Consider the following 72089-nt stretch of genomic DNA (forward strand, 5'->3'; position numbering starts at 1 on the left):
CCGTCTGTGTCTGCTACTGCCCGATGCAAACGCGTTTCTTTCTCTCGACTCGACGATCACTCGAAGAATCAACGAGGTCCGGGAGAAAGGATCCATGTCGATTTCCTGATCGTCCGACGGAGATCGTGTCCGCGATTTGTTAACCGTAAGTAATTTCTTGATCTCTAAACGCGTTTCTGATGCCTTTCTTCGATGAACCGATGGAACAAAATCTGTTTGTCCTGTCGAGTAATCCTTTGGAATACGATCGGAACACTCGAATGCCAGGGGCTGCGACAACTTTCTTTGTCGAAACATACAATAAACATTCGATGGAAATTTGTTACGTGCACGTTAACAAACGAGCGCGTTAGATTGAATATTTCGTAAATATTCTTTCAATTTACACATACCAGCACGGAAGCAATTGGAGCATAATTTCGTAACGCGAATTCAGAACGAGGACCACCCGGTACTACCTAAATGGAGGAATCATCTCGAGTGTATTTATTCACGTGATCTTCGAACAACAAACGTAGAAATCCTTAAATCCTAAATCAACCTGCCGCGAAGCCGAAACCGAAGGCAAACTGCAAACAAACGGCGGCAGTGGAAACGCGAGGGTAGCCCGCTGTCCAATCTGGCGAAAGTCAAATATTGGGTGACTAAATAGAACGTGCTTCTGCGGGCCATTTGAGTCATCGCGATTTAATGTAGGTGTGCTTCGCGGCTAATCCTATTTTATTATCGTTTTCGATGTTAATCCCAACAATCTTCGAACGTGTGAATTAAGAGAGCGTTCTGCTCCACACGCGGATAAACTACAACATTTTTGGAACGTTATAACACGAGAAATATCTAAGATTTCTAAATAGTAACCGCGTCGATAGTTGGGCAAAAATTGCGTGTGACCGAGGCAAGTTCGAACTTGTCTTCTGCAGGTATGTATCCGTACTTGTGTTCGACACACAATAGCAGACCGCTTTCTTAACGGGGGTGTATTACCTAGATTCCATTCAAAGGTGTGGGAAACTCTTATCTGTATACAGACTTCGAATAACAAATAAAAGATGAATACTTCTTTATTCGTTACTCGCTGAACGAAACCCAGAATTTCGCGCTCCGATACACAAGGAAGATTCACTTTCGCTATTTCGTGACAAAGTACTAGTTACACAGAATAGCGTAAGTTCTGAAAATCGATGTTTCAAAAATGGTAAATTAGAATATCCTGTAAAACGTTTCAAGCGAAGAGGGACAAGTAAAAAAAAAAAAAATAGCAAACACGTGATTTCGTAGAATGAACAAAAGGAGGCAATGGAACAGCTTTTTCGGAGTGTTCGAGTCTTCCCGGAAATCGTCTGGCGAGCAATTTTCGTTCGTCTCGCGCCGACTCGGGCTGCGCAAAGACACCTCAATCGGAGGTGTCGTAAAAAATGCTTTTCGCGAGGGCCTGAGGGAAGCTTTTAAAGTCGGTCCTTATCTGAAACGACCTGCCTTCTTGCCGGCGGTAGTCGGCGTCGAACGGGAGCGAACGAGAAAAAAGAATACGACGGGAGAAACGTAGGAAGCGAGAAGGGACGCGGAGGCAAGACAATGACCGCTGTTCAAACACGGGACTTCAAACGGGCGCCGCGTTCCGCGAGAGTCGACGCCATTGCATTAAGCGGCTCCTCCGGAACGGACGGCATCCCCGCGGGAGTTTAAGGACATCCGGCGACTGAAATAACAAATATTTGTGCCACGGAAGGTTGCAGACTCGGCGAACCCTTTCATTTGTAACGACAAGCTTGAAATTAGTGCCGCGTAAAGGGAACAACGTCTATGTGGAACGAGTTAAAGGTGCCTCTAGGAATGTTTTACTAGGACCATAACGCCCCCGGGGCTATACGACTACCAGCGACGGACCTTGAAATAGCCAAGTCTTTGTAAATACAGGTGCAACGCCAAATAATAACTGGTTTAAATATGGCAGGCGTTCGCCGTACATCGCCGTTCCGTCGCGGGTTTTTCGGAGGCGGCAACGAGTTTTGGTCATTACAACGATCGCGAGCAGTAAAACGAAACGGGGAGGTTAAGTTAGCCAAAGTATAGGTGCGAGCGTAGTTTTTACGGTGGCTCGGTATTTTTCGCGCCGACGAAAAGTAAATAACACCAGGAGTCACGTTTTTTGTCCTCGTTGAAGATCTACGAAACTTTAATCGCAGATTTTTATATCTAGTTGAACGAAAAGTTCGCGCGTTAAAATTCTATATGCAACGAAGATCGATAGAAATATTTCCGTGGAAAGTTTTGCGGTTATCGCGTAAATGGGGACGAAATTTATTTCGACGCTGTCGAGAAAATTTGTTCGGTGGACCGAGCGATTCGAGCATGCGACCGTTTCGAGGCAAAACGTTCCAAAGTTCTGAGCTCGATCGGCGTTTACACCAAACATGGAATAATCGCAGCCGTTCTCTCACGAGGCGCGCACCGCTGGCAATTGCGACGCCGAGAAAATTGCAGAAATGCCACGAGAAGTGGGTCGATTATCTCTTTGACGTTCAGCAGCGGTTGGCGTCAGAAACGAGACTCGCGTTGCAAGTTGGTCCCGCTCGTGTCCCGAGTGACTTAATTAACTGCACCGCTTGACTCTAACGAGAGGAATGATTCCCCGTATACAATGGTGGGTATTGATTGCGTCTTTTGTCGCGGTTCCCCGGGAATTCGAGAGGGAATCGCACGAAAAGACTGGAGAACGGCGTTTCAGACTGCCAACTCGTCGATCAAACTCGTAGTTGCTCAGAGGTTTTTAGTGTGCACTAATTACAAGTAAAAATTTTATTCTACCAATGGATGGAACATTTGAAAAACCTAAAATATCTAATAATTTTTTTGTAGAGAATAACAAATCAATTGGTTATAAGGAAAGATACCGACACCTCCCAGACGAAGAAGAAGATGACCGTAGTAGTAAGTTGAAAGTTTCAGATGACTATTTTTTCGATACGGATGGTTGCTGAGAATATTTAGGCGCGTCTGATTGCTTAGTATGGCAGGGAGCAGCAATGAAAGCGGAATGAAATTTGGCAACGCGTTGTTTACCGGACATCGACTGACTGAAGCAGCACATTTCGCCGTCCACTTTACCAATTCGCGACGGTTTTACCGTTCCTCGAACAATCTACGAACGAGAGTTCCCGACCTAAACACGACCGCTCCTCGAGCCTGCCAATTATTCCCTGCCACACGTCGGCGCGCTGATGGAACAGCCCGCGAAAGAGGCGTAGGGACGTGATAAATCTCCCTGAGGGAAAAAACTAGCTGCCCAAAAATATATGCAAGCTGTAGATGGATGGGTGGAGTGCAAGGGCGGTGCCCGGTGCCGAACAGTCTCGTCTTAGTTTGTTTCTCAAGATTTTTTTCCCCCCTCTCTCTCTCTCTCTCTTTCTATCTCTACCCCCCACCCCCGCCACGTTCTTTTTGTAAATTTTTTACCGATCGAACGATTAGGAGCGGGCGGCGCTCGTCAGTCAAACCTTGAACCCGTTTCTTGCGCATGCAGATGAGGATATATTGTCTTCGACGTTCGACTTTCGCCGCTTAATGACTTTAAAGATAGTAAACGGTCCTGAACGTCCGATCCTGTTACCCTACGAGGCTCAACGCAGCCATTTTGAAGACGAAATTTAATTAAAGTCCTCAGAAACGATGAAAAGAATGTTCGATTAGTGTGAAGAAAACACGAGCTACTTATCTTTCAGAAAGTGAGTTCAGAAATGATTTTTTCAAATTGTTGAAGCAATATACTACCATTGCTTTCGATGTGTACAACGTTTAACAATAGTAAAAAAATTTTGTGGCATTCAAATCTGGTGATATTGCTCGCTAAATAATAAATTTTTGATATTTGTCTGTTCGAAGAACTCTTTCATAGAGTTTGATATACGGATGCTTGAATCGTTCCATCAAAAACAATTTTAACTGCTCATTTAAGAAGGTAAATATCAATCTGTGTTAACTTGGAGTAATTCTATACACTCGAGAAACAGGCAAGAATTAGCCACAGCAGGAGCCAGTAGCGAAAATGGGTTGGAAACACGAATCAACAGCGTAGGCTCGTACAAATACAGTTGAACATACAGGGTTTCAAATTTTCTACCGTTTCTTCGTTTCCACTCTTGTTTGCTTCGTAAAATTTAACATTCAAAGGTATTCTCGCGACAAAAGTGTTGTTGTTCCGGGGATCCTAGCGTCACATCTACGCGACTCATGTAAACATCATACGTAATAAGGACTTTTCGATGTCACCAATCGATCACATATTTCGAGTCAGTTCGGTTAAGAATTGTCGTGAAAGAGCAAGATATTTGGATCAGAATGAGCGCTCTGACTTTTTCGAAAGAATTTACGGATCTGGTTAATCGCTGGCAGAGGCCTATATCTTTGAAAGTAAAGTATACGTTGAATGCAAAATCGTAAAAATACTGAAATAAGTGATATTCTAAATAGCTGTGTAGTTTTGAGAAAACATTCTTTTGCCGTTAGTGATTATAAAATTTAAAGAAATTGTAACTGTAAATCGGGCGACCAAGTGCGATTAAAAATTAATAAAGTTGGAATATGCTTGTAGGATGAACCGTTAACGAATGCGCAAATATTAAACGATATACAAGATGTGATTCAAATGATGATGGGACAAGATCTGCGAATAATTAATTATTCTTCGATAAAAACACCTTCGTCCGAAATCGCTGTTTGTACTCCAACTGCACCTATGGTTTCGAAAATAAACCACGAGGACATTAATGCAAGTCTAACAAGGTCGTGAATTTGTTCTTGAAATTCTTAACGTGGTGTAATTTGTGATTTTAACTTTTGCTTTATCGTAACGATTTTAGATACAGTTTGCTGGACACTCTGTCGTTTTCATTCGACTCAAATATTTCAACTCCTACTCCCGAGTTATCGGTATCGCAGATGAGGATCGCTAGAAGCAAGGCAAGTAAATTCATACTCGAAAGAAAGAAGGTCTGATTACGTTTAAGTAACGTTATGGTTACTACCATGACGTTATTTGATTTTGTTCTAGCTACTTTTTGTTATTAGAAAGACTAATTTGATAATTTAATCACACTGTTATAATATAAATATTTTTTTGTTATATCCAGTTAATCTCACGATCCAGTCCATCCATTTACATTAGCTCCATAAACGGAACGGACATGTTCAATCACGAGCAACCTGAAAGGGACGCAGCGAATGGCGTCGCGAACGAAAGACCAAGCAATACTGCACCAAAAAATAAGCCAAAAATTCATGATCTAAAGAAAGTCATACACGACATGCTGGAACTGTGTAATCACGCGGCGAACATTGTGATGCAAATTAATAACTCAAATAAGGTTAAGAAATCCATTTCTAAACTTTCGATACGTTCCTGTTATTGGTTCAATTATAACCAAATTTCTACAGATCTGATTCAATTTCAATATTAAATTACAATGACACTTACTCTCGAGTTTCAAATTTAAACTACTGTACAGATTTCAATTATTGAGAAGCATTTTGAATCTAATAAGCGTACGTAATCTTGTTGAATATTTATAACGCTCAGCGTCGATCAACTTTTATTAAAAGTCTATTTTGAAATGACAAAAAAAAATACAGATAGTTCATTTTTTAATAATGAATAATATGTCATCGCAATCTATCAATGGTCCTGAATAAAGAAAAAATTTTAAATGCTACAACTGGTGGAGCATTGTCCAACATTTTTATCGAATTGTTAATTTGATTTGATTTGATTTTTTACTTATTTACGTAAATTACTTCGTGTATCTTTAAAACTAAGAAATCTCAATTCCACAGGAAGAGCATCCGCAGACGATGAAACCTATTCGACGTCTGTCCTCCGTCGGTGCTGGTCCTAATTTGAGCCGTTCAACGGCACTAATAAGACAAATACCTCCACCAAAGTTCCGAAGATCCACAACAGGGATTCCTGGCACACCCACGTCTTCAAAATTAAAAATGACATCGGCAACAAATAGAAATGGGACTACGAAACGCAAGAGCACTACCGGTACTTCGTTGACAGTAAGATCGTCGAAAGTATCATCGACGGAACCCTCAAGTACAACAGCGTCAACAAGTGACAAGAAATCACCTCTAGACAACAACACTGTCTCGAAAACTCGAAAAGCCACTCGCGTACAAAGCATATCAAACATTGCAGCAGGCAAAAAGAAAACTTAGCGATTCAAGGGTACGACAAGTAAAACGATTCTATTCTACCTTGGCAAAGTCATTTCCGAGTTATATTTAAGAAAATTCCAGAAAAAGGAACTATTGTTATTTAACGAATTTTAATATTTATTTTACTCTTTTAAATTAATTTTCAAGGATTGATAATAAAATTCGATTTTTACGATATACTAAGAGCGAGTTTGGACTACTTTTATCCTCTAAGTTATGTTAAAAAGTCCCAAGATTGAGAAGAATGGTTATACTTTTTAAATGAAAATTGTACTGTAAATCTAAATTTTAATATCCAAACAAACGTTTATAAGTATAAATATTTTGTCCACTATTGAGACAATTTCGCGTATATATTTAAGCTGAAAATGTAGCCTCTTTTTCATATTTGTTATCTTTCTAATAAGTATTAAAAAATATTCTTGTATCGTATAGAACTTTCTAGTATTTATGCATCAATTTTATGTCTTCTTTTGTTTTAAACAAACGTACAATTACGTTATATCAATTCGATATTCGAGGGAACGACTTTACGAAATGTTCACCCGACCCATTATACGATTTTTTGTATTTCGTCGATGAAGTTGCATCGTGCTCAATCATACGCGGACTTTCGAAAGTCGATCGTGCTCTCGACGTGGGTGAATCGACCGCAGGCGGTGCTCTGGATGATGATCGTTTTCGTCGTTTTTTCCCTCTCCCCCCTTCCCGTTTGTACACGTTACATTCCCGAAGCTGCAACGCGATGCAGGAATGGGAGCGTCGGGAGGCGAAAATTGTTAAGCTCCGGCTTGTTGTTTGATCGCGGACGAATTTGGGCCCAAAGCGTGGCCGCGAGGCACCGTGGCGATCCATGTTCAGATTCCTCGCAGAAATGGGCGTGAAGATCGATTTTCTCTTTTTAATGATTTATCGCCGTGATTTCGTGCACGGCTGCGTCCTAAGATTTTAATCGACTGGACACTGGCAGCACTTCTGCTCGATTCATCATGCCGGACCGCGGGCGCAACGCAAAATACCGACAGTTTGCTGCAAATTGCGCTAAACCGCAACAGCTAGGGGACTCATGCTTTTCTTTTACCAACCATAAAAGCGTCTGCAAACGCTGCCTATCTCAAAAGTTTCAACCTCGATTTTCTAACGAAACCCGTTCCATTGATCGATAGTGTTTGTAACGCTACCGCGTTATTTTAAATACGCTTTCCCGATTTTTCAAACAGAAAGGGTGTATTTAGAACTCAGTCGATTCGTGTAATTTTAGTTTCAATAGACTTATAGGTCCACAAGTGGCGGTTCAACACGATCCGAGGAGAAGATAAACCTTTCAAATAGTAAAGGATAATTGCAAGTTGAGAGATTACCTACTCCTTGGTAACCACAGTCTGCCTTTCTAGACAAAGATCAGACAATCTGGAAGAAACACCGGTTTCCGAACGTAGATTGACGGGTGATTGATGAAGGCTTACGGCGCCAAAGTAACGCCTACGCGATTTTTATAATTAGAGGCCGGGATGTTAATGGCGAATTTGTCGGCCACGATTCGGTAAAGCGAAAGGGTTAACTGGTTTTCGGGTCCCTTGTGAGTAATTAAACACGAGTAATTTCTAATCAATTAAGAGAAGCTGTACCGTGAAGAAGGACGTCCTACGAAATATTAAATTGGTTTTAAATTTTGTGTAACGGCCTACGTGTATCTCACATTCAAAACGAACGTCGACGCTACTTTAATTTAGTGGTGTTGTTGAAGGATGCTCGTGGACACGATAATCTGCTCCCGTTACGGAATCGCAGCTTCTCGAGATGTTTTGCATTTTCGACCTAATCTCCATGAGAATTCCGTAAAATAAAAGATCCTTTTAAATGATCTGTCGAGACGCAGCAACGTCTCCGCTCGTATCGTATCATCAGCTTAGCGATTCAAATGCTCTTATTAATATTAATGAACAAATACTTTTTCCCAGGGACGCAGACTGTAATGACACGTTCCCTATGCCGCCATTAATACGGACCCGTGATCACCGCGGGACCCAGCTGCCAGTTTGTCCAGAAACGAATTTGCGGCGGAGCTCTGTGCCTTTTTGCCACTTCGTGCCACCCTTTTCTACCTCGCTGCGCTCACGGCTCTTTGGACGAACGAGCCTCTTTTTCTTCCCCGCGACACACAACCGTCGAAGCCTCGCATACGTCAACCTATCGCAGAAGACGTTTCGGGGGACAACCAATTTGCGCGGCAAAAACAAATCGCATCTTTCAAAAACATACTTGAGGAGGGAAAAAGCGTGGCAAATTTGGGAAGGACGAAACGCCGATGCGCGCGCATACGAACGCGGAATTTCGACGGCCCTGGACATTTCACACCCTCTTCCATTTATCCCCCGCGCCGGCATCAAAAGATGAATCCTATAAATCATAAAGTAAACCGCGCTTAAAGCGTCGGAAACACGAGCGACGAGTTCGTTGACACCGATTTCAGACACCTGCGACCGTGCGTCGCGACGAAAATTTCCCCCATTCTTTTTAACCCTTTTAGCACCCGCTAGGACATTTTTGTCCACCGATTTACAACCCTCGAAAAATCCAGTTTGGTTGTCTCAAATGTTTTTGTCTTGATTTATTCGTTCGAAACTGTTTTCTTTTATTAATTATCTTGTAAGCTATTACCCCTACAATCTACGGCTTATATTTGAAATGTGTAGAAAGATCCCATACATGGTTGGTAAGAATTCATCCGTAAAACTTTCGAATCGAGAATGAACGGTTGGGCAAGCCATACGCTGCTAAACAAACACATTGTAGGAGGAAGCTGAAATTTTGTCTCGTATGTGGTTAAATGAAAGAAACGAAACAACGCATGTAGATCACGCGATCGATAGTCCAGACGGCCGGACCTACAATTTCGGGCCCACCTTGGCACCTGTTATCGAAATGCACGATCTACGCGATTCGCATGCAAAGTTGAACAGTTTTCAGGTAGCAAAAAATCGTTTCACCGAGGCTCGCGTCGCCGATTGCAGCCCTCGGCACAACCGTGTAGCGAATCAATGAAAAAGAAGACAAGAGGAGTCAGAACAGGTAAAAAGAGAGGGTGTAACAAAAAATGGGTGAAGAATAGGAGCAGCCAGGATTCGGTAAACGCTAGTTTGGCGCAACCTGGGGCTTCGTCCGTCCGGAAACCCATCGACGGGGGTAAGATGATTACACGTGTCTTTTTAACACAAAAGGCTCGAAAACCAACACCGTAATACGACGGGGTGTCGGGCGCCCTGTAATTCGCCGCGTCCATGCCGGAGCCTGGTTTCGTGATGAGACAACCGTTCTGAAAATTGCGATAGTCGCCACGAAATAAGGCGAGATTGCCTCGACGCTTGGGACCCGTCGCTGCTAACCAACGGGCCCTCTCTTAGCCGAGTTATTATTTGCTTTTGCCCTGGGCGACCATCACGGTGCTTATCGAGTCACAGTTTGCCTCGACTGCAACGGTGGGTGCGTCACGCCCAATCCGTTCGAAAAAAATAAGAAGAGACCTATCGTTCTTGTTCCCTGGAAACGCGTGGGTGTTGCGATCGGGCCCGCTTTCGCGGGTGACAGCCCGGCAAATTTTAGAAGAATTTATCGTTCAAAAATCTCGAGATGATACAAAGTTTAACAGCAAAATTGTTCGTGCGAAAGATGCTTGTCAAATTGAAAATCGATATGAGAAAGATAATGGTCTAAGCGTAGTTCGAAAAATGATAATATACGAGGGTTGATTAAGTGACTAAGATCTCCAATAATTGTGCGAATAATGGGGATATAAATAAATTACTAATCTGTATTTGATACCCTCGAATACTCTGAATGTGCGAATTTTTTAATTTTGGATAGTATTTTGTATAACAGTGTCATTCATCATGAGTATGACGTTACACCTTTTGTACAATTTCAATTGAGCATCTTGAGACTTTTGATTATTTCAAAATTTTCATTAATTTCTCTAATCTCAAACATATTTTATAGGATCTTAGTTATCAGTCGACCTTTGTATTTGTATCGTATTTAATCGTTTCGTCCAGAATATGGGACTTCTTATATTCTTATATATTTTCTTACATATTTTATATTTAAAATATGTAAGAAAATATATAATATTTTAATATTATTTAAATATTTTATATTTAAAATATGTAAGAAAAATTAGCGAAGAGTCGTGTATTTCGAAGGAACGATATTTTTTTAGACGAATATCGAAGGGATTTATTTCTCATAGCCCTATCGGAGCCTCGGGCAACATTCCATAGCGCCGTAGGAATTAATCGGTCCCAAAAATGAATATCGAGGGACCGTGGCTCCTTTTTCGTCAGCGTCCATTCAATCGACCGAGCGACCATGATTCACCGAGCAGGTCGAGGGGGCTAGAGAAGCTCGCAAAAAAAGTCGGCGAAGGCGCGAATCGAGTAAATTGTTAGGGAAGCCAGCGGGGGCCAAAGCCTTAGCCCGGCTGCAATTTCGGCCCCTAGGGCAGCGGCGCCTCTCGAACGATAATTGATATCACCTGCCATGTAAATATCGGTTATCGGCGTGGCCCGTACCTGTCGGTGGAAAAAGAGCCGCCGGAATGAAAATTACCAAATAACCGACGGTGAGATAATTACGTATTAGTTTTAGAAAAGGGGATGCACCGGTTAATTCCACGCTTCGCGACCCGCGCAAAACGCCGCCCCGTTGGTGGTTCCTTGGCGATTGTTTTCATTCGATTCGACCCATAGTAAACTAGGCCAGTGTTTGCCAACAGGTGCGTCGCAACGACGCGTCGAGAAAAAAATTGTAATAAATTATGAAAAAGATTTCCTTTGCGAAAAAACTGCCATTTTAAAAAACATTTATAGTCGAACACTGTTAATCGTAAAAATGTCGTGATATAAAAATAGTTGAGAAGCACTGGACGAAATCTTAAGAGATTCTAAAGTAGATTCGAAAGCCCATAATTACGTCGCAATTAAGTCTGACAAAGGATATTCACGATCCAGAAAATTCAGAAAATGATGGATTTTCATTGTCCCCATATACTTAAGTAGCCGAACACAATGTTGCTAAGCATTTACAGCATTTTTGAAACTATCAAACGTCTAGAATAAATTACTACCCACGAGAAGAATTTTAAATTAGTTTAGAATAAGATTAGCGAAAAGACGCGGCTGGCGAAATTGTCGTACGTGAGGTACATAATTTCACCGTATTTTACATACAGGGTGTTCGACCACCCCCGGGAAAAATTTTAATGGGAGATTCTAGAGGCCAAAATAAGACAAAAATCAAGAATACCAATTTGTTGATGGTGGCTTCGTTAAGAAGTTATTAACGTTTAAAGTTCCGCCAATACTGAATTTTTTTCTCGAAAGTGGGTAAGATTTCGGGAGTATGTCTATTCACCGAAAATGATTATAATTGACCCCTGCAACCGAAAATAATTTTTCCAGAACGATTTGAAACTTTTCAATTTCGCCGAAAAATTTAGGCACTACCCCCTGTCGATTTTTCTTAAAAATTCGTTTTTGATTATTAGTAATTTTGTTTGACACCCTACAGAAAAGTTGTCTAATACTTTTTTGTAGGTACCCATGAGCCCTACTTCAGAAAAAAGTTTCATTGAAATATATTCACAATTGTAGGAGTTATGGCTGTTTGAAAATTGGACCATTTTTATGGGGTTTTTCTCATTTTGCGGGGTCAAGGACCAACTTTTCGAATATTTTTGCAATTTCTACATATTCTCCACCAAAATACGCGTAGTTTGCTTTTTTAAACATTAAAATCGTCCAATCCGTTCAGAAGTTATGACGTTTTAAAGATTCGCATGAAATTTCGGGCAGACATTTCTGGCCAGAAATTATATTTTCGGTAAGAAATTTTTTTCTCGAAAATGGTTAGGATTTCGAGGGTATGTCTGTTGACCAAAAATGATTATAATTGATCCCTGCAATCAAAAATAATTTTTTTAGAACGATTTAAAGTTTTTTAATTTTGTTGAAAGATTTCACACCTTCTCGAATTTTTTTCTCCAAACTGGGTAGCATTTCCGGGGTATATCTATTGATAAAAAATGATTATAATCGACCCTTGCAATCGGAAATAATTTTTTTAGAACGATTTGAAATTTTTTAATTTAATTGTTAATAACTTTTTAACGAAGCCTCCATCAACAAATTGGTATTCTTGATTTTCGTCTTATTTTGGCCTCTAGAATCTCCCATTAAAATTTTTCTCAGGGGTGGCCGAACACCCTGCATAGCAGATGAAACTCTTCGTATGTTACCAAGCAAATAGACGAATCTAACAAACTTCGCATCGAATAAATTTTAACGAATATAACGGACTCGACCAATTGCTTCGAATAAATTCTAAAAACAGCATCCACGATAGAAATCAAAATAGTTAATTACCGTCTAAGAGTACATCGAACGTTCATGCACGAGACTACTATTTCTGCATCTCGAGCACATTACGTGATTGCTAGCATTGAAATAATCATAGCCCAGACACTATGTTGGCATCTGTAGCGTAGCAGCCAGCATCTTCGAATCAAACGAGATCATCTCTAGATCCTGGGCAACCTGCACGTACGGCAGAACGTATCCCGATGATTTGTACCTAGTCGATAAAGGAAACCGTGTGTTACGAACGCCTACTGTTTCGTTTCCTCTCGATGGAACGCCTATTCATAACGCTGTGCCGCGTTAACACCTCGCAATCGTTGGTATCTCCGAGACAGCGCGTATCTCGTTCGCGCTCTCAACACCTTCCTTATCGATGCTCCCTTTTACACTGCTATAATGACACGTTGCTTGATCGCCGCGGGCAGTAGCCGCGGAGAAGAAGTAGACTGGGAACGCGCAGTTTGTTTAGCAGCCCGATAGATTCCGTCGACCACCTCCTGTACGAACAGACACCTTTTCAGGCACCGTGAGACCCTCGACTGGTTCGGGGTCTGCTATATATTTAAACGTAGGCCCAAATTTTATTTTTTCTCATTGATATTCTACCTTTCGTGGGAAATGTTTGCTTCGTTACGTTCTCTGCCAAACTTTTATCTTCCTTTCTGGACATTGTCCGATATAGTTATTCTTCGTTTGATTTAACTTTCACGAGTAGATTCGTTCGCGATGTTTATGTTTACGAGCCACGTATGTAACCACAAAAAAAAACTTTATTTAACGAGAATCGATTCCAGGACCTGCAATTTACAAACCACGCAATCGTATCACTTCGCCACCGCAACTTTCACAACGTGTACTTACAGTGCAGCAAAAGCTGCGTAACTTTAATTGTTCGTATTGTCCTTCTTTTGTCATCGAGTAAGATGAAAAATCAATATAAGTAAGGTGAATGGTGGATTCATTAAGCCGATCGAGGACGTTCGTTTCTTTTTTCAATCATCGATTCGTTTTCCACGCGACGCTCGATCGCGATCTTCAATAAATATGCAAAACAGGCAATTTACCCTTTAGAAAAGCAAAACTTTCGAGGAATCGTTTGACGTTTTAATAACGTGGTGCGTGCTTTAGAGTGCCGTAACGTGTAATTAAAGACAGCGAGGCAAATTTCGACAGACTCGTTGCTTTCCCAAGAAAGCTCCGTCACGGTGATTTCGACGATCGAGCACGATCGATCCCCCCCCCCCCCCCCCCCCCGGTCGATGGAGATCTCACCGTGCTTACGGCCAACGAAATAGATGGAAAAGGTCTTCGGCGTCAGCTTTGATTTGGGTCGACGAAGTCGATTCGAAGGCTCGATAACGAAAGTGCCCGAACGGTAGTCTGTAATTAACAACGTTAAGAGAAGAATTTTTGTTCAAGACGCGAGGTAGGCAGCAGCAGCAGCTGCATTGTGCGTTCACGTGAGCCTTTTCACCGTACGTGATAAGCTGCAATTAAATTGATTGGCTCGCGGAATTCAGCTGCGGCGAACGCTGAAATATGCATTTATGGCGGGGCAAAGGTGACCACGAAGGAAACCGCGATCGCTGGCAAAGCGTAAAAAAAAAAATAGTGAACCTTGAACGAGAGCGTTCTTAACCATCCTCGCTTTCTGCTTCTTATCTATCGAATCTGTTCCGCGATGCTCCTGCGAATCCTGCGTGAATCCAGACTTTCCAACCGGATTCATGCACCGACTGTTGCTGCGTCATGCTATCCTAATCCGGTATCCTCACTTCAAAGACCAAAAACACTTGGAAATGTAGTATTAAAATTTCAGCACTTGGCACTCTCGTTTGAAATTCTCTCGAGATGTTTGCGCCTTAAATCCTAACGTTTGAATATACTTTTAATAATCCAATCCAAAGTAACAACGAAAGAAACAACTCCACAGACACCTAGTGGCCATGATAAAATTATCAACTTTTGAATCCCTAAGCTGCTTCGTAGTCAACCACAGTTTCAATGAAAGTTTCACCGTTTCCGGTGATTGGAGTCAACATTATTCGATTCAAAGTTGCTGCTTCGTGCAACCTACTTCAACGTGAACAAAATTTAAGGCCAATCTTAAAACGACGTAGGGACTGACGAATTAGTAGACGACAAAACGAAGGTGTTTTCTTTCTGAATAAACGAAAGAAGAGACTCGACGGATTCTTGTACGATATTGTACGGTTTCTGCGTGTCGACCAGGAAATCGGTACGCAAAAAGAAATCGACAAGAGGGGAACGTTAATATATTCATTGGATCGCGACGACGTTGAAATATATTTAAGCGCGCGTCGCGTTGCATCGCAAAGTGTCAAAAATCCTCTTTCAACAAACACGCCTCCGCGCGGTGTCCGTTGGGAAGCGTCCGAAAAGATCGGCGAAGCGTTCCCATAAAGAACCTGGATACCGCTATTTATGGCAGTCTAATTAATTCCTATGTATTTTCGGCCACTTCTCATGCAAAACATCCCCCTCCGCTCGTGTCTTTATGGCTCTTCATGAGATATAAATGATCCGATAAAATGTTTAAGCGGCGACGAACACCGTGCCAGGGATTCGTGCTGCCAGGACGCTATTATTATAGAAGAATAAAACTGTCGTGAGGCCACGGGAGACACGTTATAGCCGCCTCTCCTCGACCTCATGAATATTCATAACGGAGGAAACATTCTTAGAAGCATGGACCGATTCGCTGTTTATTTTACGAAACTCCCGGCCCAGGAGGCGCCTTCCCCTCCCATTTCCAACCGATATCTCGATCCTGTAACTTAAAAGCGAAACCACTAAACGAACCAGCCTGACTCCTTATTTTTAATAAACACGTGGCCATCTCCGTGTCGAAATTTTCTGGCGATATTAAACCGACAGCGTCCGGGCATTAATCAAACGGAGTTTTCGTGTTGGTAGTCGCTGTCCTTCGAGCGTGGATGTTGATTTACGCGTATTCCTAGCGTTGCCACGACGAACAAAATTTTCTGACTTGGGCGCAACTTATCGCCGAGGTATTATAATTCTTTTACTTTAACGCGTTCGCCAGCACGCGTCGCATATTTGCGGCGTGCCGATTCCTGCCACGGATGCTTAACTGCGATGATTCAGCGTTACGCGATCGCGAAACAGTTATTTCGCGTACTTAACGTGTCACTTTGCAACAAATAGTTGTTACGGAACGACGTAAATTCGAACGGAACACTTTAACTGGAGCATAGGAATAATATTGCTGTACAACTTCTTCGATATCGTGACATAATAACTGAGGCACAGGTGCTAAGCGACGTACACTGCGCCTCAAAAGTTTGCAGCACGTTTCGTTGAAAATTTCACCTGATTTATATTAAAATGATGTTATTCAGGTAAGACAGAAAATAAAAATTCCGTATCGTAGGTATTTTTTAAAAAAGTCCGAAACGTTTAGAATCTCAATTTTATTCTTATAGTAGATAATTTTTAAAGACTGAGAAATAGTCATGTCCCCACGCTACAAGCTTGTTAGAAATGTTATTCACACTATTCTACCCTGAAAACTTCAATTGTGCCCCCTGTGAGATTGTAAGAGGAGTCGGTGGCTTGTTCCTATCGCCTTAAAAAATACCAAAAAATCTACAGTGCGAACGATCCGTCTAGCTCACGCTAGAAGAGTTCGGCGGCTGCCGCTACTCTGTATTCTGCAAAATGTTTCGCGCGAATTTATAGACCCGGGCACGATACTTTGCGAGGGCTGGTAGCCTTTAATCTGCCGGCGGACATAAACCCATTAGAGATGCGTGCGTGTATCCGCGAAACGTTGCGATGCACGCCGCGGCTGACACGGATGCGGAATTCCCTCGATCTTCGAGTACCTTGCTCGCGGATCCCCGATTCTCGGGTTCGAGGAATAAACGCAATCGTGGATGCTCCTTATTATTCCACGTAGGCTAAGCCCGATACGTACGTGCACACGTACAGCACCGTGGGAAGCACCGTACGCCGATGGAAATGCTAATTTTATGCGATTCCTTCGAGCCGGGCGCTCCCCGCACGCAGGGAAACGTGGTTACGCAATAAAACCGGCAATAATTGTGAGAACGCGTTCTCCATGTGGCTCGGCCGACCCTACACGCCGGCAAACTGGCTGCGTGACACGCCGCCATCACGAATGAACGAAACCTTAATTTCCTGATCGTCGATCGCGAAACGTACGACGCGATTTACGCGCTACGTCGCGACACTCGCGTCGAGTATCACGTCCCGGAATCTAAGCCCATCGACTAGCGCTGCGAAACTGCCTCGGGTGAATCCATGCGATGCTTTGGGAATATCAGAGGAAGGAATTCGCGGTAGCACTGCATCGAATCCTTGCGAGACTTCCGAGGATCGACTCGATCCAGAAACGATGATGGCGTCTACGTTAGAGTCCTCGCGATCGTTAATGGTATAGCGCGCCCACAAGAAGTGGTAAGGCACCTATCCCCACTTTCGTCAAACTCTAAACCAGAGTGGGAATCTGGGCAGCAATCAGACACAGATTCCTCTCGCTAGCCAACTTCTCTTGGACGTACAGTACTAGGTCTCAAACTAAGTTTCAACGAACTTAAAAACTTCTTCGTGGAAAGATAACACGATGGTAACAAAATTCGGAAAGTGACTCGTTAAATTTTTTCGATCTTTTCAAAATTTTTTCTTTGGATTCATTTACACTCAAAATATAGATGATAAAGAGAAAACCTAGATAATAACTGTAGAGAAAGATTTCGACTATCGTAGTTTCGTTTTTATCTGAAGAGATCGTTTTGGGCCAGATATTTGGAAGAAACGCAAACGATGGCAGTGAAATGCAAATGTATCTTGTCCCCAGCGGCCCGCGAAGGGAGGACATAATTAAGAGCAGAATCAGAACTGTTAATTTTTCTGAACACCGAGGTTGTTCCGGTCGGTGCACGTGCGCGATCCCCGTCGCCGTTAATTTCGCAATAATTTGCAGTGCGCAGCGATTTACGAGCACCTCCGTAACCAAGACGCGAAGTGTATTTACCTGAGGTTCCAGGCACACCGCTTACCTGTTACCTCGTCGGTAGGGACACGTGACACACGCGAGTGGCACGCGCGGCGCGCGCTCGCCTCCTCCAATGGTAGAACCAGTTCTTCGTGGAATAGAAATAACGTTCCCTCCTTCAGCGGCCGCGTGCAGCCGCGGTGACCCCGCTGGCTTCTGGAATCGGAATCCTAGGTACTTTAATTAAACGAATTTCCTATCGTACGACCGCCATCGCTGCGCCTTCTTACACAGGGTGCTCCGACTTTCTCCTGCCAAACTACAAGCCCACTGCCACGAACTTTATACCGGACATTCGAATAATCCCAGTACTACTTCATACAAACAAATTTTCTTTCGAGTATTTTTATACAACGTGTGAATTTTTAAATATATTTAGTTTTCTAAAAAAGAAACAAGAACAAAACATTATTTTGACCCCCTTGGTAGATCCAATGTTAAACCTAAATTTTGTTCCTCGGTTTATATTTTATTTTGGTCGGTGTCCAAGGAACGAAGAAAGGGAAAGATATCCATCCTTGATGCCCATCAAACCAAAATTGTAAATACGATGAAAGGAGAAAGAAATAGTACCGATGTATTGGATTTTTCCTAAATAGATTATTCCCGGTCATTTTTCGCGGCGAAACGTTTGGATACGATCGGTGTGGTGACCAAGTGGCCACCGAAAAGATTTTCATAAGAATGCCGCTTATTGTTCCCTTGCTTAGAGTAACACAATGCTCTTGTAAGTTCTTCAATGGGATGCTTTAAAGCAACTACAAAGAAAGCCTGCTGTTGGTCGTTACATTTTCCTACATCGATGGTTCGAGAAAACGATTCACGTGGTTTTACTTTGAAAACTGGGAAACTGCTGCTCGTATTTATCGGCGATCTTTTTCGAACAATACCACCGAGCATAGGCGGCTTACGTCTTCCCGGCTTGGTTCAAGAACCGCGTATATGATTTCCTTATTTTCCAGCTTTTACGACGCGTGGCACGCGATGGGTCTGACCGTTTCCAGGTTCTCGAGCATTGTTCTTTTAATCCGACGAGATACTGCACAACAAAGTTTCCGATTTTCTCGCAGTTAAACGCCGACAGCATGCTGGGACTCCGAAAAAGACGTATGCCGCTGGAATAATTAAGAAACGAACGTAATATCAGAAATGAAAATTATTGTAAGAGTCACCCTGGCAATTCTTTGACCAATTTGAGAAGTGTATAAAAAAAGTACTTCGAATCGTATTTTTTCCTTCACTGTTACTGATTGTAATTCGTCTAACGAAATTACAGAATGAACGATTCCCTGACGTTATTGGCGTACGTGAAATGAAAGTAACGATAGCAATCATTGATCAATTCCGAGTGCAATATTCCTCGATGCTTTTAGAACAATCTCCGTTTCTTTTGTTACGCGCATCGTGCCTATTGAAATTTAAATCATGCAAGCCTCTTGCTTAAACAGCCAGTGGTCGTATTGTTTACTCCTATCTATTTTCTAATACTATTCGGATAAAAGCAGCGTGACTTCCCTGTGAAACTATCTGCCTACCACCGACATTTCCTACGATACTCCGCGATAGAGTATCTTTCTTAAAACGCGGAAAGGTTAAATTGTCGCGACGTCGATGCACGCTGTGGGCGTGCGGAAACACAATGAACGCCCTTCTGGATCCGCGTGTTGCCTGTTCGGAGATAAAATCGATACACGACTTTCTCCTTCCTCTCCTTTGACACTTTCTATCGATAAAGCGATTCGATTAGCGTGCTTCCAGGTAGAAAATGGCGACGGTGAAGGGGATTTCCGCGATCTTCGCGCCAACGGCGGCTCTCGATGCCCTCTTTATCGAATACGATTATTACATCGAAGACAATAGCGCCGGCTCGAGTCGACGATATTAACAAAGCAAACAGTGGAAGCGTAACGAGAGCACGGCCTTATCTCGTCGAGCCAATTACCAATGAACAGAAACGAAATTAAAGATGCGTATCGTTCGGACATGTGTTTAGCACCGTCGAATTAACACTTTCTCGTCGGCGTCAATTAAACGATCGTCGGATAGCTTGATTGCCGATTTCGACCGTGAAAGGGGGCACCAGCATCCTGATGGAGCCTTCGTACTAGTTTATTACCGATAATTAGGAGAGCAGTTATCAAAACACGATCGTTTTTTAGACACGAGGAGCGACGGGAACAAGAATGAATTCTACGCGCGAAAACATAACGAAGGCTCGTATAAACATCTCGACTAAAATTTCTTTATCGCGCGAGGGTGCATCCGGGGATTAATCGAATACGGTGAATAGCCCAGCGCAGGTTCTTCATTTCCTGTTGAAATATTGCAAATGAAGCTCTGTCCACGCCCGAGCTGTTTGCTCCCGTTTTAATTATCGGAGAATCGAATCTCGTTAGCCGCGATTCGTCAAGAGTGCTAAATACGTTACGCCGTATAAATTATTCGTCCAAGGGCATGCACACCTTCCGTGCCTAATTGTGCCGTATGCATAGGTTTAATTAAGGACTCGGTCACGTATACGCGTTTGATGAATAGTCCCGGTGGCAAAGGTCCAAGACTCTCGCATCGATTCATCTCCGGCAGGCAACCATCGCGAAATAACCATTAATTTCAAACTTCCGTCCGAAAGTTGCAATTATACAAATTGTCGAATCCCGAAGGGCAGATTTCGACGGAGGTCGTCACCTTCGATTACGAGGCTCTCGCAGCTTGCGCGTTACAACGATTTCGTTTCTTCCTTTCGCCGATTCTCCCAGACACGGTAACGGGCTACGCTGATTAAGTAATAAGCAGTTTCACCTGAGACTTTTCTTAACTATATCTTTCGCCCTGCAAAGTGTGCGACGTGTCCCAGAAACGGTATATGATTTTGCAAGTTTTTTCGTTTTGTACGTCGTTCGAATAAAAGAAAGAGAGTTTAACTATTTAAACAGCCTGCTAAAAGTTTCTTTTTATCGAAGGGGTTCGTGGGAAGGAGAGGTTTGAGAAACCCTGATACAGATTATCATTCCGTCCCGTCGAAATTTAATTCGCCTTCTCGATCGTCGTTATCTGTCGCTTAAAAAAAAAAGAATTAATATATACGCGTTGTAAGAAATTCCTCGAGAGCTGCTATCCAAAAAGCCTCGCCGTAACCTCCCGCGCGGTGGCGCGTAATGACGAAGAGACGCTGGGTAATCGTTTTTTTTCGCAATAAAATTCGTTCCTCCGAGATTAATCGAGATTCCACTTCGCCAGAGGTAATCCCCGATGCGGCGGATTGTCGGGTCTCGGGCGAAAAGAAGATCCACGCACGTGGGAGTACGGACTACGCGACCCAGTTCCGACGGTGTATCGGTAATTTAAGATCGATAAACCTCGATCTATCGAAGCTATCCGGTTACGTCGGCGGGGGATTAAAAAGTATATAGCCGTTCACGGGGTAATCCCTTCTTGCCGTGGAAATAATACGTAATCGGCGGGAACAGGAGAGCCTCGATCGAATATTAAGTTTCCTGAATCGACCCAAATGTGTTTGATATTCGATAAAAAAAATGGATTAAAAATATTATGTTCCGCGACATTATACTCGGTCGACGGCGCGGCCTGGACGGAATTTTACCAGCAATCTTTCTCGCCCCTCGCGGAGGATCCTCGCCGGTTAAGTTCGAAATCCTCTTTGCGAGCTTTTTCACGGTTTTACGTTTCATAAACACGACGGTGTTCGGAGGGAGGTACGATCGCAGGGAAGAGAGAAGGGGAGGATGGCCAGAAACGAAGGGCTTATCATATTTTCGTGCTGCGGGACAAATCCCTAAATCTTGTTTACAAGCAAATTCCACAATACCGGGTATAAGGGATTTAATGCGACTCGGAGCCGATCTTCGCGAAAGACTCCTTTAAAGTGTAATTTACTACGAAAGGATTATGCGCCGGCCAGGATCGGACACGGGAAACGCTTTTGTTGCTGGACGTCTGCCAAACTCGTTCTTTACGCGTTCACAAAGCGCGAATTATTCTAATGCGATGTATCGACTGCGTCTCGCTGTCTTCTAAAGTCCACGTGTATACCGGACGGACGACAGGTTTTCATCGTTCAGCTGCAACTTGGAAACTGTGTTCATCGACGTTCGAAACCCGACAATAAACACGTATCCATACGGAGTTATTTTATTTGTACCAGGTTGTCACGTACCGAATTAACCCGTCACGTCAAAATATAAGAGAAGCGTTTTTACTTTGTGGTAAATCTATTAGGAAGGTTTCAGCGACAATAAAATGTGAATTATTTATCTTAGAAGTATGCATTTAAGGGAGTATTTCTGATTTGACACTTTGGTAAAACCGTTTCAAATTTTTTTTCATGTAAAAGAAGTATGAAATCTACTTTTGAACCCAGCAACCTGCTCCCATAAACAGTACAATTACCTTTCACAAAACTTTTACCCTGTGTGCTTCCTGTTCGAACAAGATTTAGTCGTCCTTCTTACTATATTATTAGAACGCAAACTTCGCTAAATTATGGTAGCAAGACCAGATCAAACATACTTTTATTGCCGCCCATCCATCCCTGACCCGAGTCCTTGCGTGTTACAGTTTCTAATCACAAAGTTCGAGTTTTGGAGAACCGCCCATTTAATACGTATCGACCCAGCAACAGCGTTCATTCAGAAAACGTTACCTTGAATTACAGAAGGAGACCGTTTCGGCCGTAAAGTCTCGACGAAACGAACGTCGACGGGTGGCTCGCGTGTCGTGAACGCGGGATTGTTGTGTAACAACATTCAGAATAAGTTGTACGACAAATGTCGAACGAAGGCTCGAACTAAGTGAACCGTGAATCGATGGGATCACGGTTTGCAAGCCGGCTCGTCAGGATTCCTTCTCCGTGGCGCGTTTTCCTATTGTGGACGGAACACCTTGGACCTCATACCGGGACATTGTGCAACTGCGAGAATCACAGCTAACGGCGGGATGGACCGAGGGACAGCAAGAGGGAGGGGTCGAAGAAGATTGGTGCTTTTGGAAGATTGAATGCGTGGGTGGCGGAGTCACACGCCGACCGAGAACTCCAAATCCGGTCTAATAAGGCGTCCCGACGTCGCAACACGCCTCGTTAAGTTTCACGAAACCGTTCACGCTGTTTAAGTTTCACGAGGATACGCGAAGAATATATTTACCGCGGCAGTTTCGTGGAAAATTATTTCTAGCCGAGGTCGAAGATGCTCCTACGTTCTTTTTTTTCTACAAAAGGCCTACAGATAATTTCTCGGATATTAATACGTTCTAAAACAGAAACTGGTACGTCCAAACAAAAGAATAAATACAGAGTGAATCGACAGGATCTATTATCTAAAATAATTCGTTATTCCATTTGAAATGGTAAATCCAGTTAGATGCAATTTAATTTTGTTATATAAAACGTGAAGGTATGTGACTTGTACCACTGGTTGTATGGCCATGTGTGTATCATAAGCGTTAAGGGTGCACAACAAGCCACACCTATTAACGAGACTTCGCTCAAAGGGCGCGTCGAGTGCACGGATAAACGACTAGCAATTTCCGGTATATTTATATCTCAAAGACGTCTTCAACCCTTCTCAGGAATGACCCTGGATGGATCGCGACAAATGGGGTGGTCGATGTCTGGCAACTCGAGCGACTGCTGGCACGTTCGTTCACACGTACGACGCGTCTGGCAGCTATCATCCCCTATCAACGAGTGGTAAGACTGAAAAATCACATCGGATTTATCACGCGTCTCTTGACGCGACTAAATCAGGCATGTTTCTTAAGCGGTGGTGGGCGTTGAAATGCAAAGCTTGTCTGATCGCGGTGCCATCGACTCGGCTGTCGTCGTGTACCGGAAAGGGTCGACTGTGAATCGAAAGAATAGATTGCCTAAGTCAAAGAGAAAAATGAGGAAATTATTCCAAAGCCATTTAAAACGTCTTGGACTCCTGCACCCCGCCTTTCACATTTATAGAATTCGTGGTCTCCAGAATTTCTACATTGAAGAAAACCAGATCCATACATACCCACGAATGAATTACAACTTTTCAGACGTATACTATTTAATTTTGTTTAGGTTTGTTTCTACAGAGCGTAATTAGAAATCTTGAGAGCACCGATTCTAGAAAATCTGAATCCCAAGTTTTTGGAAATATTTCGAATCTTAAAGATATAAATGAGTGAAACATAGGCAAGTGTTTCGTTAGAAACTAGCGACTGATTGTTCCCTTACAAGAGTATAGCTCGCGAACAATAGACCCGCTTAGAAAATATTCTTTGCACGGTTACATAATCTACATCTCGTGCGGGGCACAGGGAGCAGATGTCTCCTCGACAAACGACGGTGTAAGAAATATTTAACATACAGAACTGAAAGGGCCGCATTCCTAATTTTCAGTCTGGCCACCATCCAATCTGAGTCGTCGAGGATCCACAATGCCGCTCTATTTCCTTGACGCGTATACAATCGCGTCATAGTAATCCTGTTAGGAGACGCTTCGCTGGCCAGAATACACCCCGCTGGGAGCAGGAAAAGGGGGTGCCATCTCTCAGTTGGGGCCAACCAATCTCGGCCCACGTTGAAGCCAACTCGATTTATCGCAAAATAGATTCTCCCCCGCTTTCGAACGTAACTAGCATCGAGTTGACCTGCCTGAACCGTCTTATTCCATGAAATAAACGCGAATCCAAATTGAAAATATTAACTCGAGCGCCGATTTATTATTTCCTACAAAACTGAAAAATAATTCCTTCACGAATCAACATTTTTCTATGACGAGTTCTGTAAATAGAACACTTTGAAATATCGAACGGTAAAAGAAATATTTTTGATAAACGTTGGCAAGGTCGTTAAGGTTGAAAGGAAACGATAATAACCGATGCAGCAGTGGCCGATATTACATCCGAGCAGAGCAGAGGATATATAGCAATTGTGAAAACAGTAACAGCTGTAACAACTAGATTTCGACAATTAAAGTTCGACGATCATTAATCATTTTCCATTTTCCGAGAGGGCAAAGTGTGAGTCATTAAGAAGGGTGAATTCTTCCTGATGAATGTAACACGCGCTACAGGTCTGTTTTTTTAAAACGCCTAAGGAAACACGCCGTGGCTTACTTCCTGAAGCAATTAATCAATCTCTTCCTACATCGAGGAAATCCTTGTTTAATCTCCGTTTCTTGTAACTCGAAGAAACAACACTTCCCGCTAAAAAAAAATTAACCATACTCGGTATCTCGACTGCTCGTTCCTCGAGCGATATCTCAATTGCATAATAATTTCTTTTACTATTCGTAATGTGAATTTTATGTAACCCTATAAATAATAATATGCTTTAACCGACTACCTACTTATTCGTATTAATCACAATTTTGTACTTACAAACGATTCTCTACTCTTGGGTTCGTAAGATTATCGAGCCTCGATCGTGAAACCTTTCTTAAAGAACTCTGCTTCGACTCCGGAGAAAGGCGAGACAAGAACACCTTAACGTCACATAAATTTCTACCCGTTCACACCCAAACGGAAAATCGTCCAGACAACAAGCACAGCGAGAGACGAGGCGAATCACGCTTCTCTCGAAACCGCCCGCACCTTCGAGACCCCACGAATAGGAACACATGCAGTCGCACGGCAATAACTCTAAAATTTGATTGCACCAGCCATCGGGGTAGTCCACCCCCCCCCCCCCCAAGGCAACGATGGTAATAGGCGCTCAACCCTTGCATCAACACCCACGCACCCACACAAATTCCGCGTGTGCTCGGTCTGCGGCACCACCACGTCGTAAATAAAGCGAAAATTGTTGACCGGTGCCTTTCGGCTTGGTTTAAGCGTTAAACAAAGGCCCACGGTGATGTCGGCCGCCGTATCTTTGATCTCTGTTTGCCGAGGCATGCATCACACGCCAGATAATCGGGAATAATTATTTGTTAGATAAATACGATCCCAGCCGGCGATAGGAGGTCGAATTTATGATGGACCACTTGCCGCTTGTAAATGACGCGATGAACGCACACTCTCCCGCCGGGCCATGAATCGCCTGATACGCAACTCTTCCATCAGCCCTATATTATTTATTCTAATTCCTTTTTCTTATTTTCGATAACGCCTTTATTGCGTTAATACCGTTGTTCTTGCAAAATAAAGTAAAAGAAAATAATATATGTACAAACTATTATAAAACAAACTTGACATAAATGTAAAGAAAGAAATAAACAAATGCAAATATATAACAGTGATAACGGGAGTTGAAATAGAATAAAAAATGGGATTCGTAACAAGAGAAGAGGATCGTGACAATGCACAACTGTGCAGGAATAGAGTTACCGTGAACTGAGACGAATAGATTGTAGTTGGGGATCTAGTGGAATGGTACGAGAGATTAGTATTACACGCGCGTGTACGATCTCGGTTTCGGGTATTAGCGTTCACCAGCGAGCTATGGAGCCCCTGAGCCTTGTATTGTTTATGGGACTGCGGACGATGATGATTTGAAATTCTAATTAATCTGCGCCCTGTTAATGATCGTTTCGGTTGGGCTTGAACACGCGCAGTTGAGTTGGAGGTTCGAGGTTCCACGTTGGGACGAAACTTCATTCGATTTTATCATTAGTATAGATAAAAAAGAAATATTCTACAGGAAGCGAAGAATAAAAGGAACTGTTTCTAACTATCCTCCGTATGAGAACTATTAAATCTAAGAATTTGTTACATTTAATTTTTAATATAGAAAAAAAATCCCACGACTTTTGTTCTGTCGACCTCTTTCCCGACTTTTCCGGATTCCGCGTCGCTGGAGAGAAACGTCGCTGACTGAAAGTTTCACTTTTACCCTGAAACCCGTTCCTAGATCGATCTGAAACGCGTCAGCCAATTACGGAACATCCATAATTACGTTGTTCCCATAAGCGTAAACTCGAGTAAGAAATTTCGCAGCGATTGGTGGCTTCATAAATACGCAAATCCGCGCGTGTAGGCGATGGAAGTGTTGCGTGCCGCGGCTGACGCTTGCGTAACGACAGGCCAGCCTTGATCCGCACCCTTCCGATAATCGTGCCTCTCGAGAGGATCTCTAGATCTTCCCGCCGCGTTCCCGGCGTGCCGCGTGCAATCGACCGTCTGGATCGCGTGCATCGCGTTGCATCGGCTCGCCAGGATATTTACGCGCGTCCTTACGATCAAGCGCGGATGCGGCCTGCTCCCTTAGACGTTATGAAATGTAAATTGTGAAACGTAGATCAGGGATGCCTGTTTCTCACGGCTAGGTAGCCCGAAGACTTCGTTTGAGTTATTACACCGTTTAAATCAACGGTACGGTTCTCGATGTCCGCGTCTTAATTAACGCACCGGCGAGTATGTTAGCTCACATCGGCTCGCGTTTCGTACCCGATGCGCCGTTTAATCGTACATCTCGCAAATTAAAAGCTTTTTTCCCCTGGGAGATCGAAACGCTCGAACGATCGACTGCGCGAATTTGCCTCGTGAGAACGGAAAACGATTCACTTTTTTTTTATAACGACGCTGACGATCCTCGTGCCGATGAATTTAAAACGCTTCGGGGTTCGCGGAGAATTTACGAACTTCGGAGCAGATTGTTATCTAAAGTAGCACGGTGAGGTTGCGGTAGAAAACACTTTATCTTCGGATTTCTAAAGGCCTTTGCAATCAAGCTGTCCTGTCAGGTTGATTGCAACATTCTGCAACTCTATTTTAAAGTAACATTTTAATTTCGCGTGAGTAATTCTCGCTAAATACCTAAGGAATTGCCTGCTTAATGGGAGTATTCTGATTTGGAAGGTAAATTTTTAAAACAGGTATTCTTGCTCAATTTAGGTATACAAAAAAAAAGGAAAAATGAAAAACACTTGTAGACCAGAATACTCCCTTAAGGGCATTGACGAGGGTCTATACTCCGCGCCACGACAATCGACTATCCCTCGACGCCATCTCTGGTCTCTTCGAGCAAACTTATAATCACGGGTGCTGCTCGGTCTCTGAAACAATCGCCCCCGCACACCGAGGGGAAAGTAGTCACGATAGAGCAAATTAACTTTGTTGAAACCGAAAACGTAACACCTCACGGGTCGACAAGCGATCCAGAGTATCGCGAAGCCAGCAGAAGAAGCTCCGGTTGGTCCGGGATTCTCTGGATCCGCGCTACTAAATCTCACTTTGGTCCATCATGTGTCTCGCGTATAATATTTGATTTGACAGATTCAATTATATCTGACACAACAAACCCCAAGTATCGCGGGACTGACTACCATCTCCATGCCAAAGTGGTAATCTATTCCCATCCTCCGGTCGTGTTTAACTCTCTGCAAACAAGACGCCTGAGAGTATCCAAAGAAAGAAAAAACGATATATCATTTTTCAGCATTCCGCGCGGTACGAAAACAATCCGCACGCAAATCGTCCGAGTTTTACGCGTACGTCCGGCCCGGTGCACCATATCGTACATCAACATCCCGCAAAAGGTGGGCGGACGTCGCGTCAGTCGCTGACGCCCCGCGAAATTGAATCTAAGGGGTCCGGGGTCTGGCGTTTCTTCCTTCCTCCCTGCAGCCATGTTCGCTGCAGGGAGGTCGCAAATCATCACCTCGCTACATTTACAACGTTAGATAGCCCAAGATTACGGTCGTTCGGTTTTCGAGCCTGAGAAGAGCCGGTTAAAACGAGAAATTCCATTCTGCCCCTACGTCCCCACCCCCCATTCGTCCCGCCCTTGACAGTCCACGGTGGTTATAGCGCCTTTCGCGAAACCGATCGGTGTCGGCTCCGTAGATATCGCCTGGATGGCCACTCGCGCGAAACAATGCGCCTGCCTTCCGCAGAACGTGCAGCCGTAATTTATCTGCTGGCGAGGACTAATGAGCCCATGATTACAGGGACCGAGCGAGAACTTCTTGCGAACGCCGAGCCGGATGCCGCGTGTTCGTGCGTCTCGGTCTGTCTTAGCGATCGTTGATTCGAATGCATATTATCGCGCGAAACGCCCACCCACCTGCGTCGCGGGATCCGAGATTTCATTTGCCGGCGCGTATTGTTTCTGCTCGACCAGTTGGGCTTGATTGAGTGCTTAACAGTGACAGGGGTCGAGCGCGCCGGTGATCATTGAAATGCTTCGCCATTAAAGTCGACGAACCGACGTATGGGGTAACGCGGTATGAAACCGGGCACTTTATACCGATATTATTGCAACAAACACCGACATGCTACCGAATACCGAGATTAAAAGTATTATTTTAAATTTCATTTACCAACGAGCTTAGGTTTTGCTTCGCTTTCGAGTACGAGGCGTCGAGATAAATCTTCCGCGATTCTCTCGAAAAACATCGCGAAGGTTCGCACGTGACAACGGCAGAGGCTCGAGGTCCGTGTGCTCCACTGGTTTTTATTTCCCAGAGAATTTGGTCCTGGCAAAATTCCTCGAGAAGACATTCAGCCTCGAAACCCTTCCGCGTGATCAAGGACCCGCACTTACCGTTTCTCGCGCTCCTTAAGCCGTTCCTACGTTTTTACATTCTCGACGAAATCCCCGTGGCTTTGTGCCTGTTTATTATGCTCGCCGTCCAAATGATGTCATTAGATATACTTAAGCGGAACTTTATTGGCGTCCTTTATGCCGGTCGAACGGCTCCCGTGAAACTAATTCGTGAACCGCGCGTTCACGACTCATCGGTTATCGGGCCGAATTTCCTTCTCTCCCCCCCTGCCCTGCTTGGATTTCGTCGTCGCGTGAGAACCGGCCATGTTTTTATCGCTCTCTATACCGGTGGCCGTTTCGCGGCAGCTTTCCGTGCAAGAATTCGTCGTAACCCTGGGGCGTACACTTTTACGATAATCTTTCTTACGACTGATTCCGCCGTCGTGAACTTTCTAGAGGTGAAAGATCGAATTGACCTGTTTGTCCAACGCACGAACCGCTCTCATGAGAGCCGTTATCGGGAAACGGCGCGATCGTTGTTTTATCACCGCCAGGTTCTGCGATTATCAATTTTTATTTGGCAAATAATAACGATAATAGCGAACGAAACACGTGTTCGAGACCACTCCTTGGCGAATGCAATATAGAGGGTATTGAAAAAAAAACGGTTCTCGACTTTCATGACAGATGGAAAGATCCTAAAATTGCTGATACTAGCCAAATGTAACAAATTCTGAGACTTTTGACATAAATCAATTTTCTGGAGAACATTGCATATTTCTAAAAATTTTATTCCTCGTTTTCCCTGCTCGATAGTGCTATGCTCTACGAGACACCCTATATATATATTTGAAGTAGGTTTTCCATTAACTTTCTAATTATTTACTACAGTAGATCGATAACAATGGCCATTTAATAAATATTAAATTTGAATGAATTCGAACGGTTTATTTTCGCTTGCAATGGAAAAAAGTATTATGGTACCGATTCTGACGGAGATTTCATTTATCGAATCCATCGTCGAATGCTAAAACAAAAATGTAAAAAAATAATTATGGCCCATGAGGGGATCGAACCCGCGACCTTCGCGTTATTAGCACGACGCTCTAACCAACTGAGCTAATGGGCCGATGACATCCACCGGTAGTTTTGTATATTTCTCCTACAATATAAATTATATGTTATTGTTAAGAATAACGTTACACTCGTTTCTAACAACGAGTATTAATAATATTCCATTCGAAACCAGTATGAGTAATATAACCGAGTTTAAGTCGTATGAAAGTGTCTTTGAAATTTCCACTTTTCACTTTAGATGCTTGAATGATTTTTTGTTTAAAAATTACCTTTGATTGCTAAAGTGTTTCTTCATTTATTCTCCCGTATCATTTTTTAACCGTTCAATAATATTTGAAGCCTACGAATGAAACGATCATAATCTATTCCAGATAGGATTATTCGAGATTGAAATTTTAGCATCATGTGTTAGAGCTTGGGCAAAGTTATCGGATTGTAGTTTAATAAGAGGATAAAATGTGCAGAGTCTAGAAAAATAGTGGGCTAAAGAATCATGAGTTCGGGAGAGAACGATCAATACCACGTTTCTCCAGTGGGAGAATGATGAAAGTGCAACTAAAGTAATTTTCAGAGTAATTTGGATCGTGTATAGTGGAAAATATTTGCCAAGTTTGTTTTTCAAATACTGAAACTTTTATCTTTTACCTTCGTACGTATAATTAAATGAAATAAGTACTATATAACACTAAAATAGAAACAAATTCAATATTAACGTCATCTCTAAAGTTATGCAAGGTTACATAAAATTTGACGATCGAACAATTGGTTAGTTCGAAAATGAAAGAACGGTGACATCGTTTAGAAAAGAAGTTTATTTCGTCGACAAAATTTAGAAGTATTAATAATCAGACAAAATGCCTGCCGAAGAGCCAATTGATATGTTAAATAACACGCTACAAGAAATTGTCTTTAGAACTAAGAATTTGGAAAGATTCAAACGACTGGCACGTCACACTCATTTCGATGTCAGAGAAGTTGAAGGTTATGCGTTTAGAATATTATTACTTTTTCAAAGCGTTTAGTAATTATTATATTAATTCCTTTTCATAACAGCACTGGCAATAATCCATCGAAAATGCGTAGAAAAATTAGGTCCTATAAACAGACCAATATTTCGTGATATCTTTCAATCGGGTTTAGACTTTACGGAAAATATTCGTCACTTACTAATCGACAGAATATTCTCCGCGTTCGATAAACGAAATGCTCTGCAGGTAATGAAATGATAGAAAATAAGCTGCCAAATGATGAATGTATGTTATAGATCATATTTTAGGTACATCTCGATCAATGGGTCGAAGGTCTTTCGACATTACTTCGTGGCAGCTTGGATGAAAAGATACACTACGCTTATCAAGTAAGGATTTCTCCGAGTTTTTTACTTATCATCAGCTGAAATTTTCCATTCACAGGTGTACGACATCCTGAAGACTAACAAACTAAAGAGAGAGCAGATATTTCTAACGATGCACGGTTGTTTGATCAAACTGCAGAATGATGAAAATCCTGACGAAGCCGTTAAGGTAAAGGAAAATGTTTCTACAGACTGTATGTAATAAAATTCCTTTGTTTCGCAGGACTTGATAGATATGTTGATGAAGAAGCTGGACGTGGACCGTGACGGATACATCTCGGAAGAGGATTTCAAATCAGCTGTTAAAGACAAAGATCAACTCTTATTGGAATGCATGGGGCCAGTGTTCCCTTCGAGAGCAGCTCGCCACACATTTTTAACCACGTTCACCGATCGTCTAGGAAGATATTAATAATTGAAAAAATAGCGAAAGTACGACGGTTTCGAGCAGATTATACTGTTCCGTTCGCGTTGAATTTACGTCAAGAACGACGCACGCATGGCGAAGTTTGCCAGGAGCAGAGCTCTTATTGAAAAGCCAAGAGCGCGTTCTCGCAATGCCAATGGGGGAAGAAAACGTGCCAAATCAGACAGAAAAGATCCGTCTAGGCTGCTGAACGCTCCACTAAGTTTTCCAAGTTCAACCTGAGGTGCATTCCTTACGACTCATCGAACGGCGAAGATTGACTTGCTCCCTCTTACAAACAATCGTTAATGGACCGCAATAATACCATCTCCTAATCGCATCAGATGCAATTCGTGATGCAATCGTTGAAAGGGACGCGATCAGCTGCTCAATTGGTGCAAATTGCGTTTCCTCGTGAAGTTTCGTTTCCCTATTTTTTATCCGGTCCGATAGATTTCGAGTGTACTCACAAAAGATTAGTCCGTTCAAGGAATCGTTTTTCGAACGATGGTTCGATAATTCTCTCCGCAATCCATAGATTTGCGTTTCAAAATCTGTCCCACTCAGCAACTCGTTCCACTTTTCAGAATTACGTATAACGTATTGCGTAGAATTTGTATAATTTTATTTAAATCTTATGGTAACTTGTTAAAAACGTCAGACGAAGAAATAAATATTATTGATTCAACGCGTTTAATAGGAAATTAGAAGAAGGGAACGTTACTGTTAGGGACAAATAAAGAACGATGAATGAATTCTACGAGCCATACGACAAAGCTACGATACTAATTATCTTGGATGCTTGGTTGGAAGTTGTGCTCGCGTTTCACGGGTCTCGTCGCACAATGCTACCCTTACGAGCCATCCCCATTTACCCTCGATTAATAGAGATGGTTAACTAGATACGGGGAGCAAATATAGATCTTGCTGCGAGTGGAGAGCAAACACAGAACCGCGGAAAAGCCGCAATGCGAGGTCGCGCGAGCCGTGCACGATGACAGGGCTGCCGACGTAGGTGGTGAACGTGTTACGAAAAAACATAATGAATGTTTGAGGATCGGTACGGTCGAACGAATGGCCCGATCCGCGTCTCAAGCAGCTATAACAACAAATTAAACGAGAAAATCTCGAGGCTTTCGTCGAAACGTCCACCCTGCCTTCAGGCTCGACCTACAATGCGTGGGCGTACACACGTATATACGTATAACACCATATAACACCAATACGCACGTCCTACCGGCCGAGTCCTGCTTCTTTTTTTCCCTCTCGTTTCAAGGGGAGAAGGTGGAACGATATTCTGTAAAGAGTATAATAACGTGCGTATGAAAGGGCAGATCCTTTGTGGGTAGCCGACCGTGTCTTGAAAGGATCCACCAGGATCTGCTGTGGCATGGAAGACGAGGGAAGGAGGATCGTCGAGATCGAGAGTTAGGGCACCAGCTGAGAAAACATGCCCGTGGCGTGTCGACAGCGAAATGTTCGTATTTGTGTCTGCGACCGTAGATGCGGTACATGTCGGGGAAGAAAAGATAGTAGTAGTCCAGGATGTTCGTAAATTCGTAGGTCGCGTACGGAAAGTTGCCGCGCGCACCTTTCTGCTGTTAGGTCAGTGAAGAGACTAAGCGATACCTCGTTCGGTCAAGTTTATCGGAATTCGTCGGAGATAATTAAATTAGCGGATGACCAGGGCTCAAACAAACGTTCTCTAATGCAAGGGCACTCGTTTTGTAAACGTACCGATTCCTAAAAGAGTTGAAATATTTTCAAACTAAGAAACGAATAGGAATTTTAAATCCAAAAGTTAATTTAAGAACGATTCTAATATATTTATGAATAAAATTTGCCCGACTCTGGTTCGAAGAAATCTGTATTCTCGAGCATTTAAACACCTGTTCGACGATAAAGAACCACGAACAACGAGTTCAAATTCAATTCCAGGGTCCTTTAAACAACGCGTACCGACTCGTTTGCAGGGTTGCTGATGCCACGGGGTCACGTGTCGCGCAAAGCAAGGAGCAGGACATTTTATTTTTCGCCCTCCCTCGCCTTTCGTCTTTTCTATGCTCCCCCTTGCACGCGCGTGCACATGTACGCGTGAATGCGATCTACGCATTGGATTTCACGTGAATCGCGCCCCCTCCACGAATTACCGGCTGGATTTATCGCCGAAGAAAAAGGCTCGCAGGGTATTCTCGTAATCCTTTGGCGTGGACCACTGTGCCGGCCCCTTTGATGCGTAGGCGTGGGCCACGCAAATCGAATTGGTCGGCGTCTCATCACGTTCCGTCGGAATCACAACCATTCCGCGTAATCGAGGCTGATTATAATTTATGCTTTTGTGCCACGATCTCCAACTTCCGCCGTCCGACCAGCGCTTTCGAACTTTCGACCGCGTGGACCGTTCTTAACTCTTCGAACGTCATTGATCCCTTCTTCGGCACAAGTAATTACTAACTACTGTCGCGCGATTAAACGCGATTGATCTTAATTTAAATGTCCGCTCAGCCAAGTTTATTTCCCAAATCGCTCCGTTTATAACAACTCTGTATACTCTGTATGATTTTAATTACTCTGCTATATCGATATAATAAATATTATCGATTTAAAGTCGTAGCAGAGGCGACCGAAAAATGAATCAAAGAGAAAGTGAAAGTTCGCACGGAAAAGTACGTACATACTTATTAAATGTCCAGATACTTTCGTAACCCAGTTTGTTGGATAAAGTATGTTTTAATTTTCGTCTACTTAGTATTATAAGACAATAACCGTGAAATCTAACAGGGCAAATCTCACGTTTCGTCTCGAGCATATCGTCTATTACTTCTGTCCCGATGGCCGATAGGTCCTCATTCTCCAGCTGCCACCGTAATTATTTACCATACACTGATTCTTGTTACAGAACAAACCGCGCTCGTATTTCCGTCCTGTTCGACCGAAACGCAATAATTCTTCGAGCTGTTGGCCGCACGTGGAAACCGACGCGGTACTGAGAAAACCGAGGGCTAACCGAACGTCCGATAAATCAGCGGATTCGTTAGCGGAATCTTCCTGAATCCATTTGTCCGAGCAGGGTAGATCCTGCTGTTTCGACAAGACGGTGTCGTGTTCGAACGGGTGACCTCGCGCTGCCGTTTCTTCCTTCCCTCCTAAAGGGTCCATACACGGTCGAGGTTTACAGGATGTTTGCCCGCAGGCTCCAACCACCGTCCCGTAAAATACAGTGAAAAAAGAAACAAACTGACCAAAATTCCCCCGTCTGTTAATTGAGGCTATCACCAAATATGCAACTGTGGCTATTCCTTCTAACATTTGTCATAACTGTAAACGGTGCAGTTATTGTCCATCTACCAACAATTAGCTCTATTTTAAAAACGAAATATTAAGAAAAAACTTCTTTTATCTTCTGTAGTCATATTCGAATTTAGAGCAATTATTAATTTATCAACTATCATGTTTAACCCTAGTATTTATTTTTGTAAACGCGTCAAAATTCAGTAGTCCTTTAATTCACTTAACGTCTCGGCTTAAGATGTCGCGTGGCATAGGTGTTGCCTCGGTGGAATCACGGTTTAAGAATGCGGCGTTACAGCGGCGATTCCGTGTTATACGGAGGTTGACTGTACCGGAAAGCATAACCGTGGCGAACGTAGTTCCTCCCTGGGGGCTCGTGGCGCGCATCTGCACGCTTCAATCAGCATTCCGCGGCTGCGCGCGCGAAAGATTGCGCAAGCTGCTCCAGTAGACCAGAACCGGCCTCATCGATATTTATGGGCAGCGGCATCGAAAGCGGTCCGCTGCGATTTTTTACCCGCGCGAATCGATCGACACGCGGTCCACGCTTCTGACGCTTTCGCCTATCCGTTAATTAAATTTATTGGCTGAACGGAGAACGACCTTTCGCCCGTTCGCCGGTTCCCCAGCGCGCGCCGTCCGCCAGGAATTCGCGCAATAATAAATATCCGGATGCTTGATTTATCGGTTCGCCCCGATCAACGTTGATACCGTGTAGGTGTTCCGGACCCGCGAGGGAATGATTAACGCTCGATGGACGAGATTACGTTTTCCGATCGTTCGTTCGATTGGAATTTCGTACTACGAAAAAGTCGAAACTCGCGTGCGTTGGTCGAACGGTGCCTTTGAAATCGATTCGAATCTGGCTGGATAGTCTGTCTCATTGCTCGTACAGGGTGTCCCCACTGAATCACTGCGCTCGATATGCTTGGAAAGTATTGGAGAACGTGGCGGAAAAATAATAATAGAAACGAGACAAAATTTTGACAAAACTATCGAATAGTAAAGTCCAAAATTTCGGTTCGAAAGCTACGACCCTTTTCCAGAGGAAATAGCAGCGCTTCGGAATGGACACCCCGTATAGTGGATAAAGTTGTACTGAATTAAATACTCAGAATAGACTTTTAGAAACGATCTAAAAAATTACAGGGGTCGCACAAAGATATAGTCGTCCACTGACAAGTATTCAAACTGGAAGTGAATTAGTGCTAATCATATAGCAATCGAGAAGGATACAGCGATTAAATATCGATTTAGAGTTGAACCGATACAGATACAGTGGTCGTGTGTTACTCTATGACTGCAGGAAATACGCTAACTTTTAATGGACGGTGAAAGTAAAAGAGGAGCTAATAGGATAAAGGATTAGTAAGTTTAATAGAAAACTCGGAAGTTTAAACAGAGAATGCGCTTCTGCCATTCTGGCACAATTGAAATTTCAGGGATCGGATCATTTACTAGTTATCCATGTTTATTGAAAACAATTTAAAAAATATCGTTTCAATATTATTCAAAATTTCTAGCTATAATAACCGAGTCAACGAGCAACAGAGATCGTTACGAAAGGTGGAATAATTAATTTCGTTTAAATGCCAATCGAAGTGTCCACTCTTTCGCCTAATCGACATCTTGCGAACCAACGTCTTGTATTTTCTATCGTTAAAGATCGTGCATCTACGGTTTGTTAACTTTCACAGGTTAGCTGTCTATTAGAACCGTAACTCGAATAATATCCACGGGTACGCTCCGTGGACGTTTAAACGAGAACTGTAACACCACGCCCTGAAATATCTCTCGTTCCGAAAGTTTCGCGTCGCTCGTTGGCGAGCGTGTTCCTCGTTTTGCCCCGTAGAGTTAATTAGTCCGACGAAGAGGACGCAGAGGACGTCAAGGCAGGACGATAGGATCTTTGAAAGACACGTCGGGTAACGCCCGCGACGTGCCACGCGACTAGACAGATTTCCAAGAGGAAGAAATGAAACAAACGTCTGTCTCGTGTGGACCCGTCGCGGTGAAGTATACGGCGTCGTGACGGACGGCTGCATTAAATCATCCGTCGGTTCTCCAGCTGTTTGTTTCTCCGCGAGCCGAATTCAATTCTCCAGCGGAGCTCTCGTAAATCGAGACTCGGCCGAAAATCATGCGCACAACACCCAGCCCGGTGGTTGAAACCGATAATCTCGCTGCTTCTAATTTAATTCCGCACTTACGAGCTATCTTTCAGTGGGAGACAAATATGAAACGTATCGTTTTTAACGTTTTTAAACCTCCACGATTTAAAGGTGCTGCCGTCGATTATGGATACAGCGTTAAGATATCGTTTACACGAATACCTTATTGGGATTTCTGACCATTGTGCGTCGCTTTCATCCTCGCGAGGCGCGCCTCTCACAGTAGCGGTTCTCATCCAAATTACAGGGAATTTCTCTCGCGATGGTTACCAATGTATATCACCAACTTAATGACGGGAAATAAATTTGCACGCGCAAAAAAGTGTAATACGAAGGTTCCGAGCGAGACACGACGCGAATAATGTAGCAAAAAATGATTTTAATCGAAATAACTGAATTTCACTTTACGATTGAAACCTGCGAATCGAAACTGCGCTCTTTCACGTACAGAGCTCGGTTAAACGATGGCAATCATCTCGATGAAAGCTTGCTATATTAATGGAGGTAGAAACGGACAGATCTTTGATAAAGGAGCTTCGAACTTTCCAATTTATTGGGTCGAGATATGAATTCGTTTGCATTTTAAAGACGAACTTTTGGATATGTTTTAGTATCGAGAAAATTTCGAGCGAATTAACTTATCGGATCAGTGGGTCACTTTGTTAGAATGGAGAACCGAGATAAACGCAGTGCGAGTTGCGGTTTAACGTGGAAGTCGATCTGCGAGTTGTGGTCGCGTATGTTGTTCTCAGTTTCATTTTATTTAATTCGCTTTCACCGTCTACCTCTGATACGTACGATAAAACTTTACTCGTAACGAAAAATATCTCGATCGTTCACCCCCTGCGATTATCTTAAACACAAGGACTGATATAGAAACTGCTCCACCTAAAGGTATCAACAAATATTTTATACGTGATGTGTGTGTTATCGAAGGAAATTGTTGTACTTATAAATCAAATTCAAACGACACGAGGAGAAACTGAACAGAAATGAAAATATTCAGCAAAAAAGTATAGAACGTCCACCGATACGTATCGACGTTCGCAAAGCCAGGAAACTTGTCAGAGAATGATCCTCGCCTCAACTTTCGTGTCAGTCGTTTCTGAATCCCATCGCCTAATTAATTACCTTCAGCCAGCAGTGAACCGCAACAAAGTGAACTGCTCTGCGGACGCACTCCATCAAGATCGCCCAACGGTCTGCGCAAAATATTTATCAAATCCAACCACCGGCACAAAGGAAGATTAATAACCGGATGAATCAAAGGCGCGTAAAAAAATGAACGACCGATATCTGCTTATTGAACGGGCCGCCGTTGAAATCCGATTGCCGTCCGCAGATAGCCAGTCAATTAATGGACGAAGGAAGGACGCGAGTTTCGTACCGATAGAGGGCCACAATTTCTTCTCCTAACAGCAAAACTTCGAGACAGACCGAGATAATGGCCGCGCGAGGCTCGAGATCGGCCCATCGCCATAAACTATCTCAAGGTGTCGAGTTTGTCACGGTCATGCGAGACCGAGTTTTCAAAACAGGATTAGCCGTCGGCCGGATCTCAGCGCAGTATCTCCTCGGGCCTGCAAAACGTGCGTCGTCCATTTTTCAGCGACGTCCTATGCTCTCCTTTCTCTTGGATTTTTTTTCTCCTTCTGCTTGCTCTCCGTTACGGCTTCCAGCCGTGGGTAGCCGGGGGATTATCCACATCCGGTCATTTCTGTCTAATTTTTTTGCTCCCACCTCCCCTTCCTACGAACGTCCGAGTCTCGCCATTCATGGATATCGAGTGGTTTATATTGATCCATAGCGCGGGTGGGTGTCCATTCAGAAGAGAGTTTCGACTGCCTTCAATGGCTTTTCGCATTCTTCCGCGACTCTCGTGAGAGATCGTAAGAACGATCTGATACTAGACACGGGGCCTTCTTTTTTTTTTCTCCCGTGCGATGCGCACTTCTGCGAAACGATTTAACGGAGAAGACGCTGCTTTTCCGTGAGGTTCTCCTGCAGACCGGAAATACGTACGTACAAAGTACGTTTTGTACGAAAAATGTCAAGATTTATTTTACGATATTTATTATTTGTCGAGATTTCTTGACAATTTCCTAGAAATTCAATTTGAATTCTTCTTTCTCAAAAAATAAAAACAATATCCAGAAAACGGGAACAGAGGGCTTAATAGAATTCGTTGAAGCGACAAACATGCTTCCTGCTTCGTACGTCTGGAAACAGTCTTACAGGCGTTCGCTTCTTTAGCTTCTTCAGTAAAATCTGATTTCGTTCGCTTGCTTGACATGATTTACTCTCTTGCATATATATATTCTTCAACATTCGTCGAATCTTTTAAAATATAGCAGGATTCAAATGTCAAAATGACATTGAACCGCTATTAATTACTGAAATTCGTCGACGTTCCATCCGATAAAAAATGGTACAGTTATAGGCGAGCCCTAATTCCTCTCCAACCGCTGGATCAGCAGGAAATTTAATTTATCCACCAGAATTTAACGAACTTCCATGGCAACGTGTCAACTCGTTTTTCCTCATTTCGGCGAACGTAATCCGATGCCGCGCAGAATGGCTCATTATCCTGTCAGGATACCCGCAGGGAAAATGACAGGTTCTTTCCCAAAGTAGGTCGCATGGCTGGCAACGAAATTTAAAATACGGGGGGATTAGCATAATGACCGGGGATAGAGAAGAAACATTTTGACTCGTCAAAAGATACGGCTGACTTTTTTTTTCTACGAAGCCTGACGTACAAAGTCCAGCTGACTCCTACATAGAACCCAGACAACGTTAAAATAGTTTCTTGCGTAACGTGGTAAAACTCGCGTCGATACTTATGGCATATTAGATGCTGATTACTTTATGATGCACGTAATATAGAAAATAATATATATAGTATTAATATATAGAAAAATAATAATTGCGTGGTTTTGCAATCACGAAGATTTACCCATTGAAACGAGAAACTTCTGATACGTGATCGGAGAAGAAATTGAAGAGAACTTCAATCGTCGATCTATAAGAGAACATCGAGAAGTTTACTAGATGATTTGGCATTTAAGTAAATTAAGTAAAGTGAAAGAACTTCACCAGTAAATGTGGTTTCGACGAATATCCAATAAAGCGTGTAAGTATGCAATCTACACTTCAGAAGCGGTACAATATAATAGAACAAATATATCATACATAACAGACCAATAATTCAGACAGCGAAATATCATGGTGCAAGACACGGATTAGTTATGAAACCTTTCAAGAATTTAATGTTTTTAAGGTCTATTTAAGGTATAATATCAGAAGCACTTGGTCATTTATGTCGAAGACGGTTATTGACGCGTTTAAATCATGGTTGAAAGCACTGTGCGGTAAACTACAAATCTCCTCACGAATAATAAAATATTATTTCGAGCGTTCCACGAAATTGGCGTAATTTTAGAGGAGCGTTGAACTTTGCAACGGGAACGATGACTGTAAACGACAGTTCTCACTCCAAGACAAATGTCCTTAATTATTCCCACGGGATCTCTTACTTAGAAGTTAGTATTCTTCGTGTAATACACGTCTGTGGCCACCTGTGTTTTCGCCTCCGCAATATCCCCGCCGCCATTTACGATAAAGTACGGCGGGAAACCGAGTTTATCCATCACGCTGACGTGCGCCATTCTTCACGCTAAATACCAGAAGTGCGTCTGTTCTTTCCACGGTGGCGGCTCAGTTCGGATCCGGGATGAAGCTGTAGGTACATTAATCGAGGTTGATCGCGGTGATAATTATTTAAAGAACCTGACGTCGTTTAACAACGATAGGATACCGAACCGATGCTTTTCTTCGCCTCTTTATCAATTTCCTGTTGCAATCTGAATTGTTACTTGTACGCAGGTACTTCGAGTTGGTTTAAAACCATCGTAAACCAAAGTATCATACTATTCACTAGCACAGTGTGGCGTTTTACTTCGCTCGTTCCGAACAAAGAAAATTCAATTTTACAAGACTCTAAATTGAAAATCGACGCGATTGATTTCTTATTAAATTACCACGTTCGCGGGTCTGTTTAAGAGGAGAACAAGGAGTTCGGTAAAAGAAAAAATCCATAAATCGTCGAGAGAGCCGAGTATGTAAAAGAGACGAGGCCTGATCACGGTAATGAACGATTCACCTGCTGCAAGCAGGCACAAATATCCCATGAACTCTCGCATTACGCTGTACGCGGCCATAAATATTTACCTCTAAGCCCGCACCTGTCAGCGATACAACGCTGGCCGGAAATTGATCCGCTCGTAACTTACGGGTAACCACGAGCGGCGGCAAATCAGCGGTAATAATGAGTATTAAATAATGAGCGTTTGATAGAGCAATCGATCGTATGTTGTAATCAAGTAATTCGCGCGGTGCGAATCGCCCACAGCCACGGCACACCGATCGCTGGCAAACTTGCCGAAGATTCACCGAGAATATCAAGATATCTCGTCTCCTACGGTCGAATCGATTCTCGATGAGTATCTGCCCACGTAGGCCCGATATCCGGCAACGTGTACACTCTGGCGATAGTCATAATCATTATCGATCGTTTCCGCGCCGGCGGCTCGACAGGGGTCAGAAGTTAATGCAAAATCAACGGCAATTCGTGCTGGTACACCTTCGCTTTGATTTTCCCGATGTTGCAAAATTTCGCGCGCGCGTTCCTCAAACTGGTTTCTAATCTCCAACAATACTGTTTCAATTAGTAGGCGACCGTTATCGGGGTTAACAGCGATACATCCAGTATATCACCTATTTTCTCGACTTAAAAATAAATTAGAACGAAAAATAATTTCTTCGACAAACGAATGGTGGGTGCATAAGTTGCACAAATTCTTACTTCATCGCTTGTTGCACGTGCAATATCGTTTCGCTCGCGCATAATCAGATACGAAGAAAATTTATTTAGGTCGAAACAATTCAGTGCAAACCAGACTACTTATTTCATTCTATTTTTGTTTTGTTTAAAAATCACTGGAACTCCGAGTACGGACGCCTCTACTCGAAACACACTACGGTAGAAGTTTATAATTCGTTCCATCGTTGGTTCGACGAATCATGTCGGTATTATTCGTCGATGACTCAGCGCAGAAAATATTTTCAAAATACGTTTTGAATATTAAACTTGGAAGGCGGTTACCGGTCGGAACGTCGGTTTGTTCCGCGCAGATTTCGCTGGCCGAGCCTCTTTGATTCGATTGTCCCTTGTGTATTAGGACCGACGACGATGACAATAGCCTAGCAAGAATATTTGCAAACGTCGTCGTCCATTGTCGGCGCGGGAGGTTCGTGGATTCTCCGAGATACATGGAAATCCGAGTTTCGAAACGCGTGACGACACTCGTATAATGGTCTGCTAACGACTTAACATCTGTCGCGTAGTTATGTCGAAGCGAATGACATTCTGACGCCTCCCCTGCGGGGAGAGGATCTATCTAACTTCTGAAAGCTCTTTCGTTCTACGGGAAACCCCCAAACAGCGGGCTAAATTCAGGAAACGTTTATTTATACCCTTCGTATACGACATTGCCAACAAAAGAATCTAACGTTAAAAAGCGATTGCTCGTGAAGCTGTTTCGCGGAGGACAGAAGCATCGCGAATGGAAATATCCGCGTCAAAGTTGCTGAATTATTTATTAGTATATCGGGTAGGACGAATCGAAGTACAGTTAAGTCCAAAAATAGAGTCAGCGGGTCGGAAGGAGCGACGTATCGTTCCATATTGCGCCTGCCAAATACAGTGAAAGCGAGATCAGAGCCGGAGCGCGACCACGCAACGAGGAGATACCGAAAGCCATTATGGAGCCATAACGCTCGGAGGATGGTGAATCGCGATTGATATGCAAATCGGTCGCATCATTAGTGGCGCGTACGTGCGTTGGCAAAGAAGGAGCACCGAGGAGGTGTGACCATTGCAGGAAAGAGGATTCAAAGGGTGGCTGTCGAGCATTCACTCGAAAGGAAGAGACGTTGGTCATCGGTCGTTAAAGTGAAAAATTATACTTTCCTACGATCGTCGTTGTCGCCTTGTGTCGGATCCAGATTCAAACGGTTGCATCTGCGGTATGGTCAGTCGAGGGGTCAGGCCAATTAGAGCCACTGTGAGAAAGTGGCGACCAAAGGGTGGGTGAAATGGAATTCCCGCAGCTCGAAACGCTGCTACACAAACGAACGATATCGCTTTAAAAGTAGATGTCATTTATCACGCGGTAAATGATTCGCTTTAACGTTGATCTCTTTCTAGCTCTAATATTTACTAAGGTTCTCTTCACCACAGCACAAACACTCGATTATAATTTCTAATCTACCCGGCAAACTGTTTTTGCACTTGTTTTGAGCTCCATACAAAGTAGTTAACTTTCTCATAATACTACCTTTCGATACAAACTCTTCCCACGAACGTTTCTTTCGTCAGAAACGATGAGGACAACTTTCACAGGCCGGGGGAATGGTTGTATACATACCCAAGAAATTTTAATAGATTTACATCGTGTTTTAGCCCCGGGGAAAATTACCGGTTTCAGTAAAACGGTCTTGAGTTCACCATCACCTGATACGTCGTAAATAGGGGGCACGGTGACGCAGGTGTCCGCTCCGAGGGCGAGAATTCTTCATGCGCGATCGTGCGACTTTATTAACTCTCATTCAATAACAGAGAAACGATTGAATTAAATCGTAAACTTTCTTTATGAGAATCTATGTCGTTATACGTGTACCTGATACTTCTGCAACAAATTGCGTAACCTTTCTCTTCGTCAAACTGTTCTACCTTTCTTTGTGAAAGGTAGAACACTTTGCGTATCCCTGGATGTTTATAAAACTGTAATCTGCCGAGTGAAAGTAGAAAATTGCGGAGAAGCAAGAAATTTGACATAGCCTGTTACAAGTTCAACAACAGACCGAGGCTAGAATACACAAAATGCCTGGTGTAATCGGTGGGGCAGAAAAAATACGAAGAAAGCGTTCATCGGCCGTCGAGTTAAGGGTTAAACATCCGGCTTTTAGCGACGTTCCCTCGCAAATAGAAGCGGCTACGATCGTTTGCCTTTCTCCAATAACAATAAAACTATCGAGTCGATAAAACTTAACCAGTATAGAAAATACAAATCAACAAAGAAGAAAGGGGAACATAAGAGAATGCGGTACAAACGCGGCGGTGTAATGGACCAGGTGCAGCACGAATAGCTGTCGTAAAGCTAATTCCAACGCGAAATTAATTAATTCTATAAACTATTCGCGGCGCGTAATTATTTCCGTTCATTAATTTAATCAATCAAATGGAAAAGAAGGTACTTTCACCCGCGAGAGGCTTAACGGCAAGAAACGAAGGAAACGGTGGCTCATCGCGCGGATTCGATCGGGAGCGTCAAAAGTAACAGAAGGAAATCGACGAGCGTGTTCACCGGCAGCGGAACACGCGATACCGCGTTCATCGTGTGTAATTGCCGCAATAATATTCGCGAAGAATCCGTCGGTTGTCTCGGAATTTGCGTCTACTTTCACGTATGTACGTATCCTGGCCGCGAAAGTCCAGGCGTCGAATCGTTGCGCCCATTCACGTAGAAGCGCGTAATTTTTCGTCCACGGCGAAGCAGGATGCGGTTTCCCGGGATTGCAGTCGGCTGCAATTACTTGCAGCCTGGCCGGTAAGCCGAGGCGGGACGACCCCTAACCTCTGGCCAATGTCTGCCGCCACGGAGGCTGCTGGTAATCACGTATCCTACCGTACCCTTCGTGAGCAGCGACCAAAGGGCTGAGAGGGACAGCTCGGATCGAGTCGAGCCAACGGACAAGGACGCTCGAACATCTCGACGGGGAGAAGTCCAAGAAACGTAGCGCCGAGAGAGAAAGATGACCAAAGAGGGGGAGAAGAGAGTGAGAGAAACGCAACAAAATTGAAAAGAGCAAAGGAAGTGAAAAGGTTACAGGGAGTCGGAGAGGGACAGAGGGTGGCCAAAGGGAGAGGAGAAAGCTCGAGAAGAGATTTTGAGGAAGTTGAAGAGGCAATCGAAGAGAGACAGAGGGATCGAGGGATCGATAGAATCGCAAGAAGGAGGAAGTCATGCGTGTCTCGCGCGACGGGGAAGAGGCAACGTGCAATTTTCTCGCAAGCTCGAAAATAATCGGGCCCGGAATTGATACTGCATTCCACGATACTCATAAGATATAAATCACGGGCATGATGTCTTGAAAGCCGAGGGTGGGAGGCTTCGTAGCCGATGGAATAACTTAATCTCGCCGGCGACGTTGCGAAAATTGACTATGTTTATTACATACGCACCGAGTACGTACGATTTTTGTTATTCGTTTATGATACGAAGTCTGCACGAAACTACAACGATGTAGTCTTTTTCTATTATTTTTGACAATCACTATTCACGTTTTTAACGTTACTGTCTACAGCTAATTCTAATAAGAAGTATACTTGTTGAATCGTACCTTGCGAATGATTAATTCAATTGATTGTTAAACTAGTGTAATTACAAATCACGTGTAATTGGACTAGTTGCCCGACGCTTCGTGTGTTGTTGTACAGATTACAGGCTAGTAAACGTAGAGCAACAGCAAGAAAGCCATAAAATCATGCTTGTTATAACAGTGGTTCTTCAACCTGGGATTCGCGGACCCCATGAGAACCATAGATAGATATGGGAACCGACGAACTTGCATATAGAATTAATTAATATTTATTTTCATTGGATACATCGTAACTACTATCCACCATTATCTGATATATCTGTCAAATCTAGTCAAAGGTACAAAATATTGCTGACACGACAAACGGTCGATATACGTTTCGTTTATGATTGCAACTAATCGACGCGCGAAGTATACAGAGTTCCAATTAAACCTAAACAAGGTTCGCGATTGTACGCGTTAATTACAATTGCTGGGAGAATTCGCGAATCATGGACAATATTGGCGCGCCTATTCGTTCCTCGATCAAAAGCTCGCGGCAACCCTTACGACGATAGCGAGACAACCTCCATTATTACCATAATTGTGCACTATGTATAATTAAGTGTACTCATCATCGTAATCGTGATCACCATGATCATCATCATCATCATCATCATTATCGTCATACCAGAATCGCGTTCTCTTTCGAGGGTGCATTTAAATGGTATGCACGGGCTGTAATTTTCCGAATAATTCATAAAATAATGCCCGGTATGATTGAAATACTTTTTGATGTACTTGCGCGTTTAATAAATTAACCGCTGACTGTAATTTCGACGATAATTTCGCCGACAAATTGTTCGCGATCTCGAATCGATAAGGAGACGCCCGAATACCGACAGACCACGGCTATTACACGGAATAAATCAATCCGGTTGAATGTGAATCAACACGTGTCCCCGAAGCCCAGCAATAAATTTCATTACTTTTCGATTGAAAAGCATCATTGACAAAATGAACCGTGCGCGAACGCGAACGGTAACAGCATCGAGGCGTTCTTCGAACGAAACATTTCATAATCTTTTGCGATATATTATGAAAATGAAACACGGTTTAATTACGAGACATGGTGCACATCGTTCGATTCGCGAAAGTCGATCGTGCTCCAATTCGATCGTAACGATCGGTCTTGGATAAAGGGCGCCAGATCGATCTTACTCGGTATTACCGCACCTTGTAATTCGTTGTCTGCCACCGGCGAATAATTTTCAAACGCTGATAACCCGGTTTTTTTTCTTCTTCTTGCGTACTGGAACGCATTAACAAAGTGGCGCGTCATTACGGCGAAAGAACGCAGCACGTTCCACTTTTATCGGGTAATCAAAAGTTTACCGCGTTTTTTTTCTGTTACTTTCCCGTTGTGAAAAACAGCTTCGCCGTAAACGCTTGCAATTATATAAAGTTGTATAAAGAATTGCCTTTTTAGGGAAAAACGGAATATAAGCGATTTAACCGTGCATCCAACTAATTATGACCACGTGAATAAATTCATACAAATTAAGAGTATAAAGTATTACGTTTTCTTCAGCGTTACACACGGAAAATAATGTCACGATTTAATCTCTTGAAATTCCCATTACTTCAACTAGATCCATATTCAGTTTCGTTTGAAATGACAAACGCTGGAGGCAACAGACCGAAATGTTATTTCGAATCGTTATTTGTTATTTTGATTTCGAAGAAAATCTGCCCAGCCCCTGTCCTATTAAATCCAGAAGGCTACGATAAAAGATGCTTTTCGAATGCCAAGATGTCCAAGTAACAGTGTCAATCGCGCCGACCATAAGTTTGCAATTTTCGTTTCTACCGGGCGATCGCGATCCCCGAACCCTACCTTTCTTTCGTGATCAGTGCCTCGTGATGGTTTCTATTTCGTTTCCGCTATATTGAGCAATGTTCCGCGCCGAAGACACCGGCCCCAAACGCCATTCAACGATTTCATAAATAACCATTATTGTCCCGTTTAGGATGGCGATCCTTTAAATTCTCCCATTCAAGGTAGAAGGAAACGGAGATCATAATTTCGAGGCTAGGTGAATCGCTTCGGTCAAAAATATGTCCTATTGTCGCGTGTCACGAGCGCTTTGTACGTCGACCAAGGTAGCGAAGATTCACGAGAGAAGCTGAAATAACCGAAACGATGCTCGAGCCTTGAGACGAACAAGCGTGGAGGATCGGCCTACGTTTCCTTCGTGACGGCTCGTCGGCATCATTTTTTTTCGCAATACAATATCTCTTCTCGTACGTTTCGAATCTTGGCCTACCGTTCGTAGAATTCACCGTTCCCGGCTCGGATTAAATTTATTCGACATGAATCGCCCCGACGACCGGGCGTTCCTCGTGGCGTCGATGGCCATCGTCGAACGAGCACGGCATAAAACTGCGGTTGTCGATAACGAATTTTCATTGCGCGACACCGCGAAACGGCAATGAGGAAGTCGCCCGACCTGGAAGACCGCTGCTGCGAAGTTCGTACGGGCGTAAATTTACGCTCGACCCCGATGAGAAAGGCGAGGATCGCGAATGGCAGAGGCGCGAAACCGCATACGGCTACTTTGTCTTCCCTCCATTCCTTGGCGACGTCATAAACGTCGATGGCCAATCCGGTAGGTTCCCCGGAGCTCGCCAATTTGTTGCTTACGATCTTACCGGAAACGCGAAACGAAAATAAAGTTCTGGCGAACGTGCAATGAAACGTGCATTAATCTTCCTAGGCTTGACTTTCTGTCTCCCCACAGGCATCCACCTTTCTAAATAGTTATTAGAGTTACGTCATTATTTTCAATGAAACAAAATGAAACGGTAATGAATATGTGCTCTGAAGATCGTGTAAGAAAGTCTTGTAAGTTTCCAAATAAGTAATTTTTAATTTCGAGCGACGCTTGTTCCGTAAGGAAGTAACGAAGATTGATCTCGCAATTACAGGAGAAATCGTACGAAGATTCCACGTGCGTTCGATTTACATTGAAACTATTTTCATTCGGTGAGAATCGTAACGTTTATGGCAGAACGGTATTGCATCGATATACTTCGTGGATCACCCTGTATTCGCCTTGCAGGCATACCGAGGTCAGCCGATTGCAATAATACCTCGCGGCGCAACAATAACAGCCGTATCATCTCGCGCTCCCATTACACCATTATAAATCATGGCTCCTCTCATTTTCGTGATTCGAGGCTGGGTCCGAGGCCGACGCGCGTACTTGACGTGTAGGGTCAGCAGGTCGTCGGGCCAGGTGAAACGTTGGAAGAGTCGGGGGCCCGACGAGCCGCGTCGATTCGTTCTGGACCGTAACCTGGACTTTCGTGCGCGTGGTATCGCGAGACATCGCGATGCGCTATAACCCCCCTCGCATATTGCAAATCGAACCGACGACTGCTCGTTGCAAGAGCCGAATCGATGCAGCCGAGGGCTCTCGGGGTCGGGGACGCGGTAATAACGAAAACGCGGCACGTGAAACGGTGTCGAAGTGGGTCGACTCGATTTATCGTCGAATCGCGCAGACCGCAGGAATTGCGTTACCACCTCGGCACTCGTGGTAATAAACATCCCGAACACCGGAAGTTACTAGCTACGAACGTTTGATAGAAGTGGATACCGCCAGCTATTTGAAAACCATATCTCGGGCCATTGTAATCGATTAAACTGTGCCTGATTTAGGGCCCAAAACTTCCAATCTATTCAACATTATCCCTTCTTGTCTTAAACGCAAATTGTTTTTAACATGTTCTCCATTTATGTTGCAAGAACAGATAACAAATAAGTAGCTGCAACCCTGGGAAGACACTTTCGAGAAACTCGAGGAACCGCGAATACTCCCACGTTCGACCGGTTGCGGATGCGAAGGGTTCGAAACTTCGAACGAAGAAGGGTCGTAGAAACGCGTAACCCCATAGGTAGCGAATTTTAATAGAAACTCGAATAATGCCAGAAAATCCTGATTGAACGACGCCTGCGGTACACGTGGCTTCCCTGTCCCGCGTGTCCACGCGGGGAGATAAGATCCCCGGCTGGTTGTAAGCTTTTAATCGATGCTATCCACTTTGAACAGAATTTACTGAACGTGTTTTCGATAAGTACATACGCACACGCAAAGGCTGGCGGTTCGGTGAAGCAACGACTCGACGGAAGTTGTATAAGATTTTTACCGGGGACCTATACGTATTAAAGTTACACGGGTCGGCGGGGCGCGAGTGGCGTGTAACTCGGGGAAAAGGATACATTTCAGTCGCGGCAGGGTCGGTTAAATGAGAAAACGAATCACGAATTAAATCGTAATGCTTCCCCTGGAAGCGTAAAAAATAAAAAAATAAACCGTCCGGCGATGTTATCACAGCACGAAACACGAATATAATTTCTAGACGTTTTGCTTCCTACGGGGCAGACGAGACCGCAAACGCGGAACGAGAATTCGTCGATGGTGGCAGCGCTCTCGCATCCTTGTCACGCGCTGACCAACTAAAAATTAACGGGCGTAAAATTTTAATTAAGATTTCCTAATCCGACGCCGCCACACCCGTTAATTAGAATGAAACGTTCAATAATTACTTCGATCCGAGATTTACACTTCGTGCCGGTTCGGTTCCGTAAAATTTCAATCACCATAAACTGTAGCGTTTGCCACCACCGTGGAATCCGTCGGTTTTCAGGATTTTTACGAGCCCAGTGTAATTCTCGCGCAATCTTTCGCCGGTTAATCGACCCTATAATCTCTTCGAATCGACTATTCCTGGATATCTGACACACCCGTAAGGTGTTCCCTTTAATTTTCTTCGACGCTCGATCGAGGCGTAAGCGGAGGAGGCGTCGACGCGATGAAAGAATCAAAGCTTTCATCGTAAAAGCTGCGGGCAATCGTAGATACGGAAACTATTATTCGAAAGCTATTCAGATTTCCCCGGAGAAACGAAGGAAGCTTTTTCCATTTACGTTTAGCTTTCTCGTTCTTCGTTAGAACTGCAAAGATTCCACGATTAACGATAGTTGTAGTAGCAACAAGCTATTTATTTAACACTTTCTCTATTTTAAATAGAAAACATATAAATTTGATGGTCTTCGTCTTTAATGCACATTATTCTATTTTAATAGCTATTTTAATAGCTCAACTAACCAAAATTGTTAGTTGAGATTAATTCTAAAAGTACAATTACAATTGATAAATCCTTTGTCGATAAGTTATAAACTTTGAGCTGGAAAAATCTAATCAAATCTGATAAAAAGTATGCTTTTCTCTATTCAAAATGGTTCCCGTAGTTGGATTTTTTACCTGCATCAAGAGTGGAGAAACGCGTCATAGCTTATTTAAGAAAAAATGCGGAAACACCGCGAGGTGTAACTCGAGTAGCGTCTGGTACCTAGGCGAACGAACATTTCATTGCATGTACCGTGTAGGAACTTGTTGCGACGAGGAAGCTAATTTATTTCTAACAAACACCCGTTCCAACGCCCATAAATCACAATTTTCTTACCGACGAACATGTCCCGAGAGGATGATTCTCAGTTATTTACGCGATATTTGTTTATTCTTGGACGAAGCGTGGCGCAAAGTGTAAATTACGCACGAAGTTCATTACGCGGTCCTTTCTTCGATTTATCTTTTTACTTTAAATCAAACCCTGTTAATTATTAACTGCGAATATACGTGTATTTGAACTTTCAAAGATAAAATATTCATTTAAAATGGATCTATCGGGCCCGTACGACTTTGCGCGTTACACTCGGTTATGCAAATTTTCGTTGCACTGTTCTCCGCATCGACTTGTCGAACGTGCATTCGCAATGCAGCTCGACGATCCCGGCGAGTCGTTTCAACACGCGTCAGGGAGTGCGTGGATTTTACGATCATTTCGTTGCAGTCTCGATGCAACGCCCTTTGCATGCCCTCCCGAAGGATTCCAAGAATTGCATAAGCGTTGCGCGGAGGCGCGTGGGCAGCGTGCATCGCGTTGCATCGAGCACCGGTGCACGTGGTCGGGCGGCCGGAGGTCAGGCAGGTGCGTGCCGTCGGGTCAAGCAAAGAACATTCCCTGTCACGTTGCGGATATCATGCCGCGTGTCGACGTGTACGCACTTTCACGCGTTCCGCGTATACTCCGTGCATTCACTCCGCTCCTAACCATCGAATGCACGATACTTGGCAATTCCGTGAAAGTAACCGAGAAAAAAATGTCGATTTCATTTAACCCTGTCACCCTCGAGCCATTCATCAATGCCTGCCAAGAATGTAATCTCTTATTTAAATGTCGACCAAAAGCTGATTTCTAGAAATATGTTTAAGGCAACGGTACTGCATCTTTCATCGTTGCTCTGGGCTCTAAAATTCTTAAGCATGGCCTTGTACAATACTACTTTGACATAGATCTAACGGGTTAAAATTACTTTTTTTGTCATTTCTTATTATCAAAGATTTTTTGTGACTTTTATTGAAACATCTAAATAACTAAATATCTCGTTAACTCATACACGACCTCTCACGAAATGTAGGCAAATTTTGTTTTTTAATTTATTTATAGAACGTGTGAATCTATCGATATATTTTTGTTTTCGATGTTATGCGTCTTGGAAAGTTAGTCGCCTTGGCAAAAGAAACGAAAGAAATCCGCGATTGCAAATAGATATATTTGCATTGATTTCGAAAGTGTGGAAGAGATTTACTGAAAACGAATTATAATCTTAATTGAATTTCGTCTGAATAATTCACGGGCATTTTAATATCTATAATACGAGGTGGCCGATTCGTGAAACTGCAAGCATGATCGTCGGGCAAACTACATTCAGGCGCCCGGCTGGATTGAAAAGAATAGCTATTCGCATTCATTCATACAGATGCAACGGAAATAGAATATATGCTAATCTTTAGGAATCGCAATCGTCTCACCATTGTGCAGGCTATTTTTAAAGATCGTTTTCCGCTGAATCTGAATTACCAAAGCAACGGACGGAAATCTATTTTTATCGCGTTTCGAGATGTCTTGTAAATTTCCATCGTAATAACAATTCGCTCCTGATTTACAAACGTTGTACGTCTTCCACGAATGATATGAGTAGTTTTATTGGACAATGGCTATTCCCAATTGCCGTTCGTGTGCCACGAGAAACCTCGAAGAGCAATTGACCGTAGACAGCTCACTTCGGTTCGAACTTCTGTATAAGACTGCTAGTCTTCGTTTCGTGTCTACAAGTTTTTACTTCCTCGTTCCCACAGTGTTCAACTTAATGATCGTTGCAGCGATTAATCAATCGTCGCGAACAAGAACGCTGTATCGATACGTTCTCGTCCTGGACAAACCTATCTGATTCGATCCTCTCTTTTGATCGTGCCAAATGCAACGTGTTGCAACCTCGCTTGATCTTCTATACCTACGCTGAATTCTCGACAAAGTCTTAATTAATTAATTGCATAAGTCATGGTAATTAAGACTTTCGTATTAATACTGACGTGATATTCTTAAAAGCATTATGTGCGAATTGTTTTTAAACAAACAACCTGAATAGTTTTTTTATATTAAAAATAATAAATCTATTCCAATAGATTTTTTAAATTTTACCATCTTCTACGAACTTCAATTGTTCTTTTTAATAAGTTTTTGCCAATGTTTACATGTTTCTTCTTTGCAGTATTGATATTCATTTCACGTTAGTGGGTTGCGTTAGATCTTTGAACGCCGTTCTTAAGAAGTTGTTGAATTTTGACGAACGTTTTAATTACAACCACACGATCAGACGCAAGCGCGATAAATTTTAATAAGGTGGTAGCCTGCTTTGATATTCAGCAGCGCGAAAGAACATTTTCGAAGGCAAGACAATCGTACGAGAAGCAAACTTTAATAACAGAAGCGAAGCTTGCTCAAGTTCCACGGCTCGCTCTCTCTTAATCATTAGTCTCCTTGCAAAAAGAAAGGAATCCTTTGAAAGAACGTACAGCGGACCCGACTGCCTTCATAGCCGCGAGTGACGAATTAAATTAATATTAATCTGGAGCATACACAGCCATCAAAATTCCGGCTTATGGCCCGCAATCTGCATAATTTCAGATTTCACAGATGCCCCCCTCTTTTTATTTCGGCAAATCCACCTGCATTTCGCGTCGCTGCTACGAATACACGACATGGAGGAACAAAATCATTTTGCATAGAAAAACCGATGCAAATTGTTAAACATGACGATTAAAGTAAAATTTAGGCTTCCTTTTGTAATTTATTAAAGTTAAAAAAAGAAATGAATCTACAATAAAAACACGAAAAACATTCACCGTCCGCAACTCTAAAGTTAACTATAAAACTAATTATTTGCAAAAATAACTAGACAAAGAAACGCGAATAATTTAAACTTCGCAACGCTAATAGCAACCCGTTATGAGCTTTTATTCAGGACACTACTCTGAAAGCAAACGCGAAAATATTTATTGTTCGCAACGCTAAAAGTAATCGCGATAAATTTAAATTATGCGCAATACTATTTCGAAAACAAACGCGATCACTTGTATTTCGCAACACTGATGCAAATCACGATCGACACAAGAGTACTGGTTGTGTGGTACAAGTACCATCTGAAAAACTACAAATACTACAACTACAGACGAATACAGTGACAAAGTAGTAACTAAGAATGACTCTCCATCCTCATCCGAAGATGAAGATGAAGAGCCATTTGTTGCAGCCCGCTCTTGCGACAATTTGTCAAGGCCCCTTCGGCACATAGCCTTTTCTTTCTTCGGCGGTCCTGCCGATGCCTGAAACTTAAGCCTAGGCTCGAGATTCCGTGCAATACACAGTCCTCCAACGATTCTAAGAATCGTTGTCGGAACAAGTGTGAAGAAACTCGAGCGGGACGAGCGTTTCGGGGAACCTACCGCGAACGAACGCGACCGCGAAGAGCGACTCTAAAGTCGCGCGATTCCAGGAATCGAAAGTAAAACCAAAACAAACGGTGGAATCCGTTTGGATCGGTTAACATTTCGATTCTTCAAATCGAACTACAGGTATAGGACCTGTGACAGTCCTGCCCTGACCCTACCTACTTATACCTAACACACATACCAGAAGTTAAGTGACCTACTTACCTAAACCTATATTTAAAAAATAGCAAAACTCATTCTCGCAAACATACACTCCACGGTTCTCACACATAATGTCCGGGCGCAAAAACCTAAACTAGAGAGGATTCCCCCGGGGTTCCTCCGACACCCGAACATTGCATACAACATTCATACTCTAAGGTACGTACCATGTCCTGAAATCGGCTGACAAACACTACTATTCATTGCGTATTTTTATTGTATGTATACGTAAACAGTTGCATAGAACATTTTAATGTATGTAATATAGTCTTTTATACAATATAATACATGTGAAATTGAGAAGTTAATCTATTAAACATTCTATAATATTACTATTGTGTATGCAATATCTACTATTGCCAAATGAATGGTAAATTTCTAGTGTTACAAAATTCTGAACTACAAAATAATAAACTTTTGAAACGACGCACCTCCACAGCCTAACCACACATACATACATGTAGAAAGTACGTCGCGCACGATACATTAGCATTGTCAGCCGCACACATATAGATTATTATTATAAATCCAAATCATCGTGCCCATTGCCTTCACCCACGCAAGTAACACCTGGGCACTTGGGTGAGTTTAGGCAACGAACACGGAAAAATATCCTGAAAATCCTCAACTAGAAAAAATTATTATGATAAATGTTAACGGATAACGAAATATTATTTATTTACATTTTCTTATTTTATTTCTCTTACTGGATTTACTATTTATCATAAATGAAGAACACAAGTTTAATACACATTAATAATGGAAAATATTATTAGTAAAGGAAATTACTTTGAATAATATTAAATTAATTAAGAAGAAAGACTTTAATTAAGACTTTATAATAAAATAATTTATTTTGAAAATTTAATATAACTTACTGAAGCAATCTGATTAAAATATTCAACCCTCGGACAATTCTGTGGTCAAGGGCGTATTTTTTAAAGATACAAATAATAAATAATGCTTGACTAAAGAATTGACCCGTCGCGAAATGTTTTCTTGTACATGAATTCAAAACATTATATTTTTTAATACGTAAGAAGAATCTTTGGTATCTTCGGCACAAAGTCATCAAATTAAATTTAACTGCGAGACGTGAACAATATAAAGAACAGTCAATATTCAAAATTATATAATATTCAATAATCATTATCATAGTGAATGTAATTAATTTAGTAAAATAATTTATCATACTACTGGAGCATTCATTTGTCATATTAAAAATCGAGGAGTACAAGAAAACCCTAGCCTAGACTAAAAAAAATATAATAGTCCATGTTACTACTCACGGGTATGATTCATACCCGCGGTCACTGTATTCGTCAAAGATTACACGTATACAACTGGTCACCCGCGTCGATTAGGTCCCTTTTGTCCTACGACGTGATTGGGGACCAGAGGAAACAAAATAGCATGCGACTCACCAATTGTAGAATGGAAACACCCGGACGACCAGGTTCACTAGTAGAAGTCATCAGCGAAGTCAGCAATAAAGTCAGCAGCGAAATCATTCAACAGGTACTCTGGTACTTACATTGATGGGATGTCAGGATCCTGTAAAAAGAAACAGCAAATATAACACCTTATTTATTAAATTATAGAGATTTTAATTTTAATAAAGAAACGTGTGCTAATATTAAAAATTTAATGTAGCAAAATTTGAAACAAATAATTTTTCTCTAAACGTACTTGGAACAATGTACTTACATTTTTTGTTCGTGGGCATCGCCAAACACTCCTGTTCAGTGATGCACTGTCTCTACTATCGCGATTCATAATGTAAAGAGAGCTCCGATGCTCTCAACAAAATTCTAGATATACATCTATTTCGTAATAAACATAGACTCGACCTCCGTGTGTCCCTACAATCGAAACGATAATTTACAAGAAGCTACTATGCTTCGAAAAACAAGAAACTATACTACGGAACAAACACTGATTCTACTGACCGCTTTGCACGCGGTCATCAAAATTTCTGAAAAAAAAAACTAAGATTAGAAATAAGAAATAATTAAGTAATCATGTAGACCTGACTATTTAGAGATGTAGTATTAAATTTAATCGATAAAAAGATAAAAATATGTAAACATATATAGGTATATACTCACTTGTTATCATAAAGTAGATTTACCCATATTGGATTTCCATTTTTCGATTTCCCAACGTAATGGCGTCCATGGCATGTCGGTAGCGTCCCTCCTTCCAGTTAATTTGCAGCAAAGTCTGCAACAGAAATAATACAAAAATTACGGTCGAATGCGTTAAAATAAATGTATCTACCTTAATTAAACATCGACCGAACACGAAATATGGTCTATGAATAGATAATTACGTTCAGAAATATCATAATTGGCGATGATTATATGTATATGGAAGAGCACGCGCGAAATAGGTTGGAAATTTTTCGCGATTCCGTATGACTTTATAATAGAAACGTATTAATATTACAGGAATGCACCAACAGCGAGTATTACGAGTGATTCGGAACATTAATATGACAATAATTAAAAAGTACATGCCTAATTAGACACGAAGCTTGTCACTGTACCGTATCACACCAGTTTCCAGAGGATGAATGAGGAGTTGGTCCGAACACGTTGACCGCGCGAATTAACGGGCGAGAGGGCGCGGGGAGAGGTTGTCTCGTCACGTAGTCTCTTCTCGATGTGTATCTTCGAAGGAAAGATTAAACCTTATATCTTAAATAACTGCAAATAAATAAAGTAAATTGCAGAAAATAAGTAAAATAAATACAAAAAGATACCAGACAAACAATTAATTACTTAATGATTTATTGTCGTTATACTCTTGTGACGTCACAATGCAAGCCGGTCATTGGCTCTGCTTGAACGCCGAATATCGATCTATTATTGGATGCAAAAGTTACTAGATCGAGTGAAATATATTAATTACAATTATAGAAACATGTAATGTGTGTATATTAACTTTCAATATAAATCAGTTTCTTATATAAAAGTTTCTTTTGCTTCTACTAAATTTTCTAAAGATATTTGTTCTAATTGTCACTAGATTTACATACCAATCTTTTTCGACGCAGTGTCGATAACATTGAACTTGACACAGTTTGGTAAAGAGTCTGGTGCAGGCATAGACGAAGTGTCGAGTAGACGTCACACGGAATATATTTTACGTAAGACACGGAGTAGGAGCATAGACAATGCACAGTGAAGACGCGGAAAGCAATACTTTTTCGTATCGCACGGACAAAAAATTCGTGAGCCAGCTCCAAGGTGAAGTCGAGCGGCCGGTCGACCGAGAATATAAACACAACCTAACCAAGCGTTCAAAAGATAGCAAGCGTATCGGATTACTGACCGTGGGTTACGAATGCAAGCAATGGTAAGAATAAAATTACTTTTAAGAAATATTGTAGAATACAAAAGAAATAGTTACAGACGTGTAATAGACTTGAACAGTATTTATTAAATTTGTATTTATTAAATTAATGTTATTGTGTATTCTGTACATATTTTTTGTCTGTTGTTGCATTCACAAAATTTATATCAAAAGCAGTAATTCAAATTTCGATTAAAAAATAAATAAATTTACATATTACAATCGATTTACTTATTACGTACGTATCGCATGATCGATATTCGACATTCAAGCAGCGCCACTGATTGGCTGCTTCGCATCATGACGTCACAAGGGTATAAAGAGAATAAATCATTAAGTAATTGTTTCTCTGGTATCTTTTTGTATTCATTATATTTATTTTATGTATTTTCTTTATTTTTTTTCAGTTATTTGAGATATAAGGTTTAACTTTTCTTTCGAAGATACACATCGAGAGTTGAGACGGCTACGTAACTCCTGCACCCCACTCCCCACTCCTTGTGCGGTAGACGCGTCCGATCCTGTTCGTCATTCTTCGTCTGGAAAGTGGTGTGATAAATGCGTTGACAGCTTCGCGTCTAATTAGGTACGCATTTTTTATTTTTAACCGTTTCTATTTTGTTCGTCATTCTCCATCGATGCATTTATACAATATTAATAAGTGTCGGTTAACAAATTTGTGTTTTATTTCTGTTAGAGCCCGTAATTATAACTCAAACGCATGGGACGCTCAACTACGGTCAAATGCATTTTTCATTTTTAACCGTTTCTATTTTGTTTGTCATTCTCCATCGATGCATTAATGCAATATTAATAAGTATCGGTTAACAAAATTGTGCTTTATTTCTGTTATAGCCCCTAATTACAATTATAACACATGGGACGCTCAAGTAAAACTACGGTCATGCAATCGACACGACGTCATAGTGCTTTGAGAGTTTGTGAACACGTTTCGACAGGAAGCCTGTACCTATGTGAAAAAGAGTATTTGGCGATGCCTACGTACGAAAAATGTAAGTATTCTTCGTATTTTGTTCCGAGTACGCTTAAAAAATATATTTAATTCAAATTTTCCTACATTAAGTTTTCAAATATAGTAGAAATCTTTTCGTTAAAACATTTACTCTTTCTTTCTACAGGATCTTGACATCACATCATCATACTTGTGGATCCAGATGATTTCGCTGCTGACATTGATGTTGCCTTCGTCGCTGACTTTGTTGCTGACTTTGCTGATGACTTCTACTAGTGAACCTGGTCGTCCGGGTGTTTCCATTCTACAATTGGTGAGTCGCATGCTATTTTGTTTCCTCTGGTCCCCAATCACGTCGTAGGACAAAAGGGGCCTAATCGACGCGGGTGACCAGTTGTATACGTGTAATCTTTGACGAATACAGTAACCGCGGGTATGAATCATACCCGTGAGTAGTAACATGGACTATTATATTTTTTTTAGTCTAGGCTAGGGTTTTCTTGTACTCCTCGATTTTTAATATGACAAATGAATGCTCCAGTAGTATGATAAATTATTTTACTAAATTAATTACATTCACTATGATAATGATTATTGAGTATTATATAATTTTGAATATTGACAGTTTTTTATATTGTTCACGTCTCGCAGTTAAATTTAATTTGATGACTTTGTACCGAAGATACCAAAGATTCTTCTTACGTACTAAAAAATATAATGTTTTGAATTCATGTACAAGAAAACATTTCGCGACGGGTCAATTCTTTAGTCAAGCATTATTTATTATTTGTATCTTTAAAAAATACGCCCTTGACCACAGAATTGTCCGAGGGTTGAATATTTTAATCAGATTGTTTCAGTAAGTTATATTAAATTTTCAAAATAAATTATTTTATTATAAAGTCTTAATTAAAGTCTTTCTTCTTAATTAATTTAATATTATTCAAAGTAATTTCCTTTACTAATAATATTTTCCATTATTAATGTGTATTAAACTTGTGCTCTTCATTTATGATAAATAGTAAATCCAGTAAGAGAAATAAAGTAAGAAAATATAAATAAATAATATTTCGTTATCCGTTAACATTTATCATAATAATTTTTTCTAGTTGAGGATTTTCAGGATATTTTTCCGTGTTCGTTGCCTAAACTCACCCAAGTGCCCAGGTGCTACTTGCGTGGGTGAAGGCAATGGGCACGATGACTTGGATTTATAATAATAATCTATATGTGTGCGGCTGACAATGCTAATGTATCGTGCGCGACGTACTTTCTACATGTATGTATGTGTGGTTAGGCTGTGGAGGTGCGTCGTTTCAAAAGTTTATTATTTTGTAGTTCAGAATTTTGTAACACTAGAAATTTACCATTTATTTGGCAATAGTAGATATTGCATACACAATAGTAATATTATAGAATGTTTAATAGATTAACTTCTCAATTTTACATGTATTATATTGTTCTATGCAACTGTTTACGTATACATACAATAAAAATACGCAATGAATAGTAGTGTTTGTCAGCCGATTTCAGGACATGGTACGTACCTTAGAGTATGAATGTTGTATGCAATGTTCGGGTGTCGGAGGAACCCCGGGGAATCCTCTCTAGTTTAGGTTTTTGCGCCCGGACATTATGTGTGAGAACCGTGGAGTGTATGTTTGCGAGAATGAGTTTTGCTATTTTTTAAATATAGGTTTAGGTAGGTAGGTCACTTAACTTCTGGTATGTGTGTTAGGTATAAGTAGGTAGGGTCAGGGCAGGACTGTCACAGGTCCTATACCTGTAGTTCGATTTGAAGAATCGAAACGTTAGCCGATCCAAACGGATTCCACCGTTTGTTTTGGCTTTACTTTCGATTCCTGGAATCGCGCGACTTTAGAGTCGCTCTTCGCGGTCGCGTTCGTTCGCGGTAGGTTCCCCGAAACGCTCGTCCCGCTCGAGTTCCTTCACACTTGTTCCGACAACGATTCTTAGAATCGTTGGAGGACTGTGTATTGCACGGAATCTCGAGCCTAGGCTTAAGTTTCAGGCATCGGCAGGACCGCCGAAGAAAGAAAAGGCTATGTGCCGAAGAGGCCTTGACAAATTGTCGCAAGAGCGGGCTGCAACAAATGGCTCTTCATCTTCATCTTCGGATGAGGATGGAGAGTCATTCTTAGTTACTACTTTGTCACTGTATTCGTCTGTAGTTGTAGTATTTGTAGTTTTTCAGATGGTACTTGTACCACACAACCAGTACTCTTGTGGCGATCGTGATTTGCATCAGTGTTGCGAAATACAAATGATCGCGTTTGTTTTCTTAATAGTGTTGTGCATAATTTGAATTTATCGCGATTACTTTTAGCGTTGCGAACAATAAATATTTTCGCGTTTGCTTTCAGAGTAGTGTCTTGAATAAAAGCTCATAACGGGTTGCTATTAGCGTTGCGAAGTTTAAATTATTCGCGTTTCTTTGTCTAGTTAAAGTTGCAGAATTGTATAATTCCATTTAGAGTTGCGAAAGATATTTCGTGTTTTTCAGAGTAGCGTTGCGTGTAAACATTAATTTCGGTTTCAGTATCATTGCATAATACTGATACTAATCGCGTTGCAAGTAGCAAATAGTATGAATTTGTTCGCGATTGTTTTTAGTGTTGTGATTATTTTTGAGCATTTGCTATTAAGGATAGTTGTCAGAAATCACGATTCAACTGAATTAGCTGTATCAGTTGTGAGTCTTTACAGCCTGAATCGTCTGTTCGTGATTGTTAATAGTAACTTACTTCTGTCGACTAAATTTTCAATTGCATCCGTTAATCGATTGATTACTTCAATGAAATTAATCGATTGATGTCCAATCTGAAGCATACAGCTTTCATTCCGTTAAAAAACGAAAGAATTCCTGTAATTTCATTTCCTACCATATTAAGCGCTATGATCGCTTTCTATAGCCTGTTGGTAATGTTGCGAGTGACACCGAAATGATAATGGGCCTCTAGAGTTCCATAGAAATGATCCAAAAAATACATTGAATGTAATGTCTACTTCTATATCTTGTCTGTGGTAATATTATCATACATACGAGTAAACCTTACATGGCATGGACTTTCGTGGCTCAATCTGACTGCCATACCGACCTAAAATTTAAGAGGTGATTTTAGCGTCCTCTTCTCATGGATAGCGGTCAGTTCAGTTCCTCGACACTTTTAATAAAATAGTAATAAAATAAAAAAATAAGGAATACGCAAAGTTAAGAGGTGAAACTACACTTCAAAGTTTCGCTCCTTAAAATTATCTCGAAAACTGTTCGTGATATTAGGAAGTATTTTAAGAAAACTCTTTATGGTTTTTGGTGGAAATTAATATCAGTAACTCGGTTATTAAAACAAAGTATCATTATTTTATTCGAAGGAATACATCATTTTATGATACAGATACAATACAGAAAAAGAAAATTATAAAGAAATTAATTCAGATAACAAAAATACAGGAATGCCTAGTACTTACTTTAAGAGAACCTGTAACAAATTGTGTATTTGTAATTGGTGAAGACATATCATTCGATACACGAGATTGTACTGGGTTCGGTCACCCCAAAATTGATTTTCGTCTTATTTTGGCCTCTAGAATCTCCCATTAAAATTTTTCCCAGGGGTGGCTGAACACCCTGTATAACTTCCAAATGATTCACTCTGACAATAACCATTAAAGAGGTACGACAAGACGTAACAAGACTTTTGTCCGTCTATTTTTATGTTGCATCTGATAGAACGAAGATATATATATTTTTCAAGACTATATCAAAACTACATAAAAAGATGGGCTCAAGCATCCATTACGAAGTAGCCTCGACACACTTTAAGATCACAAAGGAACAGATGGTGTACAATTTCCAAACGAATGGTGGACCAACCAATGCAATGATCGGCAAGGCCACTGGATTTAACATCATCGTACATTTTGCACGGACACGTGAAAAGCATCGTTTATCAAACTGCACCCACGGCTCAGGAAAACGCGAAGGGGCGAATCATCATCGTTGCAGGTGCAAGTATGACGAAAGAAACGATTGCTCGCGCAATCAATCACTCGTTTCGTAACAGATTACAGTATTTACGATCCGAAGGAGCAAATTTCGAACACATTATGTAAATACGTTACAGAACATTGTGATCTTGGCACGTGTCAAGATCACTTCATAATGCGCTCGAATCGCCAACGCGAAAGGAAATTATAACACTGAGAAATTGATGAAAAAAATTCTTTCTTCCTATCGGTACTCTTACATTTTGATCGTATTTTGGGGACTTTGTCGCGTTGCTTCCGTGGCTCTACTGCGGAACCAGAACAATCCGCAGCGTATTCGAATCGTTTAACAGCGACGACGACGACAACGCGTTGTCCCCGTAGGATGATTTGCGGTGGTACGGTCGTGATTCCTCGTTTTCTAATGCCGCGTCTGGAAACCGGGCGATAAATTAACAGCGATACAGGCCACGATAAAGCGAGAACTCGATCGCCACGCGAGAATGAATTGCAGGCGCGTGTTCTTCGCGGAAAACGAAGAAGGATGGGGCGCAGGTGTAGATGCCAATAGGCGTAGGAAACTGGAGAACGCAACGATTCGTCTGTAAAAAGTCCCCACCGCGGGGTACCCGACGACGGATTACGAGCACGCCATATCGATCTGCAATTATAATCCCGGCGTAGACAAGACGTGGGAGCGGTTGACACTGAGAGAACATGATCCCGAGGAAGGAGAAACATGCCGATTCGTTGTTCGGCGTGCATCGAATTTATGGCCTCGAACTGGCGCTGGAAATTAACTCATTCAGCTCGGACACTGAGAAATTGCGATTTTAATCTTCTACCTTCACCTATGAGGACCGGCCATTTCGCATTCTACGCTCGTAATTGCGTTTAATCGATCGTGGCGGCTGCGATGATTGGGATATTGTTGACTCACTGTCCAAGAATTTAATATCTTGAGTCAATAGAGTAACTTCCATAATTTTATTACTAGTGCTGTAAAAGGGATGTCTATTGTACTTCCCAACGCGATTACACGCCTAGGAGGAGCTGCGTTGCAAAGAAATTTCACAGTAATCCGTATCTTATTAGAAGGATAAACAAATCCTTATAATCGAAATCGGTAATGAAAAAGACCTAGCGCGAAAATTAAATATTACGACCAGACTTAAAAAATTCAGGATGACGAGGGCGTTGGAAAAAGAGGTCGAGGGTGTCCCCGCAGGGTTGAACAATCTATCGATTCGAACAATGGGGATTCGATGATAATTGATTTCGTTTCGTTTGAAGTTCTATACGATTCAACGGTTTCAAGCGATTCCCAGTGCATCTCCTGGAACTGGCTTTTTGCCGTCCTCGAAACATTTAGACTCGATGTCCGACATACTTTAACCGAGCGATTGCAGCCAATAACATTTCACGCGGAACGCAGCCGCGCGTTTTGCTGAGGAACGGGGTCGATTCGTTGACCGGCTTGAACTTTTCGCGAGCTTAAAGTCACGACTCGGTCCGCTGAGCACGAGTGGGCAGCAGTTGGTCCGACGAGCAAGCGGGTGGCCTGTGGACGTGACTTTATGCGACGTAGGACTCCTTCGCTGTGTACCGATGATATAACGTGGAAGAGACCGGACACAATAGAGTGCCATCCTCCGGGGCACAAAAGGAACGAGGCGTTCCTCCGGCCTGCTGTTCGCAATTGATGATAGCGATTCGATTCTGAGAAAATTGCACCGGCTTGCGCAGCAAAACTATTAAATGCCATTGGTTATTCGCATTTATTTAAAGAGAACCGATTACGATTCTGGATCGTTACGAGCTCCGGCAATAATAGCGAGCAATTAAAATCTTTTTAAGCGTTCCGATCGAAACATTCTAATTGCGGATAATTATTATCAGTGTTCGAAAAATCTATAATCGTAGGACATAATTTACGAACATTGTACAATTATTATTGCCGAACATTTTTACGATCGTGTCACAGTTGAAACGGCTAGAACAGCTCAGGGAGGGTTTAATAATTTTTATTCAATATTCATAAACAATATTTACGAAGACAAGCGGTTCCCCGCCAGCTTCTGTCCACCGCGAAGCTAACAACGACGACATTAACCCTAACATCGGTAAAAACAAATTCCATCGAGTTCGATACCATCCGGACCCATTAACAGAATCGCCTAAACCCTTCTCGAATCCACGATTTACGCCTCGCGTTCGTGTTAAGCGTTCTCGGAAGTTAGGTCGCCGTTTGAGTGTCCCAATTAAGGGAGCCACGAAACTGATCTAGAATCTCAAGACACCGTTTGACGGTCTGAAAATCGCGATTGTCACGGCACAAGTGCACGTCGATTCGGAAGAACGGAATCACGGACGATAACCAACGGATCTATCACGATATTCGGATTATTTCTCCCACGCTGTCAGCACGAGGTCCGTGAAAATCGTTCGGCGATGCTTCGAATCGATTTCGACGCGAAACGGAACTGAATCCTGGTGGTCCAGCTACGGTCATGCACCGACTACGCCGAACGAGGCTGATCAAAAGCCACGTCCACGGATACGGTTGGGAAATTTAGTGTTAAACAGCGACGACCACGAGAAACGGAAACCAACGGGGCGAGGATAATTCTATATAAGTGGATTTTCCAATAACTCACGATTCTTGAATTCGACGTAAAAAAAAAATAAATATTGCCTGAATAATTCCACTCGTAACGACTCCAAAGAGTCCGAGGCGCAAAAAATGGGCAACGCGAGGATCGCGAGGAAATATGTTCACCCCTAAAATTTCAATATACTAACGGCTCGCGTTATGAGACGCACGACCACAAGGTGGACGTTGAACGAAAAATAAAGGAACGACAGTTGCGGGTCGGAGCCGCAAACGAGGTCCAAACTACGGAGCCTCGGGACCAGAACGATCGAAGCCAGCCGGATTTCTTTTTTGTAGATTCCGCGTTGCGTGCCCATAATGTCCCACGAGCTGTCTTCGTGCGGGCATGTCGAGCAATTTCGAGATCCTGGCGTCGTTCGTCCGTGCGTCGCAGCGTGAACTCGTCTTCGCTTTGGCCGTTTGAGCGAGAGAGAGAGGCGTGGGCCCATAACCTGACGAATTAATCGCGGACGTACGCGACCGTATCTTGGCGCAGACGTGGGACACCCTTTTTCGTGGAGAGTTTACGGAGTCATCGTCGGCGTGCAGGCCGCGCATTCGCAATTTCACGTGGACGCGCCAGCTTCCTTTTTCGCCCGTATCTTGTTAGCGTAACCCCGCATAATGAGGCGTAAATTGCCACGGTGAATCCTTCCGACGACCGGACTTTGCAGCAGTGGCGTAGCTGCTAGCGAACCCGAGAACATTTCCGTGCTGTGCTCAACGATTCAAGACTCGCAGATTAATTGCGTTGATGATATCGAGGCGTAAAAGAGGATCGAACAGGACACGAAGACGCACCAAACGTACACATTTTAACCCCTTCTGGTTCACGACGGTTCTGATATTTCGTTCCAAAGAGTCCACTTTCAATTTCGGTTAGTTCTATTTTAATTGTGGATACTTTGTTCCACTGTACACCTATCGTTTTCGTTCTGTAGTTTACTCGTATTTGAATTCCTCTGTTTTACTATTCCTGCAGTTCCCTCAGGCAGTTTCGAAAGTTACTTCCCTGTGCGTTATTTGTTTGGGTTCGTGTCGGAATCGTTGAACGGTGGAGACAAAGTAAATTATGGAGTGCAAAACTTTGGTGCGAAAGATCAAGGCGCGGCGCGAAAGTTGCGCAGATTATCCAATTTAGCCGATTTATAACGAGACAAACGAGGTTGCCGTGTGCCAGATGTCACGAGACAACACGGCGATCACCGGGAGAAAGAGGCGGCGAAACTTTGATGTAAACTGGCCTCGAGTCTTTCTCTCGTGTCACGCACGTGTACTCGTGTGAAATTTTTAGCACGAACGCCTCTTTCCTTCGTTTTAAGTAAAAAAAGTAAAGTGTCGCTCGATAAAATCAACCATCAAAAGTACCCGCATCGTTCTCCTGCATTTTTTTTTAAATACGCAACCTCTATGTTCATAATTAAATAAATTTAAGAAAACATGTTCAATACTAATATCGTTTGGGGTAACAGAATCTTTTGTTGAATTAAATTTATCTCTCTCAAAATTTGTAACACATAGAACATTTGGGCTTCGATATCGTTTATTGGGTTCGTGCAGATCATCGAAACGTCGATTTCAAAAATCGTTCGAGGTCCGTTTAGCCACAAGAGAGAAAACATCCTCCCGATGGGAAGCGTGCGAATCTCGAGTAATTTGAGAATAATTTTAGAGAAGCTGTCAAGAATAACACGACTCACAAATTAACCCGGCACCTTTCGCGTGATTCGGACATTGGCTTAATGGCCGATTGGTCACGCACCACGAACGTGCCACGACACGATTTATAATCCCATGTCTTAATCGTGACCCGCAAATTATCACTTTAGCCGCTGAATATCTGCCCCACAATGGACTTAATTCAGTGCAACGTGTTCCCTCGTTTTCGGCGGTCGCCGTCTGTGTTCTTTCAACGGAAACGATCGCCTCGGCTTATATTCCGGTTCGTTCGGTCACGAATCCGTGGAACCTTCCTACAAGGAAACTCTTTCGTATCAGGACATGTACGAATGGGAATTCTTTCCGACGAAGCGAAACAATCGATTCACGATTTTATTCGCGACGTTATAGAGGACTGAAGAGAACCAAAAACAATTAATAACACTTGAAATTTATATAGAATCTTCAGCCTACATCATTTAAAAATATTTTTTTAGTATATAAAAAACGATGGAGAAATTCCTGAGAGATCAGAGAGTGACACTCGCCCTACTTTGCTCAATATTTATTAAGATTTCAAGTAACTAGCGAACCGAGAAATCTACCAAGCGTGAAATACGAAAGCTACTATCTTTCGAAAATTATATAATCACAATAATCAGTGGTTGGGAGATGCAATTTTACGTTCCCCATGCTTCGACTCGATAGCACTCAATACGCTATAATAAATAACGGCAAAGTGGTTCCTAAAATTCAAGTGAGTTTTATGTTCGACTAATGTCTCGTAGATCACGTGGCCTATAATCATCTTCGAACGCTGATTCCGTGCAGAGGGTTTCCGATATCGGAAATAGGTTGGCCTTCACGAAATCAAAAGCGGTATGTCGGTGCCTGGAGCAAGAACCTGCAGCAGCAACAAGTAACCTGGCAAGATGTTGGCTACCCTATGCATACAGAATGCTGCTACCAACCTGCCGGGAGGGAAGAATTTATTATGTGATCTAATTTAAAGCCGCGTGATATATGGAGGTGCTCGCCTTTTCACATAACTTTGGCAGCGTGGAAACTTTATGATTCGTCGATTTACCCGCGAGGCTTTCGACGTTCCGAGCAACCAGGCCTGGCGTTTCAACATTCTTTCTTCCCCTCTCTCTTCCTCCCTCGACGGTATCCCCAACCGAAATTATTTATTTAAGCGTGACAAATCTGTTCGAGTACACAAACAACGCGAACCTTATTTTATACGATCAACAGACGTAGACACATACACGAGACGACGAAACACAGAAAGTAAAGCGTACACAGGGGCAAGAAATCTCGTATAAAACGAATACAGAAACTTTCTTCGACGCTGTTACGACTGAAAATGACCGTTAAAATAGTTTCGTTTACGATAGGCTAATTATACGTCCGCGGTTCGCGACATGGCAGGGCAAAATGTTGTTTAGCCCTCGAGCAGTAATGAGTTTGGCAAGCTTGCCTCGAGTCGTCAAAGCAGGCATTGCATTCGTCGTAGCAACCGAAAGTATTAATATCAGGCAAATTGTTTCGTCAGAATATTTACATTACAAACACGTGTTACTCGGAACGATTCGAGTCTCGCGTTCGCCAAAGGGGCCAAACGATCGATCGGGAACGTATAATTTTCCTACAAATTCCGGAGGACCGATGTTTGTCGTTCGTTTTGCACGGTGAGCCTTCTATCTGGTCGCGGTGGCCACGTAAATACTGGGTACGCGAGAGGACATTCCTGTTCCTGAATTCATGAATCCAACGAACGGGATGGCGTAGCCGATTAATTCAGAAAATTTGCGGGGCTGGCACCGCAAATTTGCGCATGAAGACGTAACTATCGCCGTACGGAGGAAGGGTTGCACCCGGCCGATGCATTCCGCAGGCAACGCGGCCGGAAACGTTGCGTAATTGCTCCGCGCGTACGAACCGAGCATCCCTCTCGGGCCAAACAAGCTACATAAATTTTCCAACGGCCCGTGTTTACAGCGCGTAATTAGTTGGAACTCGAAAAATTCGGTAACAGGGACGACTCGCGCGACCGATGAAAAAAAGTATCGTTTCACCGCGGCGAAACGTATATTGGCCCGGGGGCCAGCGAGAATAATGCCGGAGGGCGCACAGAGTGAATTCCTGTTTGCTGAATTTTTTCATTCTCCTCGCTTTCAATTACGCCCTGCCGCGTACAAATTGATATCGATGGACGAGTCGCTTTCGACTTTGGTTGATTTATTCAATGCGATGTTAGTACCTTTCGTATATACGGACGATAGATAAAGAATTGAAAAAGAAACGAAATTTTTTATGAAAATAACGAGCCATCGTAAAACGTTGCACGCCTAATCTTCGTTACGCAAGCTGTCGTGGGACGCGTACGTGTTAAAATTAAAACGTAGACAGTGTAGGTTTTAAGATCTTCATTGTAGTCTTCGAGCGTAATATACGAACCGACCCAAAGGAGCATAAAGGTTCGATAAAAATATAAAGATCGCCACGCTCGAAGCGCTCTAATCACACGGCTCTAGACGCTCAGGTAATTTGCTGCGAACGGTGTGTCGGACGAAGCCCCGTAGATGGACGAACTCGAAAAGTAATTTTACGCACTGTTTACACTGGCCTCGGTACGCAACGAAGCACCAGGAGTTGCGTACCGAAGATCCAAGAAGCTATCAACGTAAATCAATAACGGGAGCACTTTGGCGGCGCATCGGCCAGCTGCTGCTGCAGCCCGGTCTGGCATTCCATTGGCTATTGCTTTTTCGAGGCTTCTACTTTACAAGGAATCATATCGACGACGCTGTAAATAATAATCTCGTGTAACTACAGGGTTCGACTTGCGGCCTTATACTTTCACCAATTAACTGACGTTCTGCGAGACACGCTAACCTCTTGTTCGGTGATCACTGAGTATCTTCTGACAATGGTCTAATAAACGACTAAGCAATGTTATCGCGACCATAAGTAAGCAAGCTCTTCAGCATTATCGATATTGCCATTTGGCAAATTGAAGTCAATCAGAGGAGCGTTTAGAGAGAGAGTACATTTCAATGGTTCTAAATTCGAATTTGATTCTCTACAGTAAATTAACAAAATGAAAATGTTTAAATATCTAATATCGAAGAGTTAAATAATGCCTCTATAATGTGGATGTATTAAATAAACATCAACGAAGTATTCATCTTCGTTAGGATAAAGCTGCAAATTCCGGGAGTAATATACAAAACGCCACGTGGCACGTCATTAAACTGTAAACACGCCAGCTGAGAGTCTAATGATTAAGCCGAAGCCTACCGAGCGGATTGCATTCATTTTATCCCGAAGATCAAGGATGGGAGGCAACAAGAGCACGCGAATACTGTCTCCTTTTCAACCGACGAAAAACGAGATAAAAAGACTGATGGAAGGGCAGGGGGTGCAGCATTGAAAACTGATATTGAAATTACGTTAATCGATAACCATAAACTATAACTCGGACATACAAGTGTGACGCTGAGCGTAATTTATCTTTCGGATCCGCGAGAATATATTCAGTGATTTCGCATGCTGGTTCTCACGTCCAGCTGTGCAAAGAACGGCAGCATACGAGATCGGGCAAAAATGATTTAGCTTCGACAGTCGAGCCCGGCCCGATAAATTGTGGCTCGATTTTCTTGTAACAGCAATCATAACTCGCGATAAAATACGAGACTTTTTACCATCCAGTTTGACGTCGGCGGACCGATGGTCGGCTAGCCCGTACGAAACGTTTTATTTCGCATTCTTGGACCTAAATATCGAACTAAAAAGCGAAGATGACGCGCAGATACAGCTGTGGAATCATTCTCGCAAATATACACCAAAAAACACGGTTTCGAGCATGACTATTCGTTCGAGACAAACCTCCGGAAATATTAACAACATTCCTAGGCACATATGCGAACTCGGTTCGCCGGTGCAAAATGGCAATATTACAACATCCTATGGACGAACGCCGCTTGAACCGATTAATCCGCCAAGTATAAAAAAAATATCGCAAGAAATCAGAAATGCAACATTCAAGAGATACCATAGCTAGTATATTACAAAAAAAAAAATTCAAATGCCGCAACAAACATTTCTGCCGCCGCGCCTAACGCGTGGAAGCCGAGCCGAATCAGATATGGAAAATGCAGACTAATTTGCTAGGCGGTCCGCGGATTTCATTAAACCGTTTCCGCCGACTGTAAATACTGATGAACACGATACAGAAAACATTCTGAATGCATCGTGTCAAATGGCGATATCCATTCCAGCTGTTTCTCCAGACGAGATAAAATTTGAAATCTATAATTTAAAGTCGAAGATACAGGAAGAATTCTGAGAAAACTATGGCATAATGCTGCATGTTTCTGGCTGCAGTATATTTTGTACATTATATTAGCCAGTCCCGTGGAATTTGGTAGAAATAATCATGGTCTTCAAATACCAACAAACTAAATAACCAATTTTTCTGATTT

The 72089-nt window shown here is 42.4% G+C and overlaps 3 protein-coding genes and 1 non-coding gene across 4 annotated transcripts; 3 read left to right on the forward strand and 1 right to left on the reverse strand.

Moving 5' to 3' along the window:
• Positions 1 to 4308: 4308 nt before the first annotated feature.
• Positions 4309 to 4995, forward strand: LOC143348111 (uncharacterized). The gene is made up of 3 exons (XM_076777980.1): positions 4309 to 4410; positions 4592 to 4782; positions 4860 to 4995. Exons 1-3 carry the CDS (start codon positions 4339 to 4341, stop codon positions 4993 to 4995), a joined length of 399 nt encoding a protein of 132 aa, XP_076634095.1. The 5' UTR covers positions 4309 to 4338.
• Positions 4996 to 5133: 138 nt separating this feature from the next.
• On the forward strand, positions 5134 to 6255 carry LOC143351610 (uncharacterized). The gene is made up of 2 exons (XM_076783334.1): positions 5134 to 5363; positions 5830 to 6255. The coding sequence occupies exons 1-2, from the start codon at positions 5184 to 5186 to the stop codon at positions 6214 to 6216; spliced, it is 567 nt and encodes a 188-aa protein (XP_076639449.1). The 5' UTR covers positions 5134 to 5183; the 3' UTR covers positions 6217 to 6255.
• Positions 6256 to 30165: 23910 nt separating this feature from the next.
• On the reverse strand, positions 30166 to 30239 carry Trnai-aau (transfer RNA isoleucine (anticodon AAU)). The gene has a single exon. It is a non-coding gene; the product is annotated as a tRNA-Ile (tRNA).
• An 802-nt stretch (positions 30240 to 31041) lies between these two features.
• LOC143351763 (calaxin) lies at positions 31042 to 31953 on the forward strand. Its single transcript, XM_076783638.1, has 5 exons — positions 31042 to 31168; positions 31241 to 31401; positions 31464 to 31544; positions 31600 to 31710; positions 31765 to 31953. The coding sequence occupies exons 1-5, from the start codon at positions 31042 to 31044 to the stop codon at positions 31951 to 31953; spliced, it is 669 nt and encodes a 222-aa protein (XP_076639753.1).
• The last annotated feature ends 40136 nt before the right edge of the window (positions 31954 to 72089 follow it).

The sequence above is a fragment of the Colletes latitarsis genome, chromosome 2 (assembly GCF_051014445.1).
Source record: "Colletes latitarsis isolate SP2378_abdomen chromosome 2, iyColLati1, whole genome shotgun sequence".
Taxonomy (NCBI): domain Eukaryota; kingdom Metazoa; phylum Arthropoda; class Insecta; order Hymenoptera; family Colletidae; genus Colletes; species Colletes latitarsis.

Excerpts from the sequence above, each read along its gene's own strand:
- LOC143351763 (XM_076783638.1), top strand. The coding sequence starts at position 31,042 with ATGCCTGCCGAAGAGCCAATTGATATGTTAAATAACACGCTACAAGAA. Across the intron at positions 31,169-31,240 it reads CGATGTCAGAGAAGTTGAAG|CACTGGCAATAATCCATCGA; the intron begins GTTATGCGTTTA and ends TTTTCATAACAG. Across the intron at positions 31,711-31,764 it reads ATCCTGACGAAGCCGTTAAG|GACTTGATAGATATGTTGAT; the intron begins GTAAAGGAAAAT and ends TTTGTTTCGCAG.
- LOC143351610 (XM_076783334.1), top strand. The coding sequence starts at position 5,184 with ATGTTCAATCACGAGCAACCTGAAAGGGACGCAGCGAATGGCGTCGCG. Across the intron at positions 5,364-5,829 it reads AAATTAATAACTCAAATAAG|GAAGAGCATCCGCAGACGAT; the intron begins GTTAAGAAATCC and ends TCAATTCCACAG.
- LOC143348111 (XM_076777980.1), top strand. The coding sequence starts at position 4,339 with ATGAGCGCTCTGACTTTTTCGAAAGAATTTACGGATCTGGTTAATCGC. Across the intron at positions 4,411-4,591 it reads AGAGGCCTATATCTTTGAAA|GATGAACCGTTAACGAATGC; the intron begins GTAAAGTATACG and ends ATATGCTTGTAG. Across the intron at positions 4,783-4,859 it reads ATTAATGCAAGTCTAACAAG|ATACAGTTTGCTGGACACTC; the intron begins GTCGTGAATTTG and ends TAACGATTTTAG.